The sequence below is a fragment of the Scomber scombrus genome, chromosome 21 (assembly GCF_963691925.1).
Source record: "Scomber scombrus chromosome 21, fScoSco1.1, whole genome shotgun sequence".
Taxonomy (NCBI): domain Eukaryota; kingdom Metazoa; phylum Chordata; class Actinopteri; order Scombriformes; family Scombridae; genus Scomber; species Scomber scombrus.
Window position 1 is genome coordinate 18012799 of NC_084990.1, and position 71493 is coordinate 18084291.

General features: G+C 37.8%; 1 protein-coding gene across 1 annotated transcript; it reads right to left on the minus strand.

Annotated features, from left to right (window-relative positions):
- Positions 1-5103: 5103 nt before the first annotated feature.
- LOC134003228 (melanopsin-A-like) lies at positions 5104-36480 on the minus strand. The gene is made up of 11 exons (XM_062442362.1): positions 36358-36480; positions 26695-26831; positions 26378-26511; positions 18359-18562; positions 15347-15518; positions 13944-14105; positions 12570-12677; positions 9314-9485; positions 8963-9154; positions 7073-7144; positions 5104-5304 (listed from the first exon to the last, which is right to left on the minus strand). Exons 1-11 carry the CDS (start codon positions 36478-36480, stop codon positions 5104-5106), a joined length of 1677 nt encoding a protein of 558 aa, XP_062298346.1.
- Between the last annotated feature and the right edge of the window lie 35013 nt (positions 36481-71493).

Sequence of the window (71493 nt, forward strand, 5' to 3'; positions counted from 1 at the left end):
GACATAGTGTGATGTTTAAACCCAATAAAATAACATCCAAGGCTAATCTATCCGTCGAGACAGCACTATCAATACCAAAGGTTGAAGGTCTATATTGATTACACACACAGTTGGAGATTTTATATCGAATTCCTTTACTCCAAACACACTCCAGCAAGTTTTTGGAAACAACTACCTATTACCATCAATTTGTTTCCAAGAGTTACAGTGCATGAAAAGATCAATAATACTCTCAGCCTGTCTGTTAAATATGAAGCTACAGTATAACCAGGAGACCATTAGCTTAGCACAAAAACTTGGAGCAAGGGGAACAGTGAGCTACACTATTGAACAAGAATCCCTTAAATATAATTTTTTTTAAATTTACCCCTTATTAACAATTAATAAGTCCTTATTAATTTACCACTGAAAAAAAACTCTTTAAATTGACCAAAACCCATGACAACCTCCCCTGAACTTTTACCTTAGTTAGAAAATAAAGGCATAAATTAAGCTTTTTTAAAAATGGGTTTTGATCTACTTTAAAGATTTTTGACCCCTTAAAAACCCTTAAACTGCAAATAATCAATTATAAGTTCCTTATTTTATTTTAATCATTTAATTAATTATCTCCTTAAAAACCCTAATTCAAATTTAAAGTCTGTTTAAAGTAAGAATAAATATGTGTTTTGAGTTTGACATACCACAGAAAAGTGTGTTGTTAACCACCCTGCCACATTTGAATGATTAAAAAAAATCGCCAAATAAATGAAATTAGGTTTCAAAGTTGTGTAAAAATTAGCCTCTTTCTCTGCTCCAAACGCTGTGGGCAAACCAAATGTGTTGACCACCTTGAGAAGATTTGATAGCCTGTTTTTTTACTTAAAAGATGACGGCAACCAAACCAAGACATAATAAAGTATAAGTGAGGAGAGAATCGATAAATCGATAAAATAAAGTAATGTCTTTTTTTAATTAATTAATTAATTTTGAATTTTTAGAAAAAGCATCAGTATGACCATCTCTGAGTATTTTTACCCAGGAACAAAACCAACGTCCGTATACTGGATGTTCACATACTGTAAGTAATTCAGGACTAAATCAGTGACCTTTATTTTTTAAAATGTTGTCACATTTGATGAGATCACAAGGCACAAAATCATAAACTAAATTACCTAGTAGCATAGTTTTTGCAATCATGTGTGTACATAATTAAAATAATGGTCAAAGGACGACTTTAAATTGCAATAAACATTCATTTATTCGTATGGCGTTGAAGCTATTTAAGAACAAATGATAATGTGCTGTTGCACAATATGTCGTCAGTGCCTCCAGAGAATGTACATGCACAGGATGAAACACAAACTCTTTCCAGCAATGGTGCAGTGAATAACAAGCATGATTAAACACCAGAGTCAAATCACTGATGCTCCTTTTGTCTCTCCTTCCACTTCACACAAAAGCACATATATACACATGTTGACCTCACACAGGTTTGTCAGAGAACAGACGCACTGAGAGACAGATGAGAGGGCAGAGAAAGATAATACTCCCACACCTCAACAAACTCATTAATTACACTGAAGAGAAACACTGGCATTGCATTTGAGGCAGCAACAAGTCAGAGCTTGAGGTAACACCAGTGGAGCAACTCATAAAATAAAAATATCCTCCAATTTAATCTCTTTCTTTCTTTTGTTCTCACCATTCCAATTACATTCAGTTTATTACCCATTTTATCCCATATATTTTTTAATCATGTTTGACAGTTTATTTCATTAGTGTATACTATGCATGCAAGTTATATGCATACCATTCCTTGTCTTTCATTATTTGTATTTTACAACATGCTTGAGCAATACTAAATTATGTTTCCTGTCAATTAAAGCAAATTTTAATATTAATTTGTCAGTGAGAGAAAAAAGGCAGACAAGATGTTCCTGTAATAGAAATGACAGAATCATTTCTATCTGACTCTATCCCACCCACTTACACCATATGTTCATTCAATTATAATACCAAGTCTTACCTCTGTGGGGCGCCATAGTTCTGAATGGAGGCTTATTCAGGTCAAACCGTATGCAGGGTAAATTTCCAACATATCTGCTCTCTGACATGGTGACAGATATGAGCTGAACTGATGCCACTCTGTTACATCATGATGTTCCAGATGCTTTCTGCTGTGCTGGATGGATTTCTTCCATTCAGGAAAATGGCCTAATGATTTGCTAAAACATTAGTGAGACACACTGATGGACAGATGGTGGATTACAGGTTGCAGTGACCACAATCATACACTGCTGCACATGATCATATGTGTGCATGTGAATTTGTATGTCCGACCAGAGCAAAATGATGTTTAGTTTTGATAAAAGTTATAAATACCTTGGCTGTTTTTTTTAGAAAAGTGAAAATTGCTATAATAATTTGGTACTAAAAGGCAGTAACTTTGAAAGCTGTTGACAAGATTTTACCAATTTACACAACTAAAGCCTCATGTTAGCTTCAGGTAAACTTTTAAATACATTAATTAATGGAAAAAGGACCATCACTTACATTGTAAGTGCGTTACGAAGCAATGCTATAATGGTCAGTATGAACAGGAGGATTGATTGATGATTACAGCAAGACAAATATGTGGCAGTGTCTGTAATGCACCTGATCTTTATTTTAGGACAGGCATGAAAAATTGTGATCCTACCCTTTAATGTAGAGTTGAAATGATTAGTTAATTAATTGATTAGTTGATTAGTTGATCAATAGAAACTTGTTCAGTCATTGAATCTTTAAGCAAAAATGCCAGAAATTCACTGGTTCTAGCAATTGAAAAAAATAAAAAAATCAGCAGATCAATCACTAATGTAAAAATATCAATACTTGCAGCCCTTGGTTAAACATCACCAAGGCAAAAAGATGGAGACACACCCACTAGGATTTGCAGAATTTAGCAACATTTTTTTAATTTAGAAAAATAAATAAAAACAACACAAAAACATTTTGTACAAAGAAAACAAAATCAACATGAAACCATCACTTCATAAAACCATCACTTCATTATAGCATAATTAAAATCTTCATATACTGTACATATAATATTTATATTTGTTTTGTCAGGGTGCTAAAATTTTTACCATAACATTTTAAACATATTTACATTTTACATTCATAGATGGACACTGCAAGACAAACGAACAATAGTGGGAATGTGTCAGCTGTTGTTGCCTCGTTAACTAAGATTTTAATCTGTATTTTAACTGTTTATCATTAACAAACATAAAAACAATAGCATGTGTCAGATTTACTTCAGAAGTTATTACAATCATAGTCAATGCAATGCAGCAATATTGGGGAACTAAAAGGTAACAGCAATGTACTTAAGTGGAGGAAAAGAGCTTTAGAACATGTGATGTTCAATGACAAGGACGGAGCAACATTATTGGTGCAGTGGTTTTGTGCGTCTGTTTATGATGAGGTCTACGATTACAATCCAGAAAATCACACTCTTATAAAAACAGTAAAATCAGTGAGCGAACTGTAACCTGCATATCTAATAGGAGATATTACAGAAAGGTATGGCAACAAGAGGAATGCAAAGTACAGTACTGAGTCCAGTTTTTCAGTGCCAACACACACATGCACACACACACACACACACACACACACACACACACACACACACACGCACACGCACACGCACACGCACACGCACACGCACACACACACACGCACACACACGCACACGCACACGCACACGCACACGCACACACACACACACAGACACACTCATAGTTTAGTATTGGTGTCACATTTGTGTCCTGATTAGCCTGTTCTGTGGTACTTCATGTCATCAGGATAGGAAAAATCATTGTTAAACAGCCTGTGGACAAACAAACTGACTGTACCCTCTTGTATCCTGTCGCATGTGTGCGTATGTGTGTCTGATTACCCAGTTTACAAGTTCAACACATATTACAGTGGTTATTACAGAGCCTCTTGAGGGCAGAAAGACGAGTATTTACCCACCAATTTCTCCTGGCCAATATACAGTATTAGGTGCATTTCAATTTAAATTTATTTGCAGTCGTTGACCCAATTAATTGGATTTCATGGGCAAGTGAGAAGCTCTATGTTTTAAATTAAAGCAGCAGCAAGTGAAGCAGCAGCCGTAAATTCACGGGCTTCTTAGTAGCGAATTAACAATTTTACAGGAATACAGAAGACAAGACTGTGAATCTCAATTTTACAGCAGTTTTCCATGCGGACTTCTGTAAGATTAAAATACAGCTTGCTGCCTTTTGGGAAGGCCACAAGCCAAAATAAGTTGGCCTAACAATAAATGTGTTCTATATACTACAAGTGTTGCTGGAGTGTTGACCTTTTTAGGCAAATTGCTTCTTTACCTCGGCTTTCTGCCACTTTGGTTTGTGCACAGTAGCTTCTGTAGGTACAAGGTAGAAATTACGCTAAATCCTGAGATCCTGTTCACAGTTTAATAATAAACTAATAAAATAATAAAAAAGCTGAACTAAAAGTGGCTTTAAGTAGGGTGCTGATTCTCAGGGGGATCAGTAGTGCTACTAACTCTCATACTTACATCAGGTGTAATTTGATTAAATGTTAATAAGGATTAATGATGACATCGTTGGTTATGTATGCATCACTGCACAGTGTTCAAATATAAATCATAAACACTATGCAAAAGTAATTTCAGCATTTTGTATGTCCTCAGCCATAGTCATAATCCCCCAGAATCACTTAATGGATTTGCAGAAATAATTTGTTTTTAACAGCAAATATTCTATATAATTTATAGATTGCAAGATAAAAAGACATATATGTATATATATATATACGTATATATATATTGTATATGGGTATAAAAGCACAATTTGATTTCTTCTACTCAAATTACATGACAAAAATCTGGGAATTGATACGTATCTACTGTAATTAATACCAAAACTCAGAAATAACACTTTTCACTTTGTGTTTAAGGCTAATTTGTTGCCTGTAGCTCCAAGGTAAATCATCTCCGACCATATGAATTCAAATCACTGGGCATTCCTGATCAAATACTCACACATACTATGCAAATAAAAAACTTTTTCACTTTTGTCCAGATGTTCATGGTAATGCTGTCGTCTCCAGCCTGGCTATGTCAAGGGGCTCCTTAGCAACGGGGCTGTAAGTTCTGGTCAGTTTGAGGCTGCCATGGAAACTGGGAGGGCTATGCAATATAGATGGGCTGGATATGGAAGTGACAATAATGGATGACGTTGTCTTACACACAGTCCTTGGCCCCGACTCCTCCATCACATTAACCAGCTGCGTGGGTAGAGGGAGACAGAGAGAGAGAGAGTTCAGGTATTGTAGCTGAAAGTCAACTAGTTTGCGGTTTGTTGGTTGAGTGAAGGAAAAATGCAGAGAGGGGAGCGGGACTGGAGGTTAAGGGAGAGAATGAAGTTTTATCAACTGTTGCCCTGATTTGGATCGATACAGCTCCCCTCCACTTAACCTGCCAGCACAAGATCTGAAACAGTCAGAGCTGGTCAAAAGCATTGATTGTTTGGATTGATGAATGGGTTTCCAATGGTGCCCTTGATGTAGGGGAGACTATAAAACTGGGTTGACCCTCCGAGAGCAATAACTCTGCCCAGGAGAGTAAAGTACTCTAGCTGGGCACATTTTTGAAGATTAGTTTTTATCTCAAAGGTAACTCTGGTCTAATACAACATGGGTCTTATTTTCTTACGAATTTTTTTATTGTAATTGAGCTCACCACGTGAATAATTTGACATTTGAAATATGTTATAGCAGCTGACTATCTTAGCTTAGATTAGTTTAGTTTAGAGACTAGAAGCAGGGGAAAACAGCTACCTGTATATCATATCAGAATAAAATAATAACCAAATCTACAAAAATTAGACCCATGTTGTAATAATCTGAAATTGGACTGACTTTTACACATACACATTAAAGTAATTCTTTGGTAAAACTTCACGTCACAATTCTGGATTTAATCCATATTTCTTTGCTCAAAAAAAGCATTACATGTTAAAATGATGAAAAATAATTAAGTTATATGTATTACAAGTAATTTCATAATTGGTGAACAAATCAATATATTTAAATGCAACTAAAATATTTCTCTGTAAAAGTAATTCTTTTTTTACAAGAGATTCATGTTTGAGCTTGATTCTTAGTACAATACCCTTTCATCTTTGCAGAACAGTCCATCATGTAATATTGTTTGTCAGGCACAGCCAGTCTGTCTTTACAGTTTTTCACATGAAAGCACAGTTGATTGGATCAACTGGAATGGGCAGGGTGGAAAAAAGGGATATGCCAACCATTTCACATTAGTTCACAAACACTTTCAAAACAAATATATTCACAACAGTGAAAATACAGGGTTATGTTGAGTGAGATATTTTAAATGTGGTAGAATATTTGAGCAATACTGTAGAATGGGTGACATGCCCCTTTAAATAGACATAAAACACACGACTGAAACATCTTTAAGGACAGGGGAGGTGGTAAAATATAGGATAATTCTGGTGAAGTTGTATCTTTTGCTTATTTTCAACAAATCCCTTGAAAAGAGCAAAACAAAAGATTTACCAGACCGTTATAGTCAGTGTAGCCAAACCCTGATGTAGCTTGTGTTCCATACAACTTCACTGATAAAAAAAAGCCATGCTTTTGCACAGAGTGACATATTCCTCCATTACAAAGAATATGGTTAGTGTAGGTGATTCTAAAACATCCTCATAAACTAATACAAATTATGGCATTTATCATTCTCTGGAAAAAATAGTATTTTTTCCAGAGAACATATTTTTTGATCAGTTGACCTCAGCATGATATTATTAATTGTGTGCAAATATATATGTATGGATGATAATAGAGCACAACGGCAGGTAAGCATGAGCTATACAGTATCAGGCTTTTAAACACAGGCAGAGATTTTTTATTTTAGGCTTGACATGGGATTTGTTGATTTTCTTGATACAAAAAAGTAAGACAAAAAAATCCAAAACAAATGCCACATCTGTTGCACACAGCAAGCGGTGGGCGATCGGTGGACTCTTACAGTGGCAGGAAGATGACTGGTTGGCCGGAGATTGATGTCCGACATGGAGATGTCTTCAGGCTCTGTCAGAGTCTGAACAGTACGCAGATAAACACAGCCATTCATTGTTAGTTATAATCAAAAGGTTTTTTGGAATGAGGCGCATACTCTCACCAAATACAGATAAAGTTGTTGTTTGTTCAAGGTTTCTTGAAGTATTTTGCTTTCCAGAAGGTACAAAAATCTGCCCCAGGAGAGTAAAAATTGGGAATATTATAATAAATTAAAAAAAGATAAGAGTCAAATGTCAATTAAAATAAAGGCAAAATATCTTGGCAAAATAGTATTTTTACTTTGTCATTTTATACCACTGAATCAAATGATTTGTTTGCAAAAATACAGTACACGCAAGTTAAAAAGGATTATGGATAAAAGTTAAAGTTTATATTGTCTGCTCAGTGCAGACTGATAGAAGCAGATGGTGGGCAGAGACTTCTAGAAAATCTGCCGTCTTCGTCTCCCACCAAGTGCAGTATGCTGAAACATTGGGTCACGTCATGCAAACTGTGGATTAAGCCTGAAACTCCCAGATTACTGGATTAGTCTTTGGACCCTCTGTAATGGAGTCCTCAATGAACCTGACCTGCATGGCAGTGCGCCAGCATGTGGGCGTGTTTATGTATGTGCATTACATGTGGGTTACTGGTGTTTTTCCGTTTCTGTGAACTAGGATGTAATGATCTTAGTTCACAGAAACGGAAATGCTCCACATACTGGATGTCCCACATAGAAAGATATGTCACTTTCCATCAGCCTGACAGCGTGATGCTTAGAAACATGACACAAACATTCATTCAAGAACCACTGTTATATAAAGTGCTGGCGTTTTACCAATCCTCAACATCTTGAAAAAAAGTATTGGAAAATCAGGCAAATATCAATACATGTGTTTTTCAATAATTAATTATTTTTCCTAAATTCCTGAAATTGTGAGTAAATTGTTATCATGGACTATTTGTAACAAAATTCTGACTTTAGTGACTCCAAGCGTTAGTATCAAAAAAAAAGTTGAGTCCTGTCGATATCCTCCCATGTATCTAACCAATTGGGAACTGAGAATGAAGGGCTGAAAGCAACACATAGATTATACCAGTTTCCACTGGGATTGTCTCATTTTTACTTATTTTGCCATCACTGTATGTTATTTCAGTCCAAGGGAAGGTGGAACTTTAGGAACTTTTGTAAAACTAATTTGGGAAACCTTAATTTCTGTGACTCAATAAATTAAAAACCTAAATCAATCAAAATGTGTTAACCAGACTCCAAAGCAACATGCCAACTGATACTGAAATCACAACACTGGAATCTCAAAGTTTAACCATATAAAACAATCAGTGATATTTACATGGGACCAAAGCAGCGTGATGTTATTAGATTACACGCTAAAATATTCTGTTCATAACCGTGAAGAGTCTGGATTTTAAGAGGGCTCCAATAGACATGACCTCATTGAGTTGCATGCCATGAAATACCGAGCAGTAACATGAAGTGTATTGACTTGAACGGCACTCCAAAACAACATGACCTCACTTCACAAATTTAGGAGGAGAGCATTTAGATCAACCTTTACATAATGACAAAACAGAAGCAAAACCTCCCATCAAAAACATAAAACTATCTTGTGAAAACGGAGCACAACACACACACACACACACACACACACACACACACACACACACACACACACACACACACACACACACACACACACACACAAACACACACAGTTTGAGGCTACCTGTCTGACACTTAAAGTAATAAAGTTAGAAATATATGATGCTCTCATTGAATAAATCTTCCATTTAATATATCCTAGTGTATATTTATGAATGTTTTGTTGTCCATACTCACAGTGATCTGTGAGAGGTGACATATGGCTGGGTCATTGGGGTTGACGGCGCCAGTTCTTTGAAAGTCTCCTGTGTGGTGACCCCTCACCTTTGACCTCTGGCTGGCATGGCGCCCCTGTTTGAGATCACTGGACAACTGACGACTAACAGGCGTCCGAGATGAGCTTTCCTCCTCTGTGTCTGAGAAGTGGGCCTGAGAAAACACACACGCACACACACACGCGCACACACACACGCACGGACAAAATCACAAGCACACAAGACTAAATCAGTAACTTGTAATTCAAAGCATCTGTCAGACAAATTGTAAGACAGAGATATACCATATTACTTATATATGAGGTACACTCACTGATTCGCTCTCAGACTGGGAGGAGTGGCGGGGCTTGCTGATGCGGTTGCTCTCTGATTGGCTGGTGAGGGTTGATCGGCGGGTGGACTGAAAGCTGCTGCTGCTGAAACGATCTCTGCCAGTAACGCACAGCAACACCCCAAGGTAGGGTATATACCTGCTGAGTGCTGACCTGAGAGAAAGAGAGGGAAACAATGTAAATCCATGTATGAACCAGTTTTATTCTTGACAAATCAACTATGAGACTATGAGAAATGAGATAAAACCACAACTGATACCCTACTCACTGAAATTTGTGAAAACATCATCAGTGTTCACAGTAGGCTTGGTTGGTATCAGAGTATTGCGGTATACCCATGAATGTATTATACAAGCTCGATACTGGTCCAAAAATGGCACCTATTCAGTCCTATAAGAATTGCACAGTTGGTACATAGGCCAAAAAAAGTTTCTATCTTCCAGGTTTGCTTCAGCGCAATGCGGCCAACTGAATATGTGCAGAAGAGTTTCCCCTGCTGGCCACAAGGGGATTTTTGCTGCAATACCACGAGTGGCCACTGGGGAAAACAACGGCAACAAGGCTGCGCGATGGAGCAGTATTCAGCTCTTATCCATCCAGGAGTATACCAGGGTATTTAGAAATCCTTAAGGTATGATTTTCAATACCGTCAAAGGTACAGACTCTGAGTAAACTGGAGTTTTTGTTGTATTAGCTGATACTCATCTTGTTGACTTCATTCATTTTGTTCCTGACATTTATTCAACTGTCTCTCTGCTGTGGTACCTGATGAACAGGTAAGACTCTGTTAATTGTTTTCTCTCTGAAGTTTTGTCGAGTATTTTCTGTTTGTGGGTCAGGTTGGTTTCGGGTTGTTTACTGATATATTTTTGTGAGTCGGGTGGTGTGGATTGGCTTTCATGGCTAACATACTGATGTTAAGCAGTTATAATGTTTAGACAGGTCAACATCTTACTAATTAGCACTAATCGTAAAGTACAACTGAGGCTGATGGGAATAACAGCAGGTTTGCAGGTATTCAGTCATCAGCTACTTTGGTTTATGATTAAATACTTGTAAATCTGCATAAATTGAACTCTTGACCTGTGAGAGAGGAGAAAAATCTGAGAAAGTGATAACAAGTCATCTTGAGGGACACATGAACGTGTGTACAAAATATTACAGCAATGCATTCAATTGTTGTAGAGACTCTCTGAGGGCTATCAATATCTGTACAAGCATTACTTTTTGAAAAACTTCAGGCTGGACCAAAGCAGTGGACAATACCAAGACATTTTCATGGCTAAAGTGAACAATTATATTTAGCACTGTTAGATTATCTGGGCATAATCAGCAACCAGCAACTGAGAAACAAATCAATGAAATCCTGAGTTATGACAATCTGGAGACAGAGCAACACTTGTTTGTTGTACATTTGTTTGTCTATTGTATAAATGGAGGACATCATCTCATCTCACTGCAAAACAAATGTACCTACGGGTATCAATAAAGTAACCTGAACCTGAACTTGGACACTTCCTGCTATACTGCAGACTTTAAAAAGACAGTAGAGTTAAACCATAAAGTAAATAAATAAAATGTCAAAAATCTGACACACTCTTGAGAATCAAATGAAAATACCATTTACTTGGGAAAAAAATTAACTGGAGAATTGAATTATGTCAGGGCATGTGTGTGAAGAATAACACAGTATTTTTTCTTTATTCTTTATTGATTTTCACTATCCCCAATTATTTAAAAAAAAAAATTTACACAATTAACTTAAAAGAATATAGAATATGTTAGTGTATATAAATAATTGGGTATCTTTCTGGATGAATTGATAACCTTTGAGGTTGGAATCAAGTCCCTTGTTGACTGTGCTGGAAGAATTTGGGGTCAATTATTACAAATTGAAAGTATGTTATGATCTTGGCTATTCTACATATACCCAACTTTATAATTCATGTGTCTCTCTCATACTGAACTCTGCTGCATTGGTGCGGGGCATAAATTAATCTAAAACTACAGACACCCTGCAGAGTAGAGCTATATAATGTTTTCTAAGATTTCATAGATTTGGTCCAATTCCAGCAATTCAGGGAAACATGGGCCTTGTACCAGGTTCTGTACAATGAAAATGTGAAATGATCCAACTGTGGAAAATGGCAGATGACAGTATAAATAAGAAAGTATTTCAGTGGAGCAAATCACACAGTTCTCCACGGGTAAAAAGAGCATTACTCGATTTTTGAGGAGGTGGATATGGTGCGAATCTACAGGAATAACCTTTGCTGTAATGTTAACTCCTTTGAAAATAAGCTTTCACTGAAATTAGCTGAAAAATTGTTCGAAATGTAATCTGTAAAAGCCACAATTATGTACATTAATGCATATCAATCAAAATGTTGCCCCTGAAATATGGTACATTTTGTTTATGTAGAAGTTAAAGAACTTTGGTTGAAAAGTTGAATGCTGGTATTCTTCCTCTGGGCATCGAAGTTGGTCCCTTCTGAAATATACCAGAGGAAAACCAACTGTGTGAGCTGTGTGATTTGGTGAATTGCCCATACTATTTTGTGCTGTACAAATTATGATGACTTCAGAGAGTCACTGTTCCATGAAATAACTTGACAAAACCATGAAATATTCTGGTGTACAGAAGACTAAAAAACCTGGAATGGCTTTTTAATTTAGCTGTGTTTGAACTTGCTAACCTTATCTCAGAAACCTAGAAGAGAAGGCACGGTACATTGTTTAATTAGTATTTAGTATACATTTTTTCTGTAATATATGGTAAGCTTCTGTCAGTGATTTAGGAGTTCTGCTATACTCAGTCAGATGGTCTGAAGATCTGAAGGTGAAAAATGCTTCCGTTGTTTCTTTTTATTTTCTCTGTCTGTTGTTTCTCTCTTAATATATAGGATGTACTTTGATCATTCATCATTCATATTTGACTGTTAATCTTATGTATATCTCACCTTTGCATATATATTCTTTTATTGTTTTAAACAAACCTTTTGGTAATGATTTAAATGTAATGTACAGTGTAATGTAGTGTATTCTGTATGGTGTTGCAGTACTGTGAATATTTGTTGTCTTTTTTATCTACATGAATTGTTATATTGAGATATTGTTTACTATGAAAGTGACAAACTACATGGCCAGTTTATAAATAATAACCTGTGTAAATTGTAATTCAGAATAATGTAATTTCCACACCATTAATGAGACTCAGCACTTGAGAGTGCATCGTACCTGTATTTTGGATGTGAAATGGCATATATGATGGGGTTGTGGATAGCAGATGCTTTGGCGATCACAGCAGGAACAGAGTGCATATAGGGAGTCAGCATGTCAGCGTACCTGAGGGAGAGATGAGAGAAGAGGGAGGAGGGTACGGACAGACGTTGTGAAGAGGAAGAAAAATTAGAGAAGGAAATGAGGCACATTGGTGTGACAAGGGCAGCAGTGGATGAGTTCTTTAGTACAGAATCAGTGAAGAGACACAAGAGCAGGACAGTATTCATGTTTAAAAACCCCATTAAATGTGCACTTTAACTTTGTGGAAAACAGTATAGCATCAGTGGCGACTTTACACTGCAGCAGTGGGTGTAACTGAAAGTTCAATGAATAGTTATAACATCTTTCTACCAATCCAATGAAATTAAACTTTTTTCTATAACTAGTAATCCATTGATTTAGAGTTAACATCCTCAGATGTCCTGCCCCAGCACTCTGTGTAAGAAACACAAACACATCAAATTAAAGAAGCAACAATACTGTACCATGTCATGAGATGGATTTGGTTTTACTTTACTTACAGATTTTGAGATTTGATGGATATCTTGGTATAATGGAATTACGATTGTGATGCTAACAGGTTTGAAATATGTTAGATAATACGCAGAACAGTTTGCATCAGGATTACACAATGCAATCATCTAAAACTACAACAACTTCTGTGGATTATGGGACACAAATTCATTGCTTTTCAGTGTCTTGAAACATGATTTCAATTCTGTGAGCAGCACCAACGTAAGTCCATTTGCAGGACATATATTTGAAAGAAACTGCAGATAAAACCAAAACCACATGCAACGATACCATTAAGAGTAAGTGTATGTTTTTGTGATTTGGATCAACTGACACTTCAAGTGCAAATCTCAAAGAATTGCTTCTAGTTTTAGGATACATTTTTCATCTTCCAGGCAGCACATTTATGCTTCTATGAAGATCTATTTGCAGAAGCTGCTAGAGATGCTTACTTGCGTTTAGATTGAACACAGAGTCATCAGAGGTTCAAACCTATAGCCATCCATCAACAGACTTTGTTGCACTTGCTGCAACTCGTTAAAATTGAGTGATGGATGCATGACCTTTAACTAGGGCGGTTTTAATAAGGAATTTAACTATCAGCACTGTTTTATTATTATGACCTGTTTCTCCTTATCAGTACTTCACCGGTTTTCAGTTCCTGTGGATGTATGGACATAACTTAAATTCTCTCCAGCTCTCGTTGACAACAATACACACACACACACACACACACACACACACACACACACACACACTCACACACACACACACACACACACACACACACACACACACACACACACACACACCTACCCAGCAAATGCAGTGAGGGCGGCACAGGAGTAAGGGGCCCAGGAGATTACATATAGCAGGATGACGATGAGTGCAATCTTGGCCATCTTCCATTCACTTTTCATCTTATGGACCCTCTTAGCAGAGTCTCTGTTGCCCTCACAGTTGATCTTTGTTATCGCTCTGTCAAACAAAGACACCCATCATAGTTATAAAACTTTATTTATTGTTCTTCAAAGCTTTATTTATGAGTCTTCTGTATCGTTCACTACTTCTGCATAGTTTAAGCTACAGCTAAAGTGTGTTCTTTGGACGAGTCGACTGATACAGGTCACGCCCATTTGCCCTTAGAAATATTTTCCACCGCTTTCAGCGGTTTTTTTGGTTAACATATTTTTTACTTTTATTGGCACATATTTCATCTAATCGACACCAATCTTGATGCGTACCATATTTAGATGACCCCAAATAAAATGTATGAATTTTGTTTTTGGGTATCACTTACTGTCTGTCTATAAATGGTTAACAAGATTTTGAAGGGCTATAACTCTTTAATGCTCCATTCAATTGCAACCAAATTTGGGTATGTTGTACATAATGTCACACTTCACAAGTTTTTAGCATTTGATATGATTCTGCCCATTGGGGGCGCTACTGTAATATTATAACATGATATTTCTACAGTTCTGTTGTCTTTGCTGTAATGAAACTTTGTGCACCATGACGACGTGTTATTGAAGCATGGAGCAAACAGACCCACTTTGTGGCTATCAGTGCCACACCACAATTCTACTTATTAATGTAATATTCCATGGTAACCAAAGTCAGCAAAGTTGTACAGATGAATATGCTGAACAAGTCTGCATCGTTTTATACAATTTTATTGTATGTGGCGCTACAAGATTTGCTGTAGATTCCTGCATTTTCAGCAATCCTTTGTGATTAATTTAAGCTATCAGCATCCACATGCATTTAAGCAGGAAATGCATTTTCTAGTTTCCTTTCATTACAATATGAATTGGTCGTTTTAACAACATTTAACCAATTCAAGATCATTTTGTTTCTCAGTAGACTCCTACTTTTCTTTTCAATGAATTCATTTTGACGGCTACATTAAGTGACTTAGACATTCAGTGATTGTGTGTACTTGCACATAATTTCCAACGTGACCCACACAGGCAGCATTAGTGTTCAGGTTGAGCGAGACATCAGTGGAAATCAATAACAAAATCCAGACACATCGTTAATCAACAAGACATCAGTAGACTATCAACACACACACTGCACCGTCTTGGAATCTCATGTCTTTATCGATGCATGTGGTAGTGTGATTTGTGTAAGGTGTTGTTGGCTCACAGTAGACTTCATGGGAGAAGACAGTAGGAGCATGACTAAACATAAACAATAAGCATGGACATACTCACCGCGTCGTGTGTCGGATGGCTCTGAAGATGCAGCAGTAGCAGAAGATGATGATGGAGAGAGGAATGAAGAAGACAAACGTAAAGAGCAGCATGGTGTATGAGCGGACAGACGGCGTGAATGTCATGTAGTCCCATGAACAAGACGTCATTAGACCCTCTGGAACATAGGCGCCTGAAAAAGAAAATGCACGCTTTAGTAGTTTCTTCAACAACATGACGTCTGACAATTCCTATTTATATAGTTTGTGTGTTGTTTATTTTCTGCTCCTTCACAATCTGAAAAGCCTTGAACTACTTGTGTCCGTTCTATGACACATATCCTAGTAAATGCCCTCCAATTGCTCTCTCCTTACAACAACCTGTAGGCAGAGTTGAATTTCATACTGCACCGTACAGTACAAAATAGTGCAGTTTTCAGGCTTTACCATGATGGTAGATTGCAAATTGCACACACTAGTGTTTACCTATAATTTGTGTTATGCTTCTCATATTGTCCGTAGCTTTCTAAGTCCCTGATTTGCATCTCAATATGAATAAATGTACTATTTAAAGGAATACATATTCTGAAAAATATTTGTGTAATATATTTGAATTCTTGCCGAGAACTACCTAAGAAGTTTGGTACCACCCTCATATTTGTATTTCAAATATGAAGTTAAAGCTAGGAAACCAGTTAGCTTAGCTTAGCATAAAGACAGGAGACAGGGTAAGAAAACTTGTCTGACAAAACAAAACAAATCCTCCTACAGGACCTCTAAAACTCATCAATTAACATTAGCACGATCCTGTCATTTAACCTTTAGTAAGAAAGCAAATAAGTGTGTTTGCATTTCACAAATGTTTAACAGTTTATTAACTGTTTTTTAAGTGTCTTATTTAAATGTTAAAATTAAACAATTAGACACAACTTTTATAACTTTAACGATAATGTTTTTTTATGGTAAATTTGTATTTACATTATTGATGAGCTGATCAGAAATTATACATTTTTCTATTACCTTCTACTTTTTATTTTTATGCACCACAACACCAAGGCCAATTCCTTGAATGTGCAAACCTACTTGGTAATATACCCGTTTCTGATTCTTTTCTTCATTGATCAATTAAATGTTTGGTCTATAAAACATCAGACAGCTGCCTTCTTTTATTCAAATAATAGTACAAGACTCCAAAAATATTCAGTTTACTTTAATGCAAACAAAGTAATGTATTTAGTCTATGGCATTTCGTCTGCAAAATAACTAATAAAATCAGCAGCTCAAAATAAATCCAATAGTTGAGAGTTGAGATATTTCACTTTGAACCAAGCATTGAACCAAGAAAGTCACCATCATTGCTAGTAAGCCCCAACAAGTTGTTATATTTTGGTGATTCAAACTGTATTGCACAGATTTATGCATCACTCACTTGTTTGTAGCAAAAGCTGTCAAGGCTTTAATATATTACTATAAAACCTAAGTGGCTGCAAAATCCATCAGGGGAAGCAGTTCTCTCCGATCGTTTCTACTGTGGAGACACTATTTTTTTGTATGCACACCAGTGACTCCTTCTATATGGGACAGCATCCTTCATTTAACACAAAATCCACAAACGAAATCAACACACATACACATAGAGATACCCTTAATACTGTGTCTTCACATATGTCTTTAACAAAATGAATCACACATATACACACGTTTTCTAAAAATCATATAGCTGCAGTCCCGCAAAAACACTCTCCTGTTCTCCAGACACGGAAGGAAGCCATAAGTCACTTTTATTGCATGTTGTGTTAAGTTGTTGTGGCAGTGGGGCCTCCGAACCCCAAGAGACATTTGAGTGTAAAACAACCCCTGAAACAGGGTGTTAGAAACTGCCATAAGGGTTAGCAGTACAACTGCCCAACTACACATGTAGATTGTGTCTGAATAAATAGACACGTTGCCTAACCATCAACCAAATCAGTTCAATACATAAGGATTATAACTAAAAGTAATAGTCATCAGAGTGATACTCTGAATAAAAATGATTTCATGGTATAATTGGCTATGCATAACAATGTAATATATTATATAAACCTATCCAGTGACTAAATATTCATCACAAGGAAATTATGATAATCCACACATTTTGAAAATAAAGGTTATAAATCATATGCAGGGAACTCATTCACATTTGCTGTATGGACACCTTTGAAATCTCAGGGTCAGTTTTAAATTGTTTTATTTACATCTTCAGAATAGGACTCCAGTTGCTTTATTGTGGCTGTTACTGGGGATTCGGCTTCATCAAATACACCTTTGGACCTGTGGAGATCCCCAATGCTTTATTTACTGCTCTCTGTCTCAACGGAAATAACTCTGAATACATTATGCAGCTGACACTCATCTGTATTTTCCCTTCATTACTGTAATCTCCAGCAATTTGACTGCTGACATGAGTCCCTACATTACAAACGATTAAGCGCATATGCGTGTGATTTTTCACCCACTGTCCCAGTATCAATTACAGTCGAAATAGCTGCTGTGTTTTGTTGGGCTCATTGGTTCTCCCATGCATTAAAGCCCCATCTGGACAGACGTGTTCGAATTTTGAGAACAAACAACTGTTTCCTGTTATTTGGTTCAACAGCTGGGCATGCAGTTTGAATTCTGTGTGACGGTTCAAGAAGTAGAAAACTAACCTAAAACATGTTGATCTGTTAAAACCAAAACACAGTCCCACTTAGGAGCACTTACAACAAAGGAAAAATAGAGCCTCAACAAATATGGTTGGGTTATAATGTCAGCTACAGGTAAAGTAGTCTAGTCTTTTGTGTTAAAGCTGATTTTTTATTAAATTGGCATGTTGGCAAAGTCAGATCTATTTGCCATACTAGTACAACCTTCAGCATGAATTTGACATACTGACAAAATGAGAACAGAGAGAGAGAAGTACAAAGAGAGAGCTCAAGAAAAATAAACCCCTCAGAGGAATCTCGCTGATCAATAATGACTCTGCTTCTAAGTCTCTCAGTCTAGTTGTACTCACTCCAGCCAAAGAAGGGTGGCAGGCTCCAGCCCATAGAGTAGACCCAGGCGGCAGCCACGATGCTTAGGGATTTCCTGCGGGACATCGCCCCGAGGGAGGCCAGAGGCCTGGTGATCACCACGTATCGATCCACCGCAATCACCATCAGTGTCATCATACTGCAGATACCAAACAGGGCTCCACAGAAGGCATACAACTCACAACCTGGAGGAGGAGAGGTAATGACGGGCTGAAGAAGCAGTGGAATAGAAGGATAAATATGTTCGCTCAGTAAACCAGCAGCTCTTGTACAAAAGTCCCATAAAATACTGAAGTATAGTTTTGTCCTACTCATGTGCTATTATTATACTAGCCAGAAAACATTGGTTGCACATATGCTGTTGTTTATTTTATGTGGATGTAGGCTAATCGCTAGTTACATGTAATCTGTATTTTAACCTAGCTGGCTAACAAAGCAGACCATTTTGAATTGGACTGACTCTATTCAAGCTAAATTACAGTTAACAATGTTGTGTGATAGATGAATAGACCTGAAAATAGCTGGAACAAAGGATGATACAGTCACATTAACAGACGTCTAATGTCATGACCCGGGCTGGCAGGAACCCTGGCGCAACATGAAAGATGAGATTCCCCTCTTCCCGGCTCCCAAGAACCAACAGCAACACAGGATTTGCAGCTCTGTAGAGGTTTATTTTAAAATCATCTAGCTTTAAGGCGGGTTAACAGCGAACAAATAAACAAAAGGGAGCGAAAATTGAGCAACCTAAAATTACCTACTCAAACAAAAAGGAACAAAAAGACAAGTCACTAGCCTAATTCCTAACAAAAAAAAAGGATTAAACAGAAATGCCACCCACCCCTCCCGAATCTGGGCTATTATTAAATCAATTTTGTAAATCTATGTACAACATTTCACACAGAAACATGTCGGTTGGTAGTCTGATTGGAAGTGTGGAGAGGACAGCCAGCGGGGGCTGAGGGAATCTCGGAAGGCTGCATCCAATCAAATTCCTGGAACAACCGACACACTCACACATTCATAACCAGTCAATCAGACAACAGGGATCACCTGTAGCCCATCACAAACAGGATCCCCAGAGAGATGGAGAGATCCACTACACATACACACAGGGGAATAAAGCACATACACAAATATATAGAAAACGTTCATATGATCTCGAAGTCGTAACATTAAGTTTTTCTTTTCACAACCACAGGCTTTTTCTTCAAATGCTCCTGAACACCACAAACATTCATCAGCATTGCCGTCCCTTGAGCTATGTTGCTCAAGTGATGGCAATGCTGATGAGTTGATTAATTTGTCTGTTGGATATAGTCCATGTTTAGGGCCAATTTGGTGCATTGGACTAGTCTTGTTCCAATCTCATCAAATGTTAGATGGGTTGCCTTCCTTGCAGACATTTTTGTTCCCAGACGATGAATCCTAATGTCATTATGATCCCCCAATTTTTCATCTAGTCCAATATTTCCTGTCACCCTAGGGTGTATTTAAATGCTAACACACTAAAATAATGCTACATGTTACATTAGCATGCTGGATGAGCTGGTGATGCATGATTAATTGATTTTTAGATATAAAAGTTAAAAGTATGACGTATAATATCGACATACTCAAATAAAAGTCTGGTACATACAGTAAGGTCCATATACCTGTTAGCACAGAATCAACAACATAGCATTTTCTCAAGCACCACTCAGGTGGAAGTTTCACATTTGTTACTCTTCTAGGGATAAATAAAAGACAGGGTGACTCATTCTTCACACTATTTTGAGTTCTGGTGTGATTTCTGCATGGCACTCTTATTACATTGCAACTTATTATATATTTAACATGTGTACACAACCAATTCAGACCTCCATGATGTCAACCAAAGTTATTTATCAGTCTATTAATGTCAATGCTGACAAAGAAATCATTTTTCTAATTATATATTATGCTTTGGCAAAAGGTAATTTAGTATCTTATTGCAACCAAGCACATTTGAATTGAATTAAGAGGGAGAGAGAGTGCATAGAAAAAAGTGAAGGGAGGGTGGAAGGCAGCAAAGAAGAGAAATAGCAGACATACACTTGAAGGGAATAAAAAGACACAGAATAAAGAATTGGAGAGAAATGAAGGGGAGAGTAAGGGAAAATAAGGTAGAGAATGGGGAGATCCCTAGTTGAAGAATGAGTTGGGGTGTCGGTTAAAGAGAAGTAGCAGCAAGATAAAAGATGAATGGGTAAAACAAGAGGAGGGTTGGTGAAAGTGTGGAATGTACAAACAGCATAATAAGTGTTTAAATATTTATCATAATAAACCTATTACACACTGACTAAGAGTGTATGGTTTCATTGAGAGGCTCGCACAGACTGTCTCTTTTCCTTCCACAATTTAAAGGGCTGTTTTCCATAGAGTCTATCATCAAATGTATCCATAATGTATGAAGAAATGTGATACACGCATTCATGCACACTTGTAGATATGTGTGCAAGCCTATACACTCTCACACACACACTTACAGGGACAAAATACAAACAGTCAATCATCACTTTATCAGCTGCTGTCCCTTCAGGCCCTCAGTGTGTGATTACCACCGACTTGTCACACATCATGTAATCACAGTGCCAAGTCCTCACATCCAGGCACAAAACAAAATCTGAAGTGTGCATTGCCTGTGTGGAGAAACTCAAACAAATGCCATTCAGCCAATTACATTTTTTATCACACTGCCGGATTATCTGTCGACCTGGTCATCTATGTGTGTGTTTGACAGACCCTTGTTACTGAAGCTAATGAAGCAAATTAAATCCAGATTGGCTCCCAGGGAACCGCATATGTTCTCTGGAGAAGCACAATTAGGTCCTGGGGCATTTTTGCCCTGCACTGTGGTCAAGTCAAGATAATGAGTATGTAAAACATCGTAGAAATGGAAAGGTCAGTTAATAAGGTCTTGCAATCAAGTAACATCAATCACTTGTCTTAATTGACGACAAAAGAAAAATATAATTTAAGGTCCATATTGTAATGGCTCTGTGTGGCTGTGATGTATGACAGAAAGCACAGTTGTGGGATTGATAGGAAAAGAGATAAAACGCCATGTCGTTGCCTTTATCAAAAGGGTTTGTTCTCCCTACAGGGGCCAAACTGTAGGGCTCTCAGGCTCAGCTTGTCAGGCTCAGCTCTACTTTGTCAGACTTGGTTAATGTTTCCAGATATAATGCTGCAGTAAAAGAGCATATGTTAAATAAGCCCACAGTTAGCATGTTAATGTGCATTTTAACTAGAAACACGTTTTTTTTTTGGATTGATTTTAGGATTTTTTTGTCTGTATTTAACAGTTGATGACAGAGAGGCTGACAGGAAACAGGGAGAGAGAGGGGAATGACCTGCAGCATAGGTTGCTGGCCAGATTCAAACCACCTCTGCAATTATGCGGCATGCGCTCTAACCACTCGATCACCAGGGCTCTCCTATAATCATGTTTAACATGAAACAATTAGCCTGTGTTGGTGTTTGCATTCAAACCATGGATGTATTATAGAAACTGGAAACTTGAGTAAAAGATGGTGCCTACTTATCTGTCTAGGGATTATGGGTTGAAAATAGCAATTTTGCCAACACCTGGTACAATGCATATCTCCTTTTATACAAGGTTAATGTTTTATTGTGCATTGTCCTTAAAATAAAATTACAAAAAATACTCAAAAGAAAATTGCTTGCCTGACGCCTAAGCCAAAAAAAAAGTTTGTTCAGCCCGTAGACTTTATATTGTGATGATGTAACAAACTTCAATATCATTTTTCTGGGCTCTGAGAAAGTTTTGCAAATATAAAACTTTCATGGGTTAAAAATTCAAAATACAAAAAGTAATACTTGACCTTGTTTGATGCTCTAGATGTCCTCTCAACACTTTTACAGATGTCTCTTGGTCTTTGGGGAAATTGCGTTCTCTCAATACATCCATTATTTGACTCTGCTCACAGTTAGGATTTCATTGTAATGTTTAAAATATAGAATTTTTAATGTACAGTTAAAAACTCACCAACGAATTAGTATTGTATGACGTACAACGTCATAGTTAAATAGGAGTTATGTGTTTAGATATCAGTCGCCGATCACTTTGCATTCCCTAAGGAGCGTGTTTGTGGTTTATTTAAAGTGACTACAAGGAATTTTCGTTTTGTGTGGATTTTAGCGGCCCCTGTGGACAAAAGTGGTAGTGTTTTCCTGAAATGAAGACTGCATTTCCCATGGTGGCCTGGTGTTGTCAAGATCTAGCTAGCGTGTGCATCTGTTTTTCTTTAAACAGATGTTTGCAGGACACACAGAGATGAGGTAATGTATCAGTTAGTATCAATGTTGGATTAATAACTGTAATATGAGGAGTGTGAAACAAGGTAAACTTTGTTCATACACAAAAGTGCTGCATTTAGACCAAATCTGGCAATGCAGCACCTTCCTGCAGGGTTGTTTGGAGGTGTGGACTTGTTTATTTGTACTTTAGAATGTACAGGTAGCTGCTGTGAAACAATCAATACATAACATTTTATTTATCTGATTCATTGCTTTGTTCTCACTACTGTCACTCATTCTCTTGATTCACTCTCTAGCTCACTGGACTACTTCTGTTTCTCTTTTTCTCTCATCTTTGAAAAAATGACTCAGCTTGCAGCAAGTCTAACTTCACTTTTTACGTTATTAAATGAAGAGAAATGTCCTTCCCCCGTCCTCCCCTCGTCCTTTTGTACTTGGTCATGCTACAATGCTTCGTGTAATGTAAACATAGGCTCCTCTGGTCTGCCGGCTGTAAATCATTTCATCTGATATCGCTGGGCATCCAACCCGGTTGCAGGTATTTAGAATAACTATGTAGAAATAATAAATCTTCTGATGGTCTCATCTGCTTATGTAGGTCATACACTGTAGGGGAATCATGACAATGTTTCATAGTAACTTTAATTTCCACAGCCTCCAGTTCCTCAAGTAACAACACAGTCATGGAGGTATCAGTGAAGGTGAACAGTTCTTTACAGTTGTAAAGTGGGTGGTATCCCACTACAAATTGCTGTTATTCTCTTCCCTGCAGCCACTATTGCTTTTGAGTGATAATATCAAATGCCTCTAAAATTATACCCTGCCAAGTTTTTATCTAATAATTGTTGAAGTATTTTATTCTGGACCATCCAACTTACCTCCCAACATTCCCATCCTTATCCTTACTTCTGCTATCATTTAATAGTGCATTAGATATTTAAACTTATATACATTTGACTAAAACAAGACAAACACAAATATATGACATGGCTCATTTGGCCTTTGCTTTGTGATTTCCATTTTACCCCCTATATCCTTGACCTCTCTTTTTATCTACATCTTCCACCTTCTCTTGAGAAGAATAGGCAGGAAGAAAGAACACAAGAAGGGTTTCTAGGTGGTTGGGGGATTGGCAGTGGTTAGAGAAGAAAGAGGCGGGCACTGAGTAGCAGCCACTGCCATTGAGAGTTGAGCTGCAGATCTGACAGCATCTTCATCAAGGTCAGGACAACTCCTGAAGGAAAACATAGCGCTTCAACTATCAGTGTTTAATCAGTGGTGTGTAGAGCCTCCATTACTGCCTCTCTATCTCTGTTCCCAGTAGGTTGCGCAATCCTGTATGCACTAGAGTACGCACATACCCAAATGGAAATTTTGAGCATCAAACACAGCAATTTCTGTCTTTTCCACATCAATTTATGGTGGATATGTTTATATTTTTGTAGAGGAAAACAACATTCAGGCAATAGGTGTAAACTCAAAATGTAATGGAGCATAATGCACTAAGACTCTAAGGCATTCTGTATTGCTTTCAAATGTTGGTATCACATTTAGAATGATTTAAACTGCCATTATTTACATGGTAGTTTAATGTAAAATGCACAAATCAAATAAGAGAGAATATTGTTAATTGCTTCACTCACTTAAATTGCACCTCCTGTGGTTTCCTGAAGGAAGGAATTATGAATTACCCAACAAATATCTACAATTAGGTGACTATTGTTTCATCACTGCTTGTGGTCAGACTGACTTCATAAAGGCATTCCATAGATGTAGACCTAATTCATAAATTTTCCTTAATGGCCTCAAAACATTTTCTAATCTCAGACTGCGCTGAAATGTCTCATATTTATGTTTTAAAAAATCTATTATTTAATACTGTCATATGAATTTATAGGGTAAATGTAAATTAAAATTGATCAAATTCAAATGTACCATGCTTTCAACAAATCACATGCTGCCGTTCTTTTTTCATTGTCTTTAGACAGCTGCTGTGCAGTTAATGCTGGATTAGCTTGTCTGCTGCTATCTTAGCTAGCTAGCAGGCTTTTATGGGCAGGCAACATTACCTTAAAATTAGTTATAGTTATTATATATAGGCTGTACTTGGGCCAGGTACATAAAATCACTTGGTTTCAACTTAGTTAAATCTTACATAAAGATGCCTTATTTCGCTCTTAAGTAACCAATTTTTGGCCACATACTTGTCTGAATTGTGCAGGAAACCAAAAAAGTTTGATTTAGTCCACATAGCTTCTGCATCTTTGGGGACCACAGAGCAAACTGGGTGAAGTCCAAACCAAAATTCTGATCATGAAACAAGTCATTTTACGGAAGATGTGAGACTCAAAAAAATTTAACAGCTGATTTACATACATCTTTTTCACAATGTAAGTCTATGGGGGAAAGTATTTCTGTGTCCAATAACATCACATGAAGTTGTAATTACACAGTTTGGTCACTATATCAAATTGGCATCAAAGCCTGGCGCTGTTGTAAGGGCTTGGTGTGCAGCCACTTAGCTAGCATGCACCGATAGCCTGCAAACGAGGCATTTAGGGAATATTGGTAAATTGTATTTTCTACAGATAGTTTGCATGTAGGACATTTAGAAGACATCTGTAAATTGTTCCATCTACCAATAGTCTTCACGTGAGTTAATTAGATGACATTTGTAAATTGTAGCTACAGAAAATAACCTTGGTTACACTCCCCCCTCTAAACTGGAGCCTGCGTGCACACAGCGCCAGAGGAGAGGAGCAGATGCTGTGCCACTGCTGACGGAGATCACAACACTGTGTGTGTGTGTGTGTGTGTGTGTGTGTGTGTGTGTGTGTGTGTGTGTGTGTGTTTGTATATATATAGTTGTGAGGACCCCCCCTTGACGGCAAACCAACATTGTGAGGACATTTTTCATTGTGAGGACATTTGACCCGGTGTGTGTGTGTGTGTGTGTGTGTGTGTGTGTGTGTGTGTGTGTGTGTGTTTGGGAGTAAAAAAAGACCCCCCCCCCTGTTGGAGCCATTAGTTACATCTTGGTATTCAGCGTGTTATTCATGTTCTTATTGGGGGGACAACATTTTTATAAATATGAGGTGAAGGTATTCCCTTTGTACCCTTCAAAAACTACCCCTATGGTAACTGTACAGTGCCTAAAAGTCATTTGAACAATATAGTTAAGACAACTACTAAGATCATTGGTACCCCTTCCTGCTGGAGATTTACCACATTGTTCCACTGCTAAAAGCTGGGGGATACAGAATTTTGTTTTGTCTTTTGTGCATGCACGTACACAAGAAACTTAATCTTGGATCTTGTATCTTGATTGATCACATTTTTATACTGCTTTATTACTGCCTTTGGTGCTGCTTTTTCCTTTGTGGCATAAAAGGATGACAGAGGATAGCAGGTTTGTATATGTTCATGTGTCTGCATGTATAGAATCTTAATCGAACTGTAGGTCACACTCTAAAGGATAGGGAAACAATACAAGTCCCTGGTGAATTCAAAGTATGTGCGTAAATGTTAATGATGTTTCTTTGTGCATGCACAAGTAAAAGACTCTACGCATAGTATGTTCGTGAACTTGTGACTTGCTTCCCAAGGTTGTGTTTTGGTTTTTTGTATCAGGTATTCTGCGCTGCGTTTTTAAATATAATAAGTGTAAAAATTTGACATAATAAAGTTGCATGTGTTACCTTTCTTTCCAAAGATCCACCGCTTGTGCATGCTGTTGATGAAGAAGATCGGTGTCTGGGTGAGACACATGAAGAAATCTGTGATTGCCAGATTAATGATAAAAATGTTTGATGGTGTCCGCAAGCTCCGGCTCCTGCACACACACATACACACACACGAGAGCTATTGAAATACCTTCATGAATATTGGACTATGACTGGAATATATCGGATATCATTATCACATGTATTAATATCACCGCTACACACAAATACTTGGCATTGAGCAAGAAGGAAGCTCACTCATAACCTGAAGCTAAAGTGGGGTAAAAAAGTACCTGCAGAAAGCATACATGACTAGGAAGTTTCCCAAAAGGCCTGTGATGCCCACAGCAAGGATGACAACACCGATGGTGTAGTGAGCATGGTCCGGCACGTCTACCGTTGGAAATGGGTGGCTTGGAACAATGGAACCCTTGAAACAGAAAAAAAAGAAGAAGGGATGGGTTAACAAGAAATCCTGATATCAAGTTATAATGGGATAGCAATGTAATCCAAAAACAGTGCTGATGTCACTGCTGGTCTCATGATCACTGCTGTCAAGGAAATGTGTTAACTTGGTGCCTAAATATATTGTGTTTTAACCCTCTTATGTTTTTTGTCATAAAAAGGTCTGTAATTGACATTTAAACCCATAAATCTGTACTCCGCTATACCAATTCAACATGTAGATATTCTTTAGTGCTTACATATTAAAACACTGTATTTCAGTGTTTTGGCAAGTGTGAGATAAAGCCCCTAAAGTAAGAGATAATGTACCATCCACAAATAGATTCCATTCAAATAATACAGGCAGTTTGATAGTATGTTCAGTAAACTAATTATGGTAATATTAATTGGTTTGTTGTGTTATTACAAGCTTTTAAAACACTGTCAGGGGACTTCATGCAGCATACCGTAAATAAGTGTCTTCCCTTAACAGTTGATCCTATTAGTAGATGTTTCTTTTTTGAAGGTCATGAAGAGACTGAGTTCTATCGACCTGTCAGCAACAAAGAAAACTCATAAGTAAATGAGAAGGTTTGAAAAGTCACATTTACACAACAGAACAAGTAAAATGGCTCAGGGGCAGATATACACTATGAAGCAGTCATGGAAGGTATTGTATATTTATATCTTTAGATATAAAAGTTTTGCGATACCACAGTGGAAAAAGCACTAAAATAAATATAATAGATGTATGTACGTATATATAAAAATCGGATAAAAATATCTGTAATGATTCGTCATAAATATAAATTGATATATTTTGCATGGAAAGTCTTCATCTGTAAAGTAGTTTGATAAAGATAAATGTGGTAGAGTGAGAAATGAATGTGTATTAAGTATTTTTCAACTCCTGAAAATAACACATTCTTATTTGTATTTGTCTTAAGAATAATCTAATCAATATTGGATCTAACTATGACGTATTTTGCATAATGATAAATTATAAAAATCTTATTTCATACATCTTGAAATGACTTCAGAAAAGGTGCAAAGAGTTGATGTCTTTTTCAAGAAAAGGAAAGGGAGCCTATTTACATTTCATTACATGATTTTATATTCTACCTTTTTAAAGTCACTTGACCCAGCAAAGATGCCTTTTGAGTCCCCTCCTCATTGTTAACTCCTGTTAAACTTTGCACCTGGAGTCCTTGTATTTTCCACACTGTGTGATATACAGTGCCATAAACTCACATACTCACACACACACAAGTGGTTACCAGCCCAGAGTTTATGGCCACAGGAAATTAAGATGTAATCAGTACGGATCAACCTCAGTGATAACTCCTCATAAAGACCCACAGGGAATATATGATGTCATGAAAGAAAATAAAACTGAGTTGAATGCTGGTGGCTGAGTGATGCTGACCTACTCAATGAACTATCAATGAACTGTTTTGAATGAAGAATGAACTCAGGTTCTAAATTAATTTTTTTAAACTTTTGTTGAATGATTCCTCTTGGTTGACAAGACTGTGTGTAACTGCTTTACTTTCTTTTGTAGATTAACTGCTTCATCCAAATGTGTTTCTCCTTTTTGATGTTCACTCTGTGTTCTTCTATCTATTATCTTCTATCCGGTTTAAAGAGCATGGACATATTTATGTTGGCTCTGAATGACCTCTCTACAACACGATTTGACATGACTTCAGCTTACACTGAAATTCATTTTGTGAATTTTGATCATTATGTTGATGAACATGAGACGAAAAATATTGATCCATAGAATTTAAAATAAAAACCCTGCATTTGAGTTATGAATGCACACAGTTTTCTACCACCTTAGTTTTTAGGACACTAAGTGGTAAAGGAAGTATTCACAGGAAATAACTTACACATTTCCAGGTGTGTATTTATATTCTGTGGCTCTACTAGAATATCTTTGAATGATTTGCAGAAAAAAAATCCCTCCTTATTTATCTTACCCTTAATTGCAGCCCATCTGTTCAGCCTCTGTCTGAAACAGGTTGTTTTGGATGTTGTCTCTTAAAGGCCCCCCTCCTTGTGAGCCCACTCTGCTCTGATTGGTTAGCTCCTGGAAGCTGCATCTCGGCAGACTTCTCGCTCAGGAGGCTACATAATAGTGGTATGATTTCTTTTTCTTTTTCCTTACTTTAAATGGAAACCTCTCAAATACATCTGTGCATGTTCGAGCCGGAATCTGATCGTCAATATGTGAGTGTACAACGGGAACAACCTTAGCAACAAAGACTGAAACTGAATGTAACAGAGGGCTGTTTTAGGGTAAGCATGAACAATCTAACCTCACTAGCATTTAAAGCAGACTAAAGTCCTGGCTTTTTACTTGAAAGGAGCATTTTTACTATTTTTTTTTTTTTTACCTTGCCTAAATTTAACAGAGATATCCAAAATTATAACGTTATATAAATAACAGAAAAACACAAAACATATGTCCCCTTAAAGTAAAAGAAGCAATACTACAATACAAAAATACACAATTACAAGTAAAAGACCTGCATTGAAAATAGTGCTTATGTAAAATTTTGTAAGTATTATTAGTATTATGCATTTAGTATAAAAATAAAATAAAAGCATTTTTCTATATTTCAATTGCAGCACAGTAGGAGTGTTAAGTAGCATAAAATGGAAGCACAAGTACCTCAGATGTGTAGACTACATAAGTACAGTACTTAAATAAATGTAGTTACTTACACACCATCAATGCACCATTAACTTTTTGTCAATGGTTTTCACTTGACAGCAAGATTTTGCATCTCAGAGCAAACAGGTCCACTTGAGAATTCATTTCAGAAATGTTGCCACACACCCATGCATTAACCTTTTTTTTGTGACTCTCACTGTGTTTTTCACAAGCAGATGCACAACAACATCCACAAACAGAAACACACCCACCAGGACTACTTCCACTGAGTTAAATCTTCCTTAGTGTTCAACTGGAACACACACATCTCCTTTCATTAATCCTGGCAGCCACACTTAAGCATTCATGTGTGTGTCTGTGTGCGTCTGCTTACACACATGTGTTTGAGTGTCCAACATCTGTTTCAGTAGTCCTACTTTTCTGCTGAGTCACAAGCTCTCATTACTGAAAGGAGGCCGTTTGAATGGTGTCACGAAAAGTGATTGAGTGGTTATGTAAGCAAATTAGTGAAAAGGTCGTGGGGATGTATTGCTGAAAGAAGTGCAGTGAAGGTGGTATGCAGATGTGTGTGTGTGTGTGTGTGTGTGTGTGTGTGTGTGGAATGTAAACACACGTAGATCCAGTCTGACTCCGTCAACAGTATTTTGGTGGATCACACTCAAGGTCTCTCTCCCTGCCTGCTTCATTTCTCCCCCAGTCTGTTCCCATGTTTGCTGCTCTCCCTGATGGATCTCTCTCCTCTCTGCTATCGATGCTGATTCCCGATCCTGATTGATTCCCCCCTTCAAGACTATTCCTCAATTCCCGAAATCTCTCATTCACTCCTTTCCTCCTTCTTGCTTTCTCTCATGTTGTCAGTTTCCCAGCTCGAGCTGCTCGGGGCCAGATTAATGCAGATCACACAGCGAGGAAGAAGGAGATGCACAGTGAGCAGCAAGCAAAGGCAGCATGGCATGCAAGTGTGTGTATTGGTGTGGGATTTAAAGCTGGAAATGGTGGGTGTCTGTGTCTCTGAGATGGGCACACATTTTGTACTGTCTGTGACCACGTGCTGAAGCCAAGGTACCAGTGGGTTGTTTTTTTCATCAGTTGAGAGCAAGTAATATAAATGTAAATCGTTTTGTGGCTGTCTAATGCACAGTGATTTGAGATTCAAAGACAAATAAATTGAGATAGAGAAGGACAAAGATTTGTAAGACAAAAAGGGAGCGAGAGACAGAGTGAGAATTACACATCCACTGTTGGTATGAAATATGAATTCAAAAAACAAACACATGCCTGTACATACAATGATAAATAGCCATGCACACTTGGGTATGCATGCATAAACATTTACAAAGACATGTAAATGCAAAGACGTTTGCTTATAGGCAACATACACACATACAGACACACGTTTGTGTGCATGGATAGAAAATGTAGAAAACATCACTATGACAGCCAAAACTAATTGACTAAAAGGTTCATTTACAACAACAAAAATGTATTCATTCACTAGAAACAAGTCTTTGTAATCTGTGTCAGGTCTGTTTTTTAATAGATAGCTGTGGAACAATGTGATTCAGCTGTTGGGCATTAACAGTAGATGAAAATTCACTTGCATATATCGTATGCTATACCCATTATTGATCAGTGTGTAATAGCCACTGGGAATTCTAGATTCTGATAGGGTGGAGGGTGGTCATTAATTTCTGGTGATCACACAGTCTGAATACTTCTGAATATGTGTTTGTTTTTCTTTCTTTTCTATCTTTTTCTTAGTGTCATCCATTACAGTCAAGTATTATTATTCCCTACTTATATGTTATATCATAGATTATTTCAAGATTCTGCTGTGAAAAATACTGCTGCCAAGTAAATTATAATTCAGACATTAACACCATGACTTATTTAAATAGTTGTTTTACATGAATAAAGAGTTTGTTTGATGTGATGCATAAAAGTGGAACACTGTTAATTGCACCGGAATTATTATGCGATTTTTCAAACATTTGCCATATTTTGTATACCAATATTGTAAAGATCTTTTCTTAAAATATACAGTCAGTGCTTTTCTGTAATTTTCTTACTGTCAACAAATCTCATGTGCAGAGCAAAACCAACAATGAAGTTACTCTAGTTACAAATATTATGTATGTATCCAACGCCTTATATATCTAAATCTTCTGTATTATAGACCTCTGTTGTTGTCCAAAAACTATTAAAAACATGTCAGTGAGCCACATGGTTGCACTGGGTGTTTTGTTCATTCGCACTGAGGAGTTTGGATATGTTAATGTGTTTAGAAACGGTTTCAAAGACTAATAACAATGATCACATTTTCAGACTCTAATGGTTTTTTGTCAACAACGGATATCAAATAGACTACCCAGCCCAGTACACTGGTGAAAAGTAAATCCTGTTCTTACAAGATGAATGTGTTTGAGTTTAAAGAGCTGCTTGTGTGAGGGAAATTATTGTCTAAACATTTAGAAATGCATGCCTGTATGGGTATAACCATGCAAAGAATAGTCACAAGACCTCCTGGAGGGTTGGTGTGAAAGAGAAAGGAGGATTCACCGCACTCTTCAGGGCTCAATCCTCTGCAGCAGCTTGTATGTCCATATTGAGTGTGAGTGAGCCATGCTCTGAGCATTAAAGAGAGTGTGACAATACTGTACTGAGAAACTGTTTCTTTCTTTAATATCAAGTGCAAGAGGTGAATTGCCAAGACAAATTGGGGGCTTGTCTGGGATGCCTATTTCATTCCTTTCTTCATCTGTTCCCAAACAGGTTTGACTCTGCGCGTGGCTGGACTACAAGTCGCCTAAGACACGAAAAGTCTACCTCCCCTGAGGAAAGTCTGTAAACAACCCTGGTGAGCATAGACTACCTGTGAGGATTATGCAACAGTTTTCGTGACACAGCATCTGACATTAAAGGAGGGTAGAGTACTGAAGACTATGAAAGACATCTGAAAGGTAAAGGCAGACATTAAAGAACCATCACATCCACACGGCACTCTCCTCTCCCTGCTGCCCTCAGGTGGGAACTACAGGACTCTCAAATAACATATCAGCAGACTGAAGAACAGTTTCTTCACTTAGGCCATAAATAAGTAACACACACACACACACACACAAACACAAACACAAACACAAACACAAACACACACGCACTCTCTCTGACATCTCTTTTTAGAGATATACAAACACACTGGCACTCACACACTTGCATGGTTTTGTTTCCACAGACGCACCCCTGTGCACTAATGCATGCTGCATGCATGAACACCTACAAAGAAGCATCCATTCATTGCACACATATTTTTAGAATTGTGCAGAGACTGTAGATTAGATGGATGATTAAGGGGGGGAAATAAACAAACAGTGGTAAAAGGAAAAGGGAGCTCCAGAGAGAAACACAAAGAAAACCTAGAGAGTTTTTAAATGAAAACCACACTTATTCTTGAGTCGAAGAAAGAAGTATATTATATCCCTTTAAGAGTCACCACCAGTAATGGAGAACACTTTTCTGCTCTCCAAATGCTGCCCTGTAAAATTACTGGCAAGATATTGAATGTGTGTTTAATTCTGTGTTGCACTGAAGAGGGCAAATGCAAATGGGACAAAGCCACTCTCTATGCACCTACCAGTGGGACCTGATATCAACTGGTCTCTTGCCTCAAAACTATTATCAGCATCACACACACTAATGTCTGACTCCCACATGTTTATGAAACCAGCTGACCTACATTGCACAGCCTGGGTGAGCGAAAAAGTGGAAACAGATTTTGAAAACAGTTTGTTCAAGAAATTTGTTAAGCAGTAATATATCATATTGGCAATATGAAATATGTGCATTGTTGCAAAACATTAACACTGCTGTCACTAAATTCTTCCACTGGTCACACCCACATGGCACGTTACTGGTCAAATCTCCTCTATTGGAGTGCTTGTCAGAAGTCAAATGAATAAGCAAGGGAGAAGGAGTGCAATATTCACCCTTGTTTTCCCACAATAAATTCAGAAGAACTAAAAAAAGAAATGTATCAAACAGTCAGTGGGCTAATGGTAAATATGATGTATGACTAGTGAAGGGGGGTACCGTCCTCCGAGTGACACCTAAAAGCACTTACTGACCATGTCAACCATATCCCCTGAAGTTGGAAACTGTTGAGGGAATAACACCAGTGTTCAATAGTTTGCTATTAGTGGGGGTGATTTTGCCATGCTCTGAATCACCTGTCAGAAACCCTATTTTCCACTCAAAAAGGTATGATCAGAGGATCTGAGTTTACCTGCAGGTAGTTTTTTGAAACAGCAGCATGTCCATTCACCTACCCAGCAAGCATCAAGAGGGTAGCACCCAGTCTGAAAAGTGAAGCCAATGTGCCAAGTGCCTTAAATCTGCATTCTTTCTAATAGCTAGCAGAGGACGACTTCCCTGGCTCCAAAACAAGTCTGATTAAAGTATGAGAAAATGACCGAACTTCTCACTTGATTTATTACCTCAGTAAACCGTTTCCGAATAAGTTTATGGTCTCAATCACTAATTTTAAGTCATCTCAGCCTGATGTTCATTTAGTAAATTATGGTCTCATTTAGAGTAAAGTAAACAATAAAGCAGGGTATGCTTTGATTGACAAGTCACCACCATGATGACTATGTTGATTACGTAACAAAAATCAGAGATGGTGTCAGTCAAATTCAAGATGGCGATCGTCAAATGGCCAAACTCGAGGCTTCAAAATGGCAGTCCTTTTTCTTTTCTTTTCTTTTCTTTTTTTTTTTTTTACAGTGTATGGGAAGCCTGCAAGACTGACACAGTTTTAAATATTTGGCGGAACAAGGTCATATGTCAGGCATGTCTAAAGTTTACAGTTTGTATTACTCACAGTGTCATTCCTTGTGCATGAGATCTTAGAGAAGGGCAAGCTCTAAAACAATGACAACTATCATAAAAATTTCAGAACCTAAATGTCAACTGATGGTAATGTTTAGGCACGAAAGGCTACTACAGGCAGTGGATCTGTGATTATGCCTCAGTGGAAGCCCCGCTCCACATCATAACAAATGGCCTTAAAACTAATTGACCCAGTGAATTTGACCCCAAGCCAAATGTCACAAGCAGGTCATTAATCAGCCTATCAATAAGTCTGCAGATAAATCGTTTTCAGCAACTTCAGAGACTTTGTTTGCCAGCTAACACACTTTAATCAACTGCAGAGCAGTCAGAAGACTCAATATCTCAATGGGCCACCATCACACACACACACACACACACACACACACAAACACAAACACAAACACAAACACACACGCACTCTCTCTGACATCTCTTTTTAGAGATATACAAACACACTGGCACTCACACACTTGCATGGTTTCATTTCCACAGACACAGCGCCTATGCATGCTGCATGCATGAACACCTACAAAGAAGCATCCATTCATTGCACACATATTTTTTAGAATTGTGCAGAGACTGTAGATTAGATGGATGATTAAGGGGGGGAAATAAACAAACAGTGGTAAAAGGAAAAGGGAGCTCCAGAGAGAAACACAAAGAAAACCTAGAGAGTTTTTAAATGAAAACCACACTTATTCTTGAGTCGAAGATCCCATCTGTCTCTGTAGTAGCTGCCCCCAGGCACCACTTCAGTATCAGCTTTCCCAGCACTCCCACCATGAAGACAAGACCACAACAACTGCAGCCACTGAAGCCTGCAGGTCTGAGCTTCAAAGTCACAGTCCGAACTGAACCATTCCCACTTGCTGAACTACATTTACAGTGGCAGTGCACCGATGTGTTTTTCAGTGTGTCTTTCAATCAGCTGTTTCTCTCTTAAAGCAAATAATATATGTCTGGGGCTCCTGGGGCAAAGTTAAGGCAGTGTACTTTCTTTTGATGCCATTTTTTTTACATACAGTACAGAGGATGTACTGTAGACAAGTGGATACACTGGTATAAAATGATTTTCCTGAAGGCTAAATGTGTAAACTAATCCCACTCTCAGATAGAGAGGGAGACAATGAGAGAGATGGAATCTGATTCATCCATGAGATTTAATAATGAAAACATTCTTCCTGGGAGTAACCTGACTTTGTGAATTAATAATGTGGCAGAGTTGGCTTGATAAAAAAAGAAAGAAAGAAAATAAAGAAAGAAAACAAAGGAATGTTAAAATTGCTCCTGACAGATAAAGCCATTATAGGGCTTATATGATTTATGGCATACATAGTGATAATATAGAACTATATCACAAAATATTATCTGGAATGGTTGACAGGAGTGGTACCTAAACTCACCACAGATTAAAATAATTATGAGCAATACTGTAAGGAAACTACATGAACGACATATTTCCACACAGATGCTGGGGCAAAAAAGAAAAAAGAAAAAGGATCCACACTCCCACCACAGACGTGACACACAACAACACCCACAGATGCTTTAAAACAACCATTTCCTGCACTGCAACACGCAGAAGAAACAACAGAGATATCGGAATTTGCGCCGTGCTCCTGCCTTCATTCAAGTCCGGTGCTGACTGAACGGAGCGCAGATGCGCAGCAGAGTATGGTGTGATCCATTCACTGAGAGTTATCATCTCGCTCACTCACACCTTGCTCTACTGTATTCCTTAAATGTCATGAATGATTTGTTTGAGAAAAAAAAAAGAAGAGTTGCTTGTCTGTTTTGCCAGTTTTTGTGAATTTGTGTTTGGCAGCACTGGATCTTGGCGCATTTACGCATCGCTGCGGCGCACAGAAACTCTCCATTCACACCGCGGGGTATTCCTTCCAACCACCATGAAACACTAAAATAAAAGTGGGAGCAGGATACTTACAGCTGTGGCGGCTGGAGACAACTCCATGAGCCGTTGCGGACTGATGGAGCTGATGTTCCAGGGTGCCCGGGTGGTCAGATCCGGTGTGGGGATCCCCGGTCCAATTAACAGCCTAGAATCCATTCCCAGGCCACGGTAGTTAAACGAAAGCGGATGCGTTAGTGAAAAGTGAACTAAAGAGATGTTGAGTCCAGATAAGATGGTCTAGAAGTCCAAGTGGCCACTCATCATCACCGCCCTGCTTTCATATCCCGCTCTAACAGAGCCACTGGTAGTACAGCAGCTGTGGAGGGGTGGGAAAGAGTCTCTCTCTCTCTCTCTCTCTCTCTCTCTCTCCCTCTCTCTCTCTCTCTCTCTCTCTCTCTCTCTCTCTCTCTCTCTCCTCTCTCTCTCTCTCTCTCTCTCTCTCTCTCTCTCTCTTTCGTCCAATCCCTGCTGCGGGGTGCCTCACAGTGTCAGTGTCAGTGCCCAGTGGGCGCGTGACCGACCGTCCGTTGAAAGGTCTTTGAAATAATATCAGTAGTCGTTTAATGCTAAATAGTTGAAAAAAGGTTAATATAATACTTTAAATCACACGTGAAATTTTTAACAAGATCACGTCTTCAGTAAAATACAAAATAAATGTACGCCTTTATTATTATTATTATTATTATTATTATTATTATTATTATTATTATTATTATTATTATGTTATTAGCATTATAATATATTTTGATCCTAAGACCAATTAAAAAATGTATGTGTTAAAAATAAAAAAACAACAATAATAATATTAATTATACACTGTTCCATCCTGAGCCAGACAGACCCAAGAAAACATTGCAAGATTGTTATGACTAAAACATGATGCCACATTATGTCTGGTAAGTTAAATGCTAACACCAGTTTTCTTAACTAATTAAAGTAGTCAGAAAACAAAGTGTGTTTCAACCTTTCTGGCACTTTTGGCACTTAAATGTCAATGCCATCATGCCGTGATTTTTTTAGCAGCTGTTAAACCTGCTAACATTACACGTTTCCGACATTCAGGGACTCGAAGTGCCGAAAGATCATTTAATAATAACATTGGTATGGTCACAGGCACTGTCTCCGATATGAGTGCCGCCAGCTCAGCGGCCACACCCTGCCAAAATCGAACGACTGGGGGGGCACTCCCACACCATGTTGAGGAAAGTGCCTGGGGTTTTTAATGTACACAGGGTGCACGAGGGATCATTGATAACTTTCATAAAATGTAGCTTACGAGGGGTCAGGTAGGTCCTGTGTACGAAATTATAATGGATCTGCTGGTGGTCAGGATTTCGAGAGGCGAGTTTGATATTGACCCACACCTTGTCCCAATCAAAATCCTAATCCAGTCCGGGGACATCACCCCTCCATATCCTGTCTACTGGGAGCGTTTTGTAGGAGGACTCAAGCAAGTATAAGTATAGAGTGGATACCATTCCCCTCGAAGCTCTTTTAGTAACGATCAACCCATGAAGTGGATGTGTAGGCAGCTCTCAGAGTGTGTGTCCTTTGACCTGGACATTGTGCATGCATGCACATTGAAGATAGCTAGCTAACTATTGTGCCTGATCATCAGCTACTAGAGAGCAGGTATCATTTTGTTAGAGATAGATCTGTTCTTGTAAGATATTCAAGCTGACCTGCTTGAGGGTTCAGTTGGGCGTCCACATGACTTACCCATACCGCCAGTGAGTAGGTTGTGGATGTGTCACCACACAAGATTCAGCTCAGGAGCTGTTTTCTTTGAATGCAATTACACACTAAAGAAGACTGTCTGTACACCAATCTTCCCCCCTGCTGCTATTAAAGATAAACACATCAAGTCATGAGTGCAGTGTTTCATATAGTGTATTTGCCAGATTTACCACCCTGTAATATTTCTAATTCTGATGTGTCAGATTAGGTTCAAGTAATGGAGCTCATTCTACTTACCTATATAACTGAGTGGTCAGTTGAATGCCATATCCTCATTTTGTTCCTGATTTATTGTTTCCCCTTTTGTTCAAAGCAAGAAGCACAAGGACCTCTCAAAGCACAGGTCAGGTCACACCTTGGGAGCTTATTTCCATCTGACAACTAAAGCACTACACAGGAAAGCTTCAATATCAACTGAAACCACAGTTACTTCTTCAGCATACAACACTGCAAACACACTGAAACCTTCTGTTAACTCAAACACAGCACTGATGGCAGAGATTTGTTGGGCAACAAAAGCGATTCACTACTTCTACAAGTTGTGTGTTGTTTTTGTGTCATGAGGGATTTATTGTGTCGTGTGTGTGTGCCTTAACGTCTGTAAAATGAATCTGGGCATCTGTACAATGACTTTTGTTAACTCAGGAAAGACACATGGTAGTAGAATTGACTGTGTCTAAATTCTTACAAAGTCAACAGTGTTCAATGGTTGGTGCTTTATTACCTTATGACTTCCATTCTGCAAATTCCTCTAGGAGTTATAAAAGTATAAAAGCTGAAACTGTTTGTCCTTCTCCATGCTGGCATGTACTGAGTAAAGAGAGAGATTCATCACTCCGTTGTCTGTACTTCTTCAGAAACTTCTAGTAACAAAAATTCTACTACACTGTTTTCCAAACCATGCTTCATGACAGTGACACTGAAAAGCAGTTCACTTGTGTGGAGAAGAAACATTTGGCATACAGTAACACCCTAGACACCAATGAAGGATGTGGTAAAGAAAGAATCAGGATATGTGCTTTTGTGTGATGACCTCTGTCATCTTTGGATTGCTGTTTATTCACCTGTCTGCTCTGCTCTACAGGTGGCTCGCTGGCCCAACTGAACACCTGGCGCCAGTGTTCCCAGAAGAAAAAGCCCAGTCATAGCTAGCAGCTTGTCTCCCCTCTGACTGCTTGCTGCTGCTGCCTGAAGCTCTCTGCTAACCCAGAGTTTGGTTAAGTTATGATGCCCTAATTATTGATATTGCTTTCACACACCTTCCAACACATACACACACTAACCCTCACCACCCACGCATCACATACACCAATGATCCAACTGACATACACTGCATCCATACTTTCTATATTTAGTTAACTTGTTAATTGGATTTAATAAATTATATTTTGCTAAAGCTCAACATGGTTTTAATAAATTATTTGTTGTTGTTGCCAAGTAACTTTCATGATGTTTTGTTGCAAACTGTGCATGGTGGTTGTGGATATTTCGGGATAAAGAAAAGTTATGACAGCATCCTGCGCTGTTCTGCATCCACTTCTTATGGTCTCTATTAGGTTTCTGATTATATTAAGATGTGCCATACATGCAGTTGTTGAGCCTGATCTGCTTTGCCCCAATCCACTCATTAGCCAGCTGTTTGATTGTAGAGTGGCATGGAAAACTTTGGAAAGTGCACAGGCTTGGGTGAAAAAAAGTGCATGACCATCAAACTGAGCGTCGTCAGTTTAACCTTGGTGATGCGAGTGATTCTGTAGCTCCTGAAGTAAATGTTACTCTTACACTAGTGATTGCTCCTGTGCTTTCAGATCTGGAGGTTCTTGTTTAGTCTGGACAGTGAGGGGGATTGTAATGCTCCTGATGTTCCTGTCATATGCCGTAGGCTAAACAGCTCTCATTTAGCTCACAGGATCGGATCAGTCACCAGCTGCTAAGGCCTAGTAGTAGATTCAGCCCCAGCTGATTCAGTGAGCTCCTAAAATAGTACTTTACTATACCGTTAAACACAGAATAGTAATACAAACAATTGTAAACCTCTGGCTGCAATGTAAATACTTTCGTTCTTTTCTTTTTTCTTTAAAAGAACACTTCCAGATCAGATAATTGCTAATCTTTTTGTTCATTTGATCACTTTTGTCGTTTGAATGGATACAGATACTGCTGTTCTTGCCTGTAACCGTTTTTTAAAAATGATTTAAAGACTGTTTGTTCTTTGATACCCTTAAAGATTTTAATTTTAATAAATGTCTTTCTTGTGTAGCTCATCATTCATAGCTAAATAAGTCCTCTGTTGATCATTTACTCTGGAAATGAGCAAGTATTAAATTAACATACAATCAAAGTTATTGTGAATAGCTGGCAAAATAAACTAAATGACTATAAACATTGATTGCAGAGGATATAATAAAGGCATTCTGAAACTTTATTTTTTGCAACTGCATTTATATGAACAATTTAGAATATGATGATAAAGGCTTTTGAGAGTCTGGAATCTTTTGCTTTATGTACCTTGAAAGTGCTTGAATTTTACGAGCTGTAGGAACCCTGCACAGGGATCTGAAGTTCCCCACTGAATTGCGGTATAGGCACTTTAGGGCAGTTCTGAACAGTTCAGATCACACAGATGTCGGACTACTTTTATTTGTTTGTGTCTGTAAAAATGGCTTTGGGCAGCTGGCAATAATTTGGGCATCTTTTTGCTACATTTTGGCATTGCCGCCCAATAAAACATGAGAGGATGAATCATGAATCAGCTCCTGCTATCCTCCAGTTAGAATAAGTATGATGTGAGATTGACAGTCTGCCAATGGCAGGTATTAATTGAAGTTTAGTTTGTTCAATTTTGTTCATGAAAGCAGGTACAGATGTGCTTACTTTCTTTGTTTTGCATGTTGCAAAAAAGATTTTGGTATTTTATCTTTAATATTTTCTTCATCAATCCATTGTTGGAGAGACCTATTTACTGTTCTTGAATACAAAGTGCTTTAAGGTGAAACACAGTGGACAAATAAACAGGTTCTACTGTACTTAATGTGTCATCTATTATTTTACCTCTGGATCATTCACTTACAGCCCAAGGAATCCCTCTGAGTCCCTCTCACAGGGCCAAAGGATTCCCAAAGAGTTCCTCTCACACATCCGAAGAAGTCAACCCACTGACTCCCCCAATGGAGTAGTTCGTTTTATTCCCTGTTGCGTGGACAGGATTTGTAACTTTGTAAGACAGTATCTGACTATAGAGCAGTGAATAGCCCAAACTAAGCCATTGATTCATTTATCTGTTTTAACAACAGCGTCCATCCAATTCTTAGACCATGACCTATTTAAAAACATTTGTTGGTATATAGATAGACCCCCCCACCCCCTACCTATAGTAGTTAATGATCCTGCATTACCACCCAACCCTACTTGGTTTTATGTTGTATGTTAAAGTTGTGTTACGTACCTAAAAGATTTTATTAGGCAAATAAAAATAACATTCTTGCATTACCAAATAACATCTGTACTCACTTCACTTTATCCTAGAATTCCAGAAAAGAGCACTTCAAACCTTCTTATAAATAAGAGATTCAATAAATTGCTATTAGATCCACTGATGGGACAGCATTTCAGATAAAGCCAGCCAACACACAGACAAATTTCCCAGAACAGGGGAGTCATCTGGCAGATCAAAAATGAGAGAGCATCCTTAGTACGTTTTAAATGATTCATCTTCATGATCATCTTTGTGCACGTACGCTCAGGTGAAGTGAGGGAAAGCACTTGTGTTTTTATATAGCCACAATTTTTCCCCTTTTCTTTAATTAATTCATCTGGCCCACAATGTTCATTAATTTATTGGGTCCACAGCCTTACTTAATTCATCTGGTCCGCAGTCTTAATTAATTCAACAAAACTCTACACATGATTGTACAGGAAATACTGCAGCAGTTCCTGAAGTGTTTTCTCAGGCAGGCCCTAAGGCTGCCTGCGTCAGTTGTCCATTTAGGTCTTCACCTTAAGGCAATTCATATCTAAATCTGTTTGGTGGATTACCACAAACATTAGTGAGCACTAGATTCACTCTCCTCAGTAGATGAAACTTTTCAATTTTAATGACCTATGACTTTTTCCTCAGGCACCACCCTCAGGCCAAAATGTATAATCCCCTCTATCTGACTACTTGCAAACCCTGATGTGCACCAAGCCAGTGGGACATCAGCAGAAGAGGAATAATATATATTTAAACTGATGGCCTCTTTAAAATCTTGAACAAATTTCGCATAATGCTTGAGCCCAAAGTGGTTGAAAGAAAATAAACTTGTTGTATAAGTACCAATGCTAATGTCTCAAACCTCCAGAGTTCATCTTACAGACCAGTTTCATTTTCTGGGAAGTGTAGATGACTTTGAAATTGTTAGAAAATCAATGGCTGCCTAAGTATTAAGAGCACTCTTGTACACAGTGCCCCTCACACAGGACCCTTTGTAAGTTTTGCTTAGGCTATATTTGTTATTTTCTAACCAAAATATTATATTCATTATTTTTGAGAGGGAAATGTGGGAAGTTGGTATTTTCCCAGTCTCTGCTTTGTCAGATCAACTGTTGTAAGGCTGTGCTGATATAATTTCCCATCAGTGATGTAATTCAATCATAAGTTAATAACTGTCTTTTAATTCGTTTTTGTGCCTCTTAGATCTAGTGAACAAAAGTCTGTTAGTTAGACAGGTTTCTTGATTGAGCACACGCTCGTTTTTGCTGTGCAGTGAGAAGATTATGGTCCTAATTTTACGTGCAGTATGGGCCCTACATCAGCTTGTTGTCAGTCTAATATTCAGGTAAAACATGTATATATGAAATGTCCTCTGCCCATCCAAGTTTTAGACTACACACACACACACACATATATATATATGTATTTCTCAAAAAAAGTGGGTTTTTTATTTTTATTTTATTCTTTTATCTTATACAGTAGTTTTTTTCTCCTGTACAATGTGGAACATCCTGCTTGTGTTTGGAAATCAGGCTTTATCTGTAAAAGAACGTCTTGCCATCTTTAGAGGATAAACTTTAACAGCTGCTTTCCCTCATATTTTTCAAGGAAGTGCCATATTCTCTTTTCCAGAAAGACTCATTTGACCACATTCAAACTTTACCACTGAGATAGTTTAGGGACAGTTATAGTTATAGTTAAAGTTATACACAGCAAGTTGCATACACTTGAACAATGCATTGAAAACATGGAATATGTAAAAAGGTGATTCAGTGTTAAAATGCCGGCTGAGTAGGTCTGTGTGTGTGTGTGTGTGTGTGTGTGTGTGTGTGTGTGTGTGTGTGTGTGTGTGTGCGCGTGTGTGTGTGTGTGTGTGTGTGTGTTTGTGTGTGTGTGTGTGTGTGTGTGTGTGTGTGTGTGTGTGTGTGTGTGTGTGTGTGTGTGTGCGTGTGTGTGTCTGAGTGTGTGTGCATGCATAGATAGAAATGGCCATTGTTATGTTTGTTTATTTTACTCCAAGGAATGAATAGATGAATAGAGCATTTTCCCCCCTCTAATGCCCCTATCTTCAGTTTTCTCATGTTCCCATCGTTGTCAGTCAACAGGCTCTCAAGTCAAATCATTCAATTCTTTGCACTTATTTACTGCATGCTTACTTCTCTGCTAACAGACAGCTAGGTGAGGAAAATTAATAACACCATCAGAGCAAAGGAAGGATCAAAACAAGTGGGATTTGCCAGTGGGGTTATCTGTATCCCACAGGAACACACTTGAATTGTGTTATCCATTTACAATCTCTTTTTCAGTCTTCCTTGGCATCGGCAGAGAACTCCATATTCATTTAGAAGCTCTCAGAAATCTTGATGGTGCCTTCTGCATTTACGTAATAAGATATAAAATCCATATTTATTGTATTGCAGTGACATGACTCAGACAACTGGAGAGTGTCTCATTTGGGCAGAGAGAGAGTCTTTAGATTTTTAGTGCATGTAGGGAATGGGAAGTTGGAGTGGATCATTTTGCACTACACATGACTAAAGAAGGATGGGATAAATGGATAGATAATGGAAGGATTAAAAGGTATATGTTTTGGTCAATGTGTGTGTGTCTTTATTTTGTAATTTAAGTCCACTTATTTAATGTAAAATTGAGCACGAAGACTTAACATAGCATCACCTTTTAAATTATTAGCAAACAGCTGCTTGATAACACATCCAGCAGATGTGGAGCAACATTAGTATTCATTTGGAGTTTTTTCTGTCAACTTGAAGAATGGAAGTTCAATATTCAGTCTCCTTTCAGCTCTGCATTTTTGTCTCTAACTAATCTCTAATGGAAATGTCTGTCAAACTTTGGCTGTTACTATAATTGATCTCTATTATAGATGGACTTAAAGGGGACATATTAAAATACACAGTCTATGTTTATGTCCTAAAGCTCTACTTGAATATGTTTGCATGATTTACACTACACTATGTTCCTCTGATGCTCACTGACTTATCACTCACCCCTCCAGGCTCCACACCAGGGGTGACAGCCAGGCCTTTGGTGTGGCAGGTCCTAATCTTTGAAAACGCTCTCCCTCAGGATATTCATCAGTGCACATCAGTTGCTTCATTTAAATCACAACTTAAAAACTCACCCATTCAGATTGGCCTTTACATCTTCATTGTAACAAATCTAATCATGTTCTCTCTTACCTCCTAACTTTAAGGCTGTTCTATGAATGTGATTTTATCGTGAGTGTGAGTATGTGGGCTTGTGTTGGCCTGTTGTGTATGTATGTATGTGTGTGGGTATTGTTCTATCCTATAATTGTTGCTTGATATTTTCTTTTTTTTCATTGCTTGGTTATTGGATTGTTTTTACTCACTCTATGTCCTTGGGTGTCTTGAAAGGTGCTTTAAAATAAAATGTATTCTTATTAAAGTATAAGATTCTTAGATAATATTCATAAATGTTTGAGCCCTACTCCAGCCCGAAAATGCGAATGCACAGCACGAATAACCCATGAAAGAGCAACATTACAATGCTCACAGTGTACAGAGCAGGTTGGATATCTGGCTTTTGACTTGCAGGGAGCGTTTTTGCAATTTTCGCCTTAAGTTTTGGACCTTAGTTCATGTTTAATATAGACATCAGACATCATAACAGTATAAAAAACAACAGGAGATCACAAAAATCAGTAAGAAGCATATGTCTGATTTGTTGCTTTAATCCAAAATTAAAAAAGTATTTCTCCCTCTAGAACTGAAAAGAAAAGAAAAACATGTTTGTGAGTCACGCAGCTTGATGTTCATGTTTATTTCGTGCTGCAACAGGACACACAGCTCTAACAGAGATCAGTGATGTACCAATCTATGCATAACTGTAATTTGTCTGTCTCATGATTTCAGGAGAAAGTACAAAGGGTTAGCTGAGTTATTACAGCGGAGAGAGAGAGAGAGAGAGAGAGAGAGAGAGAGAGAGAGAGAGAGAGAGAGAGAGAGAGAGAGAGAGAGAGAGAGAGAGAGAGAGAGAGAGAGAGAGAGAGAGAGAGAGAGAGAGAGAGAGAGAGAGAGAGAACAGGAGCATGTTTTCCCTTTAACAGATACAAGATGACATTTAGCTGTAAGCGCTCTACCCTGCGGACAGACTGAACGATAGAGAGGTTGAATGATAGACTGGGAATAATAGCCGATTGTCAAGAGCAGAAGAAGGATGTTGAGGAATTTGAGCATCTTTCAGTTTTTGTTTATTCTAGTGGAAGGTCTTATAATGCCTCTCTTTTATGACATCCTTATTTCTCTTACCTCCTTTCCACATCAATCCTTGCCTTTGGGTCTGTCTTTGATTTTTCTTCACAAGGACAACCTAACCTCTGCCCCCAAAACCCATTTTACCGTTTATATAACACCCTATTCCATAGTATTCACTTTTCAACAATAATATGTTGCTAATGCACCTTAATACAGACTAATACCCCATAATACAGGATAACTGCCTCTTCAAATCTCTTAAATTCAATCAGATTAACCCACCTCTGGAATTGTAAGTTGCTATGAGGAAATTCTGGGAGACAATGGATCAGATTTAACCCAGTGGGAATTCGGGTTTTTAGCGCTGTAGAAAGATGTGATTGGTCACGGAGAGGTTGATTGACAGGATCTTGTGTGCGAAGAGTATCTACCACCTTTTTCAGGCTTGACCCAGGCACACCTAAGGTCACCATGCTCTATGCACGTCTGCCTCTCTCATGCCACTGTACTAAATCATTTACTTTCAACACTCTCTCCATCACCCAATATCCACACACACACACACACACACACACACACACACACACACACACACACACACACACACACACACACACACACACAAACACACACACACACACACACACATATATACACAGAGTGCATGTGAGTTTAGGGTTGCAACATGTTTAAACGTTTATCTATCCTCTTCCCTTCTCACTGAACTCTCCTACAAACAAACATATCCTTCCTGCATGGGTGTTGTATATTTTGCATTTGTCAGTGTGTGTGTGTGTGTGTTTGTGTGTGTGTGTGTGTGTGTGTGTGTGTGTGTGTGTGTGTGTGTGTGTGTGTGTGTGTGTGTGTGTGTGTGTGTGTGTGTGTGTGTGTGTGTCTGTGCCTGTGTGTGACTGTCATAGGTTACTTTCAAGGACAAATTTCAGACTAAATACCAATTAATTGGGGATGGTTTGTCCAAGTGGGGAAAAAAGCTGTGTCCCCTACTGGGGAAAAATATCATTTTTGGGTCAGTGGTTAAAATTACGGTTAGGTTAAGGTTTTGGTAAGGTTTAAGGTTAGGGTCACCCCTGGGGGTTAGGGTAAGTCTCCAGGAAATGAATGCAAGTCTCCAGGAAATTAATGATGTAAGTCTATATAATGTCCCCAAAAATGACCAAGATCTGATTTCCAAACTGCTTTATATGTAGTGCACAAGCAGGATGTTCCACATTGTACAGGAGAAAAAAAGCACTGTATAAGATAAAAGAATAAAATAAAAAAACACAAACCACTTTTTTTGAGAAATACTGGGGTTTGGGTAAGGCTGTTCACAATGAATGGAAGTCAATGCAGTGTCCTATAAATGACAGCTGAAGCACAGTCGTCATGGCTAAACAAAAACAGGACAGCCATGGTTGAAGACTGGTCTGGTGGTTTGAGACTTATTAATTGTCTCATTACTGTATGTGGCCTTATTTGTCAGATCCTAGTATCTGTTGTTCATTCCTCTCGCCTTCCAGTCTCTTCCCTTTTTATACAACATGCCACCCTCTGATAACATAATAAAATGAGGATGATTTCACTGATAAATTAAGAGGGAAGCAACACTCAGTGCCACACCCAGGATGGTGTTGCAACATCGCTTTCACCCAACCTCAGTCTTAAATCAAGTATTGGTGCTGAAGGCTTTTATTGCTGTCTTATTTTGGTTTCTTGGTGTGTGTGTGCTTGTGTTTGCTTGTGTGTGAGCAAGCAATGCTGTTCATACACAGCCCTCTGGCAGCTTGAAGACCAACAAAATATCTGGTCCCGTGATGGAGAATTCTGGCTGGTATTATAAGAGGATCAGAATCTGGGTCTGGACTTAGACAAAAGTTGCATTATACAAACAACACAACTAATACAAAGGCTAAAACAATACCACTCTGTGTTCATGAGCCCCTCGCCCTACTTCCCTCCATCCTACATTTTCCTGTTCAGGTTGAAAAGGTTGTTTTTAATTCCAAGGTTCTACGTTGTTTAGCAGCAGCTCAGATTTTAGAATAATGATCATTAAGTTGACCAAATCCAAGTGACCCAATTTCAGGTCAGGTATGTCTATGTGTCCAGGATATTGTAGGCATAACTGCTGTTGTACATGTCAATAAACAAAGTGTCTATCTAAACAATTGATACAGTCTATTAGGAAATATTCAGTGATAGTACATTGTAACACTATAAAATGTACATAAACATAAAGTACAAACATTTATACTGATGCAGGAATAACACTGAAATGATGCATAAACATCAGCCTGTAACAATGGTTCAGCTGATTGCTGAGTCAGTTCATTTAGTAATGACTATAAAGAATGACAGTTATTAATTATGATCCTGGTTCAATGAGTACAGATCAATTCCTTAGGCTCTATTGATTTTCCCACTCACTCTTCTGTAAAGCATTGAAACTTACAGTCCTCCTCCACTCAAAAATGTGTTTGCTTATTGTTACTTCTGTTGTTGAATGCTTGAGCTTCACTGTGCAGGATGATGTTTGTGCAGAGTTTCACACTTAGAATGCTTTCACATTAATAGTCCGCCTAGTTTGGAGCCAAACATGGTCCAGTATGCAAATTGCACAAGTGTGATGTGGAAACTTGAAGCATCTTGTGTGCTGATATTTGACTTTTAAGTGAAGAAGGGGACATCTTTCATCCAACAGTTAAAGATTTGCAATGAAAACTATTTATATATTCATAGATTCTGGAAATGTTTGTAAGGGTAAATCAGTAGATGCAATTGACACATGTCCATCTCTAAAAAACACGGATAGGATGCTTAAGTTTGGCACCGCTTGCCTTAGACAAAGCCCCCAATACTGTGGGGTGACCAAACAGCACCATGGGGCTGTTATACAACCAGGGGCAGAAAGAAATAACTGGAAGATCTACTCATATGATTACAACAATTTCAGGGAGAGAAAGGTTTTAGATAGCTACGTTTAACTCTAAACAAGCTATCAAAGTAGAAAATAAAGAGAACAACGCTTGCCTGATGCCGTCTGCCAGTGTTGTTATTCTCCTTCTCCATCCTTTTCAAAAGAAATGCCATGCTACTGCCATCATCTCCTTCATCTCCCATACAATAATGTTTCTACAAAGCTCCATTTTCCCTGTAGACACTACTATGCCAAGCCAGTGTTTTCTTCAACAACAGGAAGAGTAGTTACTGCATACATTCACACAGTGATATGGTGAAAAAAGTTGAAAGTGGGCCTTTCAAGTCTGTCTTGGCTAATTCAGCGTGTGCATTCAAAAGGTCATAAAAGCAATGTATGAGTGGATGGAGGTCCAAGATGTGACTCATATCTCCAGTTTTCTTTCTTTCTTTTCTATGAAATTACTACAATGAACCCATTTTTTCCTGTTCTCGTAGGAACTACTAAATCGTTCCCTTAGGTAACATTTTCAATCCATTTTGAAGACAGAGTGCTCTTTTTCACACTAGCAAAGGAGTCGTTAATTGGTGAACCAGAGACAGCTCTCGGATTGTTCGATCTTGTTTTCAAGAGTACAAAAACAAGTAGATTGCAGTCAGCTGCTTTTAAAGTGTTTACCCATATCTGACAGCTGAGGTTAGTGTCATTTCAGACCAAAGATAACTGACATTTAAAAAATCTATCTGGGTGTTGCACAGTGGGTCAGAATGTGCTACTGTTATTACACATTTCCCAGAAATCACCACTTACTTCAAATAATGGGTTAAGACATGGATAACTCTAGGCTAGAAAACCAAGACAGAGGTACATTGAAAAATATAGGACGGGTCAGTTATGTAACAGAAAACACTCCGATGAAAAGATTTGCTTACAAAATGAGTTTACTGTGTAACAGAACACTATAATACTTTATTTTTTATAGTTAATTACTTATAAACCAAAAGATAGTTTTCATTTTGGTAGCTAGAACATTTCCAGCTCAATTTTAGATATTATTTGTTTGCAAACAAGCTAACATTATTTTTTTAAAGTGAAAAAGAAGAATAAAAAATGTGTGGCAGTTAGCCAGCATACACATTACCAGATCCTGAAACCAAAGCAGCTAAATGGAATTCAGTCATTAATTTCATTACTTACACATGCTTTTTTTACTGTGACATGTCAAAAAGTCTTTAATGAAAAAAGGCCTGTTAGCACTGGATACAGATAGACATAAGTACAGCTGAGGCTGATGGGAACATAATTAATTTTGCAGGTATTTAGTCATAAATCAAATTAGACTAATGGACAAATTAACATTTCGACTTAATGATGGTACTAAATGAAAAGTCAGGGGATTACCAAAATTATTACAACTCATCCTGAAATGGACATAAATGTGTGTACCAAGTTTCATTGCAATCTGTCTAATCTGAAGTTTGAAATTTGTTCTTTTATTTGACACCTCCTCACTTTAGGTTCTGACAACCTCCAAAAAGTGCGTTATATCAATCAAACTCCTGAAGTCAAGCGCTCACACCCATTGACTGTACATACTGTGAGATACAAAATCCCGCAAGGAGCAATGACGTTTTGGTGGACACATTTACCTTCACAAAGACATGGCGGTGAAGATGATTGAGGGCATCGAATCCAGCAGACACTTTAGGTGTCATGTCAGTTACTGAGACCTCCAGTCACACAAACACACCCATGAGAGGGCTGGGAGGCTGTGCTGTTGTCAGACAAAATAGGAATAAATAAAGATGACAGGTACACACACAAAAACAAGATGCTAACATGAAAGCACACATCCACATGCTTAATGTTCCTCCAGTAGCATAGTAAACAGAGTAGCCTCTGTCTCTGAGGTAAAAACAATGGTAACTTCCCCTAAAAGGTTGCAGGAAGTGCAAAGGAATTTCCCAAAGGGGGTTTCTTGTTAGTTTTATGATGGTAAAGACAATCTTTTCTTAGCTCTGGACATTTTAGTCTCTTCCTCACAGAGCAACAAAAAAATCTTTTAAGATTTCAGTTGAGGTGCTGGTATCATTAGCCAATATATTATTAGGACAGTTTTAAAACTACTACTAATCAGCTGCTCATTGTTATTTTGTAATTATATTACTTATATTCAGCACCGGCCCCTCCTTTGGGTCATTAACCTTCTTGACACTGAGCTGTTCTTCCCTGAACTGAGATTTAAAGGCAGCTGATTGTGCATGATTTAAAATTGACACACACAGCTGTCAAACAAAAAAGGCCAGTTTATGTCAATGAAATATTCTGAACTGAATACATTTAATTATCTCAGAGGAATTTTTTTTATTAAATGGTAGCCAGAAACCAAAGAGGGAGCAGCATATGATTTGAAATGAACGACCTCAAACTTTTCTATTCAGCTGTTTAAAATGATATATTTTTGATAAGCTGCCAAATAGAAAGAATGGAGTCTTATTCAGATCATTTAAACAGAAAAGGTGGATAGTGTGCACAAAAAAGGTTCAGGACAAAAAGCAGCGACAAAGGAGAAGAACAACCTGTTCACATACTTGAGTTTGCAAGCACACAAGTTTTTATTAATGTGATGGTACAACCTGCAGGCTCATGTTTAGGCAAACAAAAAAACAGAATATATATGAGGAGATCACATGATACAAAATAACACGCAATTTGCCATGTACAGAGAAAACAGAATTTTGCACATGAAGGACATTTAATACTTATTTTTAATCAAATTCTATGTAATATTTGTTTAAACATAAAAGAGAAAAAATGTTTGCATAGTGGAGAATATTAACAAGAATCAAATCAATATTTTCTGGGTATTGGCAACTTTTTCCTCATTTCCTGAATAAGAATGAAGCACAGTGTATTTGCCAACATTTCACCTCATGAGAAGTTTGTTCTTTAAATTACAAGAAGAGTGATCAGATTAAAATATAGTACAAATTATGTTAATGAGTAATTGTGCCGTTTTCCAACACAGAATTAGAGAGGATTTTCATAAAGAAAAAAACCCATTGTGGATTGCTAATGGTCAAAATAAGCAATGTACTGTTTGACTCTAAGGAGCTGGAATGAATAATTAGGGGCTTACTGGTCATGTTAACGATCAATGTCAGCGATTTGATGAACTAATATTCACAACACATTATCCAGTATCTGAGTGTGTGTGTGTGTGTGTGTGTGTGTGTGTGTGTGTGTGTGTGTGTGTGTGTGTGTGTGTGTGTGTGTGTGTGTGTGTGTGTGTGTGTGTGTGTGTGTGTGTGTTCCTATTAATGTGGTTATGTAAGGGGAGTTGGCAGAGACAGCAGGTAGAGTCTGACACTACTAAGCTGCTATGGGACCTGGATTCGCTCCAGAACAACCAGTCCAACAACATAGCAGCAGTAATGTCAGAGTTTCTAGGACACAATAGTTGACACGGACAGAATTATCTGTTCTCCTGGCTGCCAACATTTCTCTCTCGCTCATACCAACATTCAAATGGAAATATGGTTACAGGATACAACAAAAACAATGTGATCATTAAAAATACAAGACCATATAGAATACATACAACAAAAACCTTTAACGGGGGAAAACAGACAGAGATGCAATAGATGTGATACAGAGTAGACCAACATAGCTTAATTACAGTTTTTCTAAACAGGATGATTAAATTATTGATATATTGATAACACATATGAAGAATATGATCAGCTGCTAAACAGGACCTGAGTTATACAACCTCCTCTGATCATGGAGACCTGGAAAGAGGACAGCTAACACATACGCACCGGGTACAACACACGTCACACACCATTCAAACACAGAAGGAAGGAAAAGAGAGAGGGAAACCATGCCCACAATGGAGAAAGACAAAGACAAGAACATTGATCACACATGGGAGGAAGAGACAAGAGGTGAGGCTGAATCCAGGTGCAAAACCTTTGGAAATGGAGACGGCCAGGAGAGCCAAAACCATTATAAATAAGCCACTGAGTCAATAGAAGTATATGTCGCAACACAAATGTGAAAATGACATGCAAGAACATACCTAACCCTGAGTTGCCTAATGACACAAAAACAATCAATAACAGGAACAATTCAAAAGGGAAATATAACATCAGTAGGTGCATTATATGTACATTTGATTCTTAATGCTTCATAGAATGTTGGTATTTTTCTGGCCAAATTTGTAGATTACATACCTCAAAACTGATATTTTTCAGCAGAAGAGTGAACATTTCTCTTTTTCTATGTGCCCTAATTTATAACCTTTGCATGCCTCCTGTGCTCTGCCTGTACTCTACTTTCCTCAGCCAGAGTGTGTTAAAGGTTTTCCTTTAATTCAAGTCATCACTTTTAATGAACTCTTTTAAATTGTTTTACAGATGGGTCAATGAAAGGAAAAAATCTCTCAGCCCAATGATTGCTCTTATGATAAATCAGTGTTCATTGGTGTTTTGCATTTAGAGGCTGTGAGAATTTGTGACATCTGAGGTGAGACGTGAGAAATTAGTCACATGTTGATGTAGTTGTAAATGTTCAAATCACAATGAATGTAAAACTTGAAAGAAAAAAGTACAAAAGGAGGAAGCAAACTGTCAGCACATGTGTTAAGTGATAGAAACCTGCAAGTGCGCAGATTGGAAATCAATTAGGAAATCTGAATGTTTATCAGAGCAGCACTTACCATTTATGTGATGTCATCTAAATGAAAATATGCTGTTGGTCTTGTTTCTGCAGAAGGAAGTCACTGCCACAAAAACAGTTTCAGCTACAGTCATTGCTCACACAGACAACAGCAAGACATAAAATAAATGAAAAACATTAGAAGCCATATTTGTTGATTGTTAAAGGCGCATTTTAGAAAATATGAAGAAAGCTGCATCAGCGAAAGGTGAGACCATAAAGTAACTCTCAAACTGTGTATGATAGATGATTTATTAAGTTTTTCTGTCTTCATGTGGATTTTTTCCTGTTTACTATCTCTGTCTCACTCTCTCTCTGTCAGAGCTGAACGCAGTGCTCGTGGGATCAAGAAGCTCACAGAAATATCTTGTTGGTAACATCATCCTGAGAAAAAAGGTGTTTGATCCTGGAGATGAAACATCCCGCTGCCAGAGGGGGGAAGGAGCAGTATGTGGGCGAAGAGTCATGTTGGTCAAAGCCCCCGGATGGCTGCGAGGATATCACCTCTGTGACACACCACAACTTTTCAAGACAGAAGCCATACTCAGCGTGTCTCTGAGTCCACCTGGACCTCATTGTTTTATCCTGGTGATTAATGCTGAAATGCCATTTAAAGATGTGAACAAAAGGGCAACACAGGAGCACTTGCAGCACTGTTTTGGTGAGAAGGTCTGGGGTCACACTATTGTGGTCTTCAGCCGATTGAGGAGTACATTAGGAGGGAAGGGGCACCACTCCAGTCGCTTCTAGAGGCCTGTGGTAAGAGATATCACGTTATTTGTGATGATGCCAATGACATGAGGGTGAAAGAGCTGTTTGAGAAGATTGACGCCATGGTGGCAGGAAAGAGCCTTTATGAAACTGAGAGCATGCTGATGCAGAGCATGGAGAAGGCGAGGAAGGAGGTGAATAAAAAAGCTGAGAAGCTGCGTCTACAGTCACAAAAACAAAGGAGAAAGCTCAGAGATCTCCTGGCAGGTTGGTTGAATATGTTTAATAATTAATATGTATTTCTCTTTGAAGGAAAGTTCTTATTTTCATAACTTTGACCATATGTATGTATGAGGTATAAGTGTGTTTATTTTAAGTTTTGTTGTAGATCTCAGAAGTTGCTTTGGTGAGTCCTGTGTCATCATAGCCAACAGAAATGATTTGAGCATGTAGGTGAACTTGTGATCTTTTGGAGAAGTACATAAAACAAAATAATCTAAGGGCAAGAGAGCACCTATTACAATTTCTTGGCCAATTCAGAATTTTTTTAAGTCTGACTTGCCAGTTCAAGGTGTGGGCATTGCCAATTTTCTTTCTTTACAAAATTACAAAATCTTTTGTGTGACCTTTTTTTAACGGAAACCAGCATTTCCCTATAAAACATGAACTTTAAAAAAAAACTTGCCTTTGTTAAATAGTTGTTGATAGTTTATTAAGTCTCCTAAGTTAGTTATGTTATTTTAGATTATAGGTATTAAAAATTCGAGCTTTGTGTATTCTTCACTCATTTCGAAGAACTTCCACACCAACATGTCGTATGTGTGAGGCTGTGTTACTACTGTCTCTGCTGCTCTGTGCACGATGTGAGCTATCATGCGGCATGTGTCTAACTTTGACCAGCAAAAAATGGAATTATATGAAACTGATCGACAGGTGGTTGATAGATTGTTACATCTTTACTTATTAGCTTTTGACCTCATCTCACACTCTTAATTAAGAAAATCAAGCTGGTTTCAGGCATCATCACATGATAACAGGTGGTCATTTATGACATGGAGATCATAATTATTGTCTCACATGTTCTTTGGCGCCAGATGCTCCCAGTCCCAGTTGATGATTGAACTGTTTTGGTCTGTACATACACAGCTGATGTCCTCCTCCAGCTACTTGCCACTGTTCTCCAAAGCTGCTGATCAAGAGCAAGCTCCATTAACTATTGAATACCATGCTATGTGGTTGATAGCTATGAAAGCATATAATATATTTAAACTTGGATTATTTGGTTGCAATTGAAATAATGATAAGAACAAAAAAAATAATACCCATGTTGTAATAAACTGGATTTTTTTCCTTTTTAAATTAACAAATTTGTGGTTGTTTATGTTTATGCAGATGCTGTACCCAACCCGAGAATCTTGATGCTTGGATGGGTGTTTTCTGGAAAAAGTGCCACCAGAAACAGCATTTTGAGTGTCAAGGGGTTTCAATCTGGCAACAGAACGGTGACAGCTGTAAATCAAAATGGTGAGGTGGCTGGAAGACAGGTCGTCATTGTGGACACTCCTGGATGGTGGAAATTTTTCCCAGTGACATTTACCCCTTCGTCTGTGAAATCTGAGATTTCAAAAGGCATGTCTCTATGCTCACCATCACCAAATGTCATTTTGCTGGTAGTGCCGACTGACACATCTTTTACTGAGGAGCAGAGAAGAGTCACAGAGGGCAACATGAGGCTACTTGGGCACAGAGTGTGGAGACATGTAATTGTGGTGTTTACATTTGGGGACACTCTGGGAGACAAAACTATTGAGCAGCACATTGAGAGTGAAGGAAAGCCTCTCCATTGGCTCATTGAGAAATGTGGGAAAAGGTATCACGTCTTTAACAATACAAGCACAGATAGTGGTCAGGTAACAGAGCTGCTGGAGAAGATAGAGGAGATGATAGCAGGAAACAGCTCTTTTTACTACAGTGCCAATCCTGACACAGATGATACACAACCAGAGGAAGACAGGAGTGACAAACAGCTAGAGAAAAACAGAGATGAGAAGCCAACCAAGGAAATCACTGAACAGCTTATTATTGAGTGGGATCGCAAAAACTGGGAAACCCGCTATATTCTTAAAGGAACCGACAGTATGGGATTACCACCAACATGTAAGTATTCAGAGAGATTAACATAAATGCATATTTTAATACATCATAGCTTGATTAGGATAAAATAGCCTACATTGCCCCAGTAGGACAAGAAATGTGGAAACAAACAGTGGAGTAGAAAATATTAAGAATCAATCAAATCATCAATATCGCACTTCTGCTTGCAATAATTCTTTTTTATGTCAGACATGTTTCCAGTTGCATTGTTAAAAATTCCTCCTATCACTTATACCAGGAAACCACCAACTAAGCCTAGGTTTTGTGACATGAAACCTATGCAGGACTCTTAAACCCAATTAAACTTGGGTTAAAGATGGGCACATTACGATGTAGAGTTGATCCTGACTAGTTCCTCTTCCCACTATTCATCTGTCACATCAAGCTCAAGCTCCCTCCCAATTACCCCTAACCCTTGCATAAGAGGCCATAGCTGAGGGTGATATAAGGTCATATAAAATTTAGGTCATACCACGTGCCTTAGGCAGAGAAAGTACCTTAATGACAAGAGAACCTGCTAGAAGCTGAGGGAAGGATGTAAAAGATGTGCGAGCATAATTACTAGCTTGAAAATACCAGAACAAATGAGATTGTGGTAGATTATACTTAACGTGGAAATCATTAAAAGTGGCAAATGAGCCCTCTAAATAGAATCTGGGAAAGGAGCCAAACCTTTTTCTATCCACACAGTAAAGGCTGTATCTAAACTAAAGAGAAGAAACAAGTGATGGGGCTACATAGGAAGTGGACAGAAAGTTTGAAATGCTGCCTGAATTGTTTCAAATTTTTTGAAGAAGAGAGTACAGCTGGGTTTTTAATGTATTTGGGACAAGAACAAGTCATAGGGGCAAAGACTAGAGCCTCCAGAGACAATGGATGGGAAGAATTGTCTTTCATTATACATCTATCAAGGTTGGAAGAGTTTCATCAGGCATGAACTTTAGAATATTAGTTGCCCAACCATAAAAAAGGTTATGCAGTGCAAGGCCCCTGTCTCTCATTTGCTTCTCTGCAGTACTGCACTACGTGCTCTTGGGGTTCTTGCCAGCCCAAATAAACTTTTTAATTGTTTTGTCTAACATTTGCAAAAATGATTTTAGTAGGAATATTGGAAGACCCTGGGAAAGAAACAAAAGTCTGGTAGGAATGTTAAATTTAGAATTTATTCTGCCCATGAGAGAGAGGGAGAGAGTTCCAGCACTTCAGATGAAATTTATTTTCCATAAACAACTTGTAAACTGATGCTTATGGGGAGGGAGCGAACAATCTTGACGCCTAAATAACAGAAACTAGTGTGGGCCAATCAGAATGGTAGGGTACATCCTGCAGATTTTTAAATCTGCTGTTGTTGGACACCATAATGCAATGCAGAAAGGAATTAGAGGCTAACACAGCTGCAAAAACTTTAAATAAATTGTGGATGTTGACAGTCGCTTCATGAAGATCTTGGCAAACAAAACATCTAAAAATCTTTCTCTTTGTAAAGTTTAATGGGTAGTAGTGTTCCAAAGTTGATATTTGAATGATCTGTTGGCACATACACTGCATTTCATTTATCAAAACAGCACAAATACATTCATTTCTCCTAAAGTACATGCATGTACACTATACTGTTTGTCAGGAACTGGAACTAACCATGGCTGCATTAATTAGGTGCTCTGAGATAGCCAATCTATGCAAAGCATTTCATGGAATCATTTTAAAAAGTCATACACTATTAGAGTATATTCCAGCAGTATCTTAAATTAGTTTTATTCATTATAGAACTAACTTGATTATTGTATTTCCTGATCAGTGAGTGAAGACCAGCAGAAGTCTAAGGAATCAGGAGGAGAGGAAGAACAAATGGAGAACACACGTGAAGATGAGCAGTTTAAGACCTGTTTTGAAGTAGGATGTGAAGATGATGTAGGATCGGACCCTCTTAAGAGATGGATGGCACTGCTGGAGAGGGAGTGGAGCAGACGAGAAGCAGTCATGGAACAGGTATCTTGGGGAACTGGAGGTGAGTAAATGGAATACCTACTTTACATTCAAGTATCTTCTGTCTGTCTCAGTTTTGTATGGCTTTAACATCTTTTATTGTCCATATCCATGTAGAGTGGAAAGCCACCTCAGAGCCTGATAACGATGAGCTGCTGAAATCGAGAGAAAAAGTAGCATTGTGGCTGAAAAGGCAACATACAAATCCTTCCACAAGTAGTGCAATGTCTGGATACGAGACAGCCTCTGGCATGAGCTGGGAAGAAGAGGGAGAAACACTCTAAGTTCATGATAACAGGCTCTGTAATGTGAACTTAACACCAACTGACTTACTGCACATTATTCTATCAACATGTTTTCACACAGAGCCTTCATTGGGTTAAAGTAATGTATTGATAGGTTACTCTTAGAGTGAGAGGAAACCCACCTTTGCACACTGTATCCACCAATGAAAAAAATCATAGTCCTTGTCTCATAATTATGATTTACTATCTCATAATTACAAGAAAAGGTCTCCTAATTATGAGATATATTCTTGTAATTGTGAGATTTCATTATTATAATAAAATGATGACTATAGAAAAAGTTTAATCATCATTTGAGAAAACAGAGACATGATGACACTACCTGATTTAATTCACTTCTAGCATTTTGGCACAAACAATGACAACAAGCACTACAATTAGTAAGGTCACTTTGTTCATCCAAGAGCCTCTATGAGATGCTTCATGTACATAAAGTCACATGATAAAACAACACTGTTATCTGGTAATTATCCAATCTTTTCTCCTCAAGGTGAATATAAAAGTGGAATAAATCAGGTTACGTCATCATAACTCTGTCTTCTCAAATTATGATTGATAAGCACCTTAAACTTTTCTCATAATTAGATCTTTTCCCCTAATTATGAGATAGTAAGTCATAATCGTGAGATATGGAAGTCTAAATTATGAGATAACGCCTCCGCTCTTTTTTCATTGGTGAATACAAAGCGCAGAAACCAACTACACAAAATCATTTTGTTTTGATCTGTTTTGTTTGATTTTTTTTTCTCTGTAAAGCGTCTTTGGGTTTGTAAAAATTATTGTTATTATTATTTTATTCTTTATGACACATAAGGTCTACTTTTCTTTGTTGGTATGCAATGGAATATCAAATACAACATCTAATGCATCATGCAGTCATGTTTTCCCCACATTGCAATTATCTGCTTTAAGTGTAATATAATAAGGTTTGATCATGACATCAAACCTTATTATATTACACTTATTAACACTGTCATACATTTTAAATAAAATGTTTGGGGAAAGGTTTTAAACTCAGGGATAATGTTAATGCGATTTAGTAACAATATTATGTAACATAAGCTTACAAACATGTTTTTTTTTTTTTTAAGCTGCTATTTTGACTTAGTGTTACACTATTTCACTCTAGGCTGTTTGTAAAAATTGTACTAAAGAAAACAAAAATGTTTTTTCCTACTTAAGTGGATAACAACCTATGGACTGTGAGAGGGGCACTTCAATCATGGAACTAGTTTTCTTCCAAATGTACTGATATTTTAAAGTATTTAATAGAATTATGTTTTAGGGTCTGATATCACTAGTGTAATATGGTAGATGGGAGTGTTTTGGGAGACACATATTTTACATCTTTGAAGGCACTACTACAGAAAATGCAGAAATGTAGTAGTCCAAGGCAGATCTCCAAAGATCTGAGTTCATTTGCATATAGTACCTACACTGTAATGATACAATGGTGGTTGAAAATCAATGTAACAACAAAATAATTATGTTCTACTATGAATAAATATAAAAATGGCCTGGTGAATACTACTTAGCAAAATAGGGGGAATTCATCTATGGGTCAATGACGTATAAGGATTTGCAACAACTCAATTGTAGAATAATAAAAAACAAGCATATCTAATGCAGTAGTTCAAACATTCAGAATGTTGTGTAACTGAAGATCCATATTATACATTTGAAATTAAGTGATTTTAGTGGGGGGTTTTCAAGATTAATTGGCACTGGCCTTAAAAAGAGTCATGTGGTGCGACCATGATTCATCTTGAAATAAATCAATTTACTTAACATGCTTCACATCTTTTTTTACAAGTTTTCAGTAATATAAAGTGTTTGGAAACAAAGTATTTGAATTTTTTTTAAATGTTTGTAAATGATGATCTTTTATTTAGATAAGATATTTCAAGATGAATCATGGTCGCACCAAATGACTTTTTTTTCAGGCCAGTGCCAATTAATCTTGAAAAAACCCCACTAAAATCACTTTCAAATTGTAATATGAATTGTCAGGTACACAACATTCTGAATGTTTGAACTACTGCATTAGATATGCTTTTTTTTTTATTCTAAAATTGAGTTGTTGAAAATCCTTCAACAACTCAATCCTTCAACAAACGTCATTGACCCCTATATGTGAAGCATATGATGTTCCATAAAATCACTCACACGGAGCACCTTCAGGGAAAAATTAGCAGCAATGATGGATGTCACAGCATTACTCTCATGTTTCAGTCTTATGTATAGTGTCAGGACTCTTTCCGTACTCAACATATTCCATGTACGGGAAGCTGGAGGGAACCTGGGTTATACAAGTGACCTTCTGTTACTTAATGCCTGAAACACTGCACAAACATCCCCTCTGTGCAGTCCCAATTTATTTTCTGACCGCAGCGTGTTGCTTATTAAACTTACAATGACAAACTGTTGTATATTTATTGATTCTTCATCAGAATCCTCTTTGCAGACTTATCTATATGATCATTTTCAATTTTAAGATTCCAGCAGGATTTTTTCTTTTTTACAGCAGACATTTTGAGAACATTTAGCAAAAGATTACAATGATATGTTCTTATTATGACAAGTAGCTTCATTATAATCATATTAATTAGTGAGATAACTCCTGCCTAAAATTGAATTGGTAACAATCTTATATCTTTAAATGAAATGAAATAACAATATCTTCTTCATTGGAAATATGGTTTGGTCTTGTAACAATGAAACAATCATTAATTACAAAAAAGGAAGCCTGTATCTTTATAAAATTTTAAGGCAGTTTTTTGATAAGCAAATGCAATGCAGGTAATAAACAAAACATTTCAAATACCAAATAAAATGCTGATGAGCTCTGAGAACTGGACTGAATTTGTTTTTGAAGAAGATTGCTTACTCTCATCATTGCTGTATGAAAATCGAACATCCACCATTTTTCCTCCCAGAAACCCACACAGCATTTTTTTTAATGCCAATAGACTCACAGCGGTAATTGTGGCAAACAGGTCACAGGTGACAACCGAAAGACATCTTGTGAATCTACAATGTCTAGATGAATGTTGGGCTAGTGGAGGCCCACGTGATAAGTGAGGCTGAATACTGGGAAGGGAAATCCTGGAATACTTGTCAAAGTCAGCTTCCTTTTTCCATGAAAAATATTCATGGGAACCTGGGATTTGCATGCGTGTGTCAAGTTGCTGTGTCCAGTCCTCACCAAATTTACCATGCAAGTCTCATAACTAAATATGAACAAATATTAATATTATAATCATTTCACTGGATCAACTTTTCAGCTGCAGCTGTTTCTTTGAATTATTTTTCATGCTGAAATTTGCAGCTGTGCAGTGGAATACATTTTTCAATATGAGCAAATGAAGCAGTGAAAGCTAAATCTGTCAATGAAAACTCTGCAGTTCATCAGGTAGCTTACTGAGGCTTTATGCAAATTTAGGAATGAATATGCAGGCGTCAACTCCCAAACCAGAATGCAGAGCCATATTCACAAAGTTGAGCATGGAGTGCATGCGATCAGCCTAACATTATGATTAGCTTGCTTTCACAACTAACCTCTTTTAGACAGTTTAAGTTGGTGCATTGCCTATTTAGTTTGGTTTGGACATTTTCAAACCTATAGTTAGTACTCTGGTCTGAATCATATGATAGTTGGTAAACTTGATAAACTGCATTTTCTCCTTGGTTCAGATGCTTTTCACACAGAGAAAAATCCAAGTGAACTATGAGCTGTTTAACTCAAACTTGCACAGCTTTGAAAAGGCCCTTTGAGGATGTGGTCTTGGTCAGTTCCAAATGAATTCCTGAGCATTAGATTGTAGTTAAGCTTTTGATTTCTTGCTAAAATAATATGTCTACTACCACAAATTCCTGTTTGTTTAAACTGAACTAAATTGGTTCAGTGTTAAAGCACCCTAAATGTCCAAGAACAATACTCCTGCACCTCAAACCCCACTGCTTACATTAATAACCACAGGTCAGCACTATAAAGTTGATCATACGTTCCAATAGAACCACTTTGACAAATTAAAACTTGTAAGGCAATATGGTGAAAAACGAAAGATCAAACGATTCTCAATGGTGGGCACTTTTTAGTCAATAGGAATTATCACATAATCTAATGAATATTAAAGAACAACATAAGACAATAAATGCCATCTGTCTATGTGAAGAAAAACAGCAGCTTATGAACATCACAGACGGTGAAGAGAGAGAAGGGTGAAAGGAAAGAGGTGAAGAAGACAGGAGGATCAGAGACAGATGAAATGTGGAGAAAAGCACCAGATGAAGAGTGATGAAGAGTTGGGAATGTGTACTTGAATCCTATAGAGGCCCCTGAGCTTGGCAGCAGGACCGGCAGAAGGGATTAGGAAGACCAGGGATTACCAGCAGAATGGCAAAATGGGATTTCTCAGTTTTATCAGAGTCAAGGTTAATCCAGTAGTAAACCCTCTACATCTCAGTATTCACATAGACACAGCCATCGATATGAACTCACGCGTACACACACACACACACACGCACCGGCACGGACACACACATCAGTGACATAGTGTCAGATGACACACAGTGACGTCGGTTTGATACTGTACCACTTACTATGATATATGCTTAGAATTTACCTTATAAATGTATCCTTGAATAATACTCTATTATTCTCTCTTATATGTAAAGGCCAACAGAGAAATACAGAATAGGTGGGAGGATAATAGGGTAAAAAGGAAGACAAAGAGGAGTACACAGATGATAATGGTATCCACACATCTGAAGGATGGATCTAAAGCACCTGATAATAACCTTGGGCTATAGCATTCCTATAGCAATATGGTAAACAAAAGAAAAAAGAGGAGTACACAGATAAAAATGGTATCCACACATCTGACGTCTGTTCCTTCTTTGTTCAGTCTAAAGCATCCGATAATCACTCAGACTATAGTGCATTCCTCCTTTGACATGTTGTTTATGAATATGTTCTGTTTTTTTCTTCTTTTTCTGTTGTCGTCACATTATCGACAGGTACAGGCAAATAGTTACATTTTAAAACATGCTGATGTTTCTGGTGAGAGGAGTTTGGTAGTAAAAATACAGCATTTGCTCCACAGTTCTAATTCAGGATGTTCAACTTTACAGATGTTACTGTTAGCAATGTGTCCACAATCTAGTCATTTCTAGGATTGGTGGTAATGATAGTTTGGTTGCACCCAGTCTGCATTAAAACTGGCTGGGTAAGACTTGAAATGTTATTTTGCCATCACCTAATTCTAAAATACAACAAGAAATTGCTGTAACACTTTGGCCATTGAGTATGTGTAAAGCAAGGTGAAAGACTTGTATATTGCTTATATTACATATTATAATTTCCTTCCTTATTACTATTCATTCAGCACACTGTATTATGCTGCAGATCAGCCATTTGGGTCAGAAAGTGCTACTGCACCGTAATGCAGTGTGCACTATGTGTAGGAATAGGGAAGATCCACTGTTCTACAAAATATAGTGCCAAAGGAAAGGGCTGTCTGATGGCAAGGTAAAGGTGTAAAAATATTCTAAATATAACAGACACTTAAACTGATACTGCTGGCCCTATCCACAGCAATACGTTGCTTAGCTTCCGTGCCTGTCTGCACCTCCAAACTGGGAGCGTGTTGCCAACCCAAATCTACTGCTTGTTATACACTGACTATGGTTAAGCACTTCATATAACCCTACTTTTAAAACATTCTGAACTTTCCCTTTAATCCTTTTCACCCTCACATGTGAATAAAAGCCAAAGATACCTAAACCTCATCACATGAAAAAACTTGACTACAACAGCTTGAGGCTTGAGGCTTGAGGCTTGAAGCTGCCTTTTTTTGGATCCATGCTTGAGAAGCTAAAATAAAAGCTGTTTCCACTGTCTCATGACCAGGACAGAATCTACAAAGCTGTTATGACACAAACGATTGGCTGAAGTCTCCTTTCTTCTTGGCTTTAGCGTGAGCGAGGCTCTGCATAGCTGGAACAACCCCCTTTGTTCCTTTTTATGAAAATGGGGAGGACCATCTCCATCTGCCAAACCAATAGACACCGTCAAGAATTTCTCATGCCTAAACCAAAAAAGGATTAATTTTTCAGTGCACTCCAAGTCAACCCATATGGACATTATTTGTTGCCGTTTTCAGAGAAAAAGCTCTGAAAACCCGCTACATCTGCTCAGCACCAAACAGACACAGTTTGCGACTAGCTGTTGAACATAGTGGAACATTTAGCAGCTAAACTAAAGGAGAGTGAATTTTGGACTAATGTAAATCAACTGGACAAAATTCACAACTCCAAATGAATGTTAATGTTTCCTGAGCTGCCAACTCTCCTGCATTTACATGAGACTCACGCATGAGTCATATTTTTGGCCAAACCAAAAAACATAAATAGTTTTAAATGTTTAAGTAAGTGACCAACACTGTAGTTTTTCCTCTTGTATGGGCAGTGGAAGAACACTCAAAACAGCTGTGCAATTAACCAGCATTCAAGAGTATTCCCACATCTACACAGCATCTCTTACACTTGATGTTCTTTTAACATTATAAATTTAATGATTATACGCTCTTTTCCAGGCTGAGAAAATTAGATTTTCTTTGTAAAAGGTTGTTTTTTTTCACGTTATCGAACACTTAATAGGAGAATTTAAAACAATTACAGGAAACAGCATCTAATTTCTTTTCATTGTTACACAATTGTGTAACTTGTATTCCATTTTCATAACACATAATTTCATTCTTATTTCAGCTATGTTGCTCAGGGTATTAGTGTGAGTAATATACAACCAGGTTCTTCTCTGTTTGGTTTAACCAGTGGATCTATCGGTGATGCCTCAGGGCTCCAGTATTGGGAATTGTGCTCCTCTTCTTCACTCAATACAGACAAAAGCAAGAGCTGTGTGCTGGTTTCTTCATCCCTCTACCCTCATTATTACCCCTGTTTAAAGTAATTACCGACACAAAGCTTTATAAACGTGTATATATTGTTGTTAATTGCTGGGTTTAAAAAAAAAAAGATTTGATCAAATTGATCATCATTTAAATTTGATGATATCGATTCATTAAACCTGAGTCTGATCTTTTACGATATGACTTTTCCTGTGGTTTTTAAATCTGAAATGAATCTGTTTTTAAGCTGGGCGTTGCCTTCAGTTGAGCAGCTCCCACCATGTCTAATGAGATCTCATGGCCAGACTTCACTGTGCACGAGATCTCGCACCAGATTTTGCTGAGAGTCTTGACTAATTTGGAGGTGTTTATCTTACTGGATGACTGAGAAGGAATTCAAGTGATACCGGTATAATGTCAAGACAAATGCTGTACTTTTATGTTGTCAAAGAGTTTCAGTCACCATGTTAGCCTGCTACTGCTATCGTATTGCTATAGCGTGGATGTTGTTCCACCATTATTTGCATTCAAGCTAGTCACTAAAGGACTTTATAGTTTAAGGTAAAATATTTTGCATGTAGGTTACAGTCCATGTTGTACACTGGTTGAAAATATAATTTACATTATTGAGAAAAATGTAGAACAATACGTTTAAATTGCTTGCATGTAAGTACTCAATACAGGTAATCGGATGCGAGTGAGCTTTCCCTGTTCAGGGTCAAAACAGTGACATCCACTTTATTAAATTGGTACATTTTTAACCTCAAACATTGATCAGGCTGTTCAGACGTCTGTAGAAATCCAATGTGTGCTTAGTCTTTACTGCAGTATATTACGAATATTTTTCAATAAATCTTAAATGTCATTGAAGACAGAATAAGGCTCTACCTTTGCATGGTTGCATTTGCACATTTGCTGCAGACCAAATTAGGACTGATGCTTTGGTGGATGATTGATTTGCTCCAGTGGAAACATTAATTCACATGCAAGGGGAGTGATGTAACGTTGTAATCCCAGAACAGATCCTAACAAGAAGAATGCAAGACTTTGAACTCTCTGGGGATAAACCTAATAAACACGCCAGGATGGGCAGAGCAGAGAGCATCTGCAATAAGACAGGAAATGGAGGTATTTGTTAAAGGCTGAACAGTTTGAATATTACCGATTGTCAGAAAATTGCAGTATGATGCAGAAGATGATTACCTGCTCATCAAGTGATTTTCTACACTGACAGGGATATGTGGGCGAGTAGATTGCACAGCAGTATTTGCAGTTTGGTGCATGGGTGTGCACAAGGTACTGATTTAAAGCATGGTAATAAATGAAACAGAGGACATCACTTAATCACAACATGGTTGGTGTGTCTTCATTTGATGGAGTTACCACAAAAAAGCATCTGGCTGCCCCGAGTACTCCTAACATAAAAGGTAAACAGATTGAATTAAAATGGCATATAACAGATTAAAATGGCACAGTGAGGGAAGTGATTTTATACAGCTGGCAGATGAGATGAACGAGGGCATGTCAAAACTGACAAACAGCAAGTTGGATTCTTTCTCCGCCAGTATCTGTGGTTATAAAAGGATGAGATTAGGTGAGAGAGAGTGAATGAGGGAGAGAAAAAATTAATCGTGTGATTTTGAAAAGGGCAGACGGGAGTGAAGACTGTGTGAGTGGGAAGGACCAGCTTTTAAATATGAAAAATAAATGAAAACCAAACAACAACTGAATAAAAAAAAATTATAATATGTCAAAGGGTGCACCACTTCTGTCACAAAGGAGGATGTGACAGATATGCCCCGCTACTCCTGACTGACCCTTGAAGAGAAGCATTCTGGGGTAAAAAAAAAGAAAGAAAGAAAGAAAAGCATGTTAGGAAGCATAATGGCGGTGCAGGAGTGGTTGGACAGCACAGCCAAATCAAAACGTTATTTTTAGACGCGGAGAGACGTTCGATGTTCTTGCTGAAACATCTGACAACAAAAGAAAAGGACATAAATGAGATCTAATCAGGACTGCACCACCTGCTCATACTGTATAGAAAGTAAACACACAAATCCCCTTTTCCCCTCGAGCACACACAGCGCTGCAAAGTGTGACCCATGTGTAAATGCACACTTACACAACATTCAAATTCCCTTCTCCCTCTGCCTAGTTTTGCGACTCTGTTCACAATTATTTACAGCATTGATTTACAGCTTTGATTTAACAAAGAAGATAATATGTTAATTAGTTAGCTTTATAGCTGTCAGTAGGAAGATTTTCTTCCTGTCTTCATGCTAAGCTGACTGGCTACTGGCTGAAGTTTAAATTAAATGGACAGATATAATAGTGTTATTCAATTCCTTATCTAACTCTTGACAGGAAAGCAAATTAACACATTCCCCAAAATGTTGACATATTCCTTTTAGTTAACAAAATTGTTTCAGCACCACTTCAAATACTCAGAAATTAGAGGCATATGGCTTTCTACTGTGAATCATAGGACCCCCCTGTGGGCTAAACATATATCTAAGATGACCTTATTAAAGTCACAATAAAGCAAGCTAAAAATGTCACAAATAAGATGGGGTTTGGCTAAAAGGTTGAACAAAGAGAAATGGGAGCTCGGTGAGATAGTTCTCCATCTGTATAGAGATCAGATAGGGATTTTATGTAAACATGTCAAACTGAGCATGTGTGACATGATTCACAAGATACTGCACTGATGTCCTCATCTAAACAAACATCTTTTAATAAACTAAATCCACATTAAATTGGCCCGGTATATGTGAAATACATGACCCTACTGTACAGGCGCAAACACAATCTGAATGTGTGTCCTGCGGTTCGTTCAATTATGACTGTTCCTTGGGGGATTTGGATGAGAAAGATTCTGCTGGTCAGAAAAGGTGAATGGATGATGGGAACGCTAAGGGGGAGAGGGAAATGTCTTGCGAGGAATAGGAAATGCCAACCAAGTGATGAGAGCCAACAGTGTCATTCATACAGCACAAAATAGCCTGCAAGCCCCAAAAGTCTAACTCAGTGTCGCTCCTCGTCAAAACCAGCAATGGAAAAAATGTGCATTCACATCAGCCACTCTATTTCACATATGTTGGATGACTCTACGAGACACAAGTTACATACTATGCCAATTTTCAGTATGAGCGCAGGAAGTTATGTGTTCTCTCTGTACAATTTAAATAAATAGCACTGGACCAAATACAGTGAGCCACACAAAACCATCCCTTCCCGCTCTTTTTCTCTGAGAAACACCAAAGCCCTAGCTAGCATGATGGGATAACAGATGACAAGAGATGACCAGGCTGCATGTAGAGCAAAGCTCAAACTGAACGTTGGCAGATTTGGATTTAACTGTTAGGATGTAGGTACTGCAATAATGAGTCAATGGGAGACAATTTGACTTGTTTGACTATTGTGGTGCAATATTGTGCAAAACAGGGTGATGATGACACACCAATATAACAATGCTTTATAGTTTCACAAGAGGATTTTTTTTTTTTTTTTTTGCAGCAAGGGAGCATAAAAATACAATACCATGCAAACAATCACAATAAAAAACATATTAAGACAACAAATTGAGACTATGCGGACACACTGTGGATTTTGACCCCCATCACTTACACTGAAAGCACATTTAAAGGGAATATTTTACTAGCCAGTATGAACAGCAGGGATGATTACAGTGAGAAAAACTTATTTTAATGTTACACATGTTATGGACACCTGACTGTTATTTTAAAACAGACTTGAAAAATTGTGAACGTATCCTTTAAAAATACCTGTACTTTACACACTACTCAGATAATAAGGATATATGTTAATAGCATTTGAAAAAGTTACAAGATGAATAAAAATAATAAAATACAATGTGCATCAACACAACAGTCTGTTGGCTAACTGGCTGTTTGAATTTACAAGTCAGAATTAAACAATGGTAAACAATACTCAAGTGGTGAGGATATCCAAACCAACTGGAGCTTGCACCATACAAATGCATGTGGGAATCCCTCGATTTGTTTGGGTTTAAACTGAAGTGAATGAAAGCACACATTTGCAGAGACTAATGCAAGTGCAACACACAATACACTGGCGTGTAGTATGCCACGTCTTAGACCAACAATTAATAGCGACTTTGGCACTGAACATCAAATTATCACGGCAAGTCAGTTGGGTCTCATCTGACCATGTTGCTCATTTTGTCTGACATTAAAATGTAATATTCCTTTTTTCCCTTCAGGTAACATTTCAATCGATTGTTTGAGTATATTATTAATAATGTGTCCTCTGGCTGTGGCTACTACATGAGTGACAGGGAACAGTTAAGCCACCTGATCTGGAGGGATGAAGCACAGCTATATGAGACACTGGAGGAGAGAGAAACAGACAATGATTTTAAGGGAACAGAATATGAGAAGGAGATGGAGACAAATAGGGTGGATTGTAAATAATAATGATAATGATAATGAAACAATGAGAGAGAGAATGATTAAACGAGGCAATTAAAAACAGACAGCGTGATGAACAAGTGAGAATTGAATGTAAGGATAGAAACCTTCAGTAAAGCATGGCAGAAGGTCATACAGAGGTGAGATATTGATTATCAGCCACTCAGAGACCACTGTCACCTCTGACACCACAGTCTTTTCAATTAAAATCTATCTCACCAGAATGCCAGAACAGGGAGGATGGTATTGGAAAAATATGGAAGAGAGGCATGATGGAAAAAGAACAAGAGAACAACAAAAGAAGGAACAAGAGGTGGAAATAAAATAAAATACACAGAGATAGGCACCACAGAGTGGAATACTTCCTGTCACACACACACACACAGAGAGGGAGAGAGAGAGAGAGAGAGAGAGAGAGAGAGAGAGAGAGAGAGAGAGAGAGAGAGAGAGAGAGAGAGAGAGAGAGAGAGAGAGAGAGAGAGAGAGAGAGAGAGAGAGAGAGAGAGATTGTGTTGCCGAGGGCTGAAATCAAAAGCTGGGATTCTGATAATAATAATTGCAATGATTACTGCTTGTTAGCATATCTCACAGACATTTTTCTCTCCTCTACAAGCGTGTTTTTTTTCTCTACCCAACTGTGTGGCTTGCATTAAATCTGCTCAATCTCTCTGTCTGTCTGTCAGCAGGCAGAGCTGAAGAGAAGATTTAAAAATAAAAAACTCAGGAATCACATGTAGAGTGCTGCAGAAAATGTCATCAAAAACCCCTAAAAGCAAGTTTTGACTTTTATTCTTTGTGAACCTTCATTTAATCGGGTAAGTCACATTGAGATTGAGATCTCATTTTCAAGAAGAACCTGTTACATAAATGTAACTATGAAACATAAAACAAACTGTATAAAATGCACAATATCAATGATAATAATAAACAATAATACCATATTAGTAATAACAATGAGAATAAAAAATCAAGGTACATAGTGTTTCCCCGATCAATGTTAATTCTAGGAATCTGCGGCAATATCCAGTCCTGAGTGGGTGTTACACATTCCATATCTACAGCCAATAAGTGACATCAAAACGTCAAATATAATGGCAACTATTATAGAAACCATTCATAAATAAATGCTGCTCTCTTCTAATGGAAAGAGAAGGCCAACCAACATTTTAATAAAGAGTACAGTGATGAGAACCACAGATGTCTCCAGTTATAAATCTAACGGCTTAATAATAAGAGTGAAGGTTTCCACATGTCTGTAAATCACGTCACGATAATCTAGCACTGAGAGAATGATTGCTTTTACTATCTTCTGTGGAGTAAAATTAAGATAACTAGTTACTGACAGTGATTGTTGTATTTGCTAAATGATGATCAAATGTGAAATGTATGTATGTTATTCCACACCAGCTGATTGCACTTATAAATTGAATTTACTGTATTGTAAACCCTATGGATGTGAAATGTAACCAGACACAAGAGGGGAATAATGTAACCAAATATACAACACTTTCATTATATTTTTAAAAAGCAGTAAGAAGAGAAACCAAAAATAATGGGATATATCAAGAAGGAAA

Excerpts from the sequence above, each read along its gene's own strand:
- LOC134003228 (XM_062442362.1), bottom strand. The coding sequence starts at position 36,480 with ATGGATTCTAGGCTGTTAATTGGACCGGGGATCCCCACACCGGATCTG. Across the intron at positions 9,486-12,569 it reads ATTTCACATCCAAAATACAG|GTCAGCACTCAGCAGGTATA; the intron begins GTACGATGCACT and ends TCTTTCTCTCAG. Across the intron at positions 7,145-8,962 it reads GTCACCTCTCACAGATCACT|ACTCTGACAGAGCCTGAAGA; the intron begins GTGAGTATGGAC and ends CGTACTGTTCAG.